Below are 72089 nucleotides of genomic sequence, written 5' to 3'. Positions count from 1 at the left end.
GGGGCATGGGTCGCCATCATGCCACTCCCCAGAGACAATAAGGAAATCCTTGTTCAGTCCCTTGTTGGAATCAGGAAGGCACTGGATCAACCGAACCCTATCGTCCCTTGACCTCATGTAATAGGTTTTTCCTTTCAATTTCTGGAGGTTATAGCACCAATTTACATCATGGTGGGTCAGTCTTAAACCCATCTTCTCATTTAAAGCGTCCACGCAACCCAAAATCCTAAGAACGTTGCCGGCACACTGGGTAGGGGCTAAACGGAAATGCCTGAGGTAACCCCTTGTCACTGGCCCCATAGGGATTCTCATACCTCCCTCTACAAAGGCAAGGACGGGAATTACAACCGCGCCCGTTCCCCTCTTAATGTGCCATTCCCCCATCTTACAGTGCTCCAGACTTACATTGGGGGGAATATTATAATCAACGATGAACTTATTCATCGCCTCATCAGTGTCGACCAACTTCCTCAACCTCAATTTAGTTGCCTTTGTCATCTACTAGCACAAACCTAACCCGCGACGGAAAAGAAAGGGAGCCAGAGAGAAATAAACCCAGACAAAGAAAAAATGCGAGTTAATGAAGGTAGGAAACTTACATAAGGGGAGAGTTACGCTTCGGATGGGCTATATGTGCTTGAGATAAACTTGAAATTGGGCGGAAGTTCAGATGAACCCTGGATACACGCGCTAAAGCTCTTAAGTATATAACTGGAGAGACGAATCCATCTCCAGAATATCTTTTATACTTTCTAGGGTAAACTGCACGCCCATTTTCCCGCCTGAAGAGGCCAGGAAATCATCACCGTTCGATTTTCATCACACCGTTGAACGTGGGAAGCACCAAGCCGCCCGCATTTAATGAGGCCACGTTTCGCCTTCCGAACGGCTCTGGGGACGTGCCTAGGGCAGGTGAAAAACCTCGGGAATCGATATATGACGAGGATTGTTAGGCATTAGCTGATCCCTGGTGTCATCAAAACCCACCTATCCGTCCGAGGGAACGGATAGCAGGATTTTGAGGGGCTATTGTGGGCCCGAGAGGTCTGCAACCCAGCCCAAACTCTACCTGGGCCCAGAACCCGTGCCGAAGGGGTATCCTGCCGAGGACGAATGGTCAATGGCCGACGTGGCGAAGGGAATGGCTGAGGACTTACCCTGTCCTCGGTATTCCGGAGCTGTAATAGAAGGACCCACACTGCGGTGTAGGCAACCCCCAAACAGCCCCCCTCCAGGGGATGTGAACGAAATGGGGCCCATAGGGAAGCAGGGTGTGAAAGTTGGACTAAAGAAAACGCGTCCTTTCTTCAGTAAATGCACCTGCCAATACCCAGAGATGGTTGAAAAGAAAAGATGTTTGGACAGTGTGAACCTTGATCCATGCAACTAATAGAAAGTTAGATGAGATGGCTGACGGGACGGACACAGAGATAAGCTCCCGCCTGACCTACAAGTGGAGGGTCAGGATCAACCAGGCCGGACTATATAATAAAAAGGAAGGTGCGCCAAAAGGGGGGGGCTGGGAAAAATGGCCAAGAAACGAGAGCCTCCCAGCCCACCTCCATGAGAAGTACTCTAGGGGTGACGATCATTTAACCTTGTATGAACCCCCTGAAAAACCCACCACCTATCGATCAAGGCCTAGCCTTTCAAACCCACGCTCTACAAATGATATTGTTAGGGCCGTTTTACGTGCGAACCCGACACTGTTACGGTCCGCCACGAATCGTGACCCTACAGTGTCTTAATCTAATGATAAAGAGCTATCATCAGGAGTAAACGCCATAAGTTGAAACACTCTCTCAAACAAATAATTATATGTGTTCATTTTTTTTATTAAGTGTCATCATTTTAATAGGTCTAATACTATACACACAGACAAGTCTAATATTCAGGAAAATTTTACAATAACAATTTTCTCTTTTTGGTTGTTTAAATATAAAATTTGAAAATTATAGTAGTTGTTAATAAATAGTATTTATTATAAGTGTGTATATATTGAAACAAAAATATATATTTTAACATTTGGCATTTATACAATGAGTTATAATTTGGTAAGAATGGGGTGTAAGATTTATGTTTTATATTATCCAATAAAATATTGTTACATCAGTTTTTTACTTAAAACTCAATACATCCGATCACACATAATAACATCTCAATAAACTTACAGTTAAAGTTGAATTTTCAAATGGATATTATAATTGATTGAGTGTAATTGTGCCAATTCTTTAATATGTTTTAACAAAAAAAAATGTAATTTGATGATATAGCATGTTGGGATTGGAGGGATAAACTTGGGTTTCACACAACATTCTTATTGAATTTAATCTCTTATACAATTTGCCACAACAAAAACATTAAAGCCTCAACAAATTAGTGGTCATATGTATTATTTTATTCCATTCTATTACAAATACTAGACATTTATTATAAGAGATTAAATTCTATAAGGATGGGGTGTAAAACTCATGTTTTACACCATCCAATAAGTGATTGCCACATCAGCATTTTACTTAAATTCAATACATTCTACCACACCTAATAACATCTCAATAAATTCCCAATTTGATTGGATTTATATATGGGTATTAGAATTGATTGAGTATGATTGTATTTATTGTTAAATATGTGATAAGATGATGTGGCATGTTGGGATTGGAGGGGTAAAACATGAGTTTTACACCACGTCCTTATAGAATTTAATCTCTTATTATAATTATATTTATATATGGAACTATAAATTCTTCCATCACATTTATGGAACCATATATAAATATACATATATATATTATAAAATAATGACGTATAAAATTGTAAAACCTCAAAAACTCATGTCATGTGTCACAATATAATACAAATTATAAATTATAGATATATAAGTAAAGAAAATACAAATTTATTATGTTTAATTAGTAAAAGGAAAGGTTATAAACACAAACTACTTTACAAATCGTTCTTATTAAGGAAAACAATTATTGGTGTGTTGGCCAATAAGCATTCATTATGAAACCGTCCACCATAAATTCAAAACCTATTCGATAAAAAAAAGTCTTATCCCACTTGTAAAGGATGACAATGATCGGTTTTAGTGGGTTTTTTTTATTTTATTTTTTACTTGACCCAATTCTTTTTTGAAGAGGACTTGACAGTTGACGCAACTCTAGTAGTAAGAATGTAAAAGTTTGAGATTGTTTTATATTATTATTATTGAATTATTTGGGGATGGATGGATTCGGGTTAAAAGTTTTAAACATGTAAGAATATGGGAATGACTTGGGCGTTACATTTTGATTATTTGAATCCAACTGATTATACATTCAGCTTGTTATAGTACCCATATTATTAATTTTAGGGTAAACTGCGTATTTGGTCGCTATCTTATACATCATATTTCAATTTGGTCTCTAACCTTTTAATTGTGTCAATTTGGTCCTTAACATTTCAGTACCGTGTTAATTTAGTTTTTACTGATAATTTTTAGATGAAAATTGATAACACGACTAATGGCCAAAATAAAAAATTAGCTTTCATTGATGTGACAATACAATAAAATTTTATTTTGGCCATTTGACATGTCATCAATTTTCATCTAAGATATAACAATAGAGATTAAATTGACACGACACTGAAAGATTAGGGACCAAATTGACACAATTAAAAGATTAAGGATCAAATCGAAATATGTTATAAAGAATAGGGACCAAATATGTAATTTATCCTTAATTTTATTTTTTAAAATAATAGAGTTTCTATACAAATATAAAAAAAAAGGGTTAAGTATGCATCTCTTTCTCTCTTAAAAATATACTCCCAAAAATAAAATAAAAAAACTTATCGACAGACTAGAGAAAATTGGCGTCAGATTATCAAAACCATGGATTGCCAAACCATGGATTCAATTATTTTCCTCAATCTTCATGTTGTTTCTGTCTCACATGATATTAAAACCTTTCTTTGTTTTCAGTAGCTTTGTTTTTTTCCCTTTTGGTAAGTCACCCCTCAGCATAAATTTCCAACAGTCCGAGTCATCTCTTTCGCTCTTTAGTGACATCCAAGTAAGCAGTTCATGACCTTTTAGAATAATATCATTTTAAATATAACTACCTAGAAAAAAATAATCTAAGTTCACTTTATAATATGTTTATTTAGTCTGTTTTCCTAAGCATCTTATGTAAAACAATTGAATCAAACGAACATACTTACAGGTTATCATTTACAAGTGAAAAACATGGAAGCATGTCTGCCGGATTAACCAATCCTAGGATTATGGTTATTTGTAAATCGCATTAGTTTAAACTTAGTTGTTTTCTGTTAGAAATAATACATGCCGTACGTATGAAAATTGTTGATTATGACATTAGACAAAAAAAATCATTATTACATGAAAAGAATGAGAGAAAGAGAAGGTGATGGGGAAGATCAACATGACACTGATTGCAGCTGACTAGAGAGAATCTGATGGGGACAACCAAAAAAAATTGTATTAATCAAACAAAGGGGCCTACTTTTGGCTTTAATTAAGAATCCAATGAGAGGGACATTTAGCTTTATTTACACGAGCATTGGAGTGAGAATTTTCTTTTTAATGCTCGGGCATATTTTATTTTTATTTTTTTAGTTTTATGGAGTTTTAATTTATGGCATCTGTTTTTAATGATTGTGTTATTTATCATCAGACTAAGACACCAATCGGTTTTTAGTATAGACAGAGATTTAACCTTAAATTTCTTATTCAACTATTAGAAACTTTACAAGTTAAATTAATTGGAACCCACAATATTCTGAGAGATTCAACTAAGATCTCAGCTATCTATGAAGAAAGATAAGTAAGAAATTTTAATTTACATGCTACAAGACCAATAAATTCCAGTTGTCTCACAAAATGGAACAAGGCAACGTTGTAAAAATCTCAAAACACCTTTTTAAGTTTTAAAGGGTTTGAAAATGGGTGATGGGGCCAAGCCTAAAACATTCAACACAAATCTCATAAAGAAGCATGAAGTAATAAAGTTGCAATTGAATCTCAGAGAAAAGGGAAAAGCACAAATTGGTAATTTATGGGACCATTGCAATATTGGAGTCCATTGTGTTTTCAAGCTGTATACAATTGAGTTTATTATAATTATTGCTCAACCCAAAAATATGGATACCTTAAGAACTCCTGAAAAAACAATACATTTCCTGTCTGACAATGTTTTCTTTAATGGTTCCATACTAATCACATAAAGTTTGTGCCTTCAAGGCTTCAACCATTAGGGAAAGACTAAAAGAACAAAATTTTGAATTCTCTTTTTATTCAAGGTGGAGAGAAAGAAAAGATTAAAGTGGAAAATGGGCTTCAAGCCCAATTCGCACGAGAACCTAACACCCCCATATTATCTGTATATGAAGTGTACGTATTTAATGTCTATAAGGATTGTTGTGGGATGAGCCCAACAACCCAAAGAGGCCCAATTGCACAAAGATCCATAGCAAATGGAAAGCCCAAGCCCAACCAAGGCAAGATCAATGACTCCTCGGATAGGCATGGCCCGATCAATATGTGTGGAATACAGTTGGGTTGAATGGTCAAACCACGTGGGGCTCCTAATGCCACCACGGGCCAAATTCATTTTCATCTATTTCACAGTTGATGCACATGAGAAGCAAGCACCATCTCCAATATTGCCATTCTGCAAAAGAGTTGAAAGAATCCGTTGGGAAAGACCTCATGAGGGTTGGATAAAACTCAACATGGATGGGTTGTCTATTGGCAATCCGGGAGCTGCTGTTGTGGGGGTGTAGTTAGAGATGATGGTGGCAGATGGGTAGAGGATTTACCAAGAGAGCATCAGACTAACAAGCAGTTTTGTGACGGAGTTATGGGGGCTTAGGGATGGATTAATGATATGTTGCAATTTAAATATTTCATCTCTAGTAGTTGAGCTTGATGCCAAAGTTATTGTGGATGTTTTAGGTAATTTTGACTATGTGAATAATGTAATTTCTCATATTTTGGATGATTGCAGGCTTCTGGCTTCTTGTTTTCAACGGATTCGGTTTAAATACTATTATAGGCAAGCAAATTAGTGTGCAGATAGCCTTGCTAGGATGAGCTCTAGTAAGAATTTTGAGTTCACTTATTTTGAAAGTCCGCCTGTGTACATTGCTAATACTTTCGAGAATGAATTTAATGGCATGTACTCTAACAGACTTTGTTATATAATTTCTTAGTTTTTGTAATAAATCTTCTTTTACCAAAATAATAATAATAATAATAATAATAAAGCAAGCACCATCTCAGCATTAAATATCATTTACAGTCTAAAGTACTAACAACTACTCAGTATTAAATGTTAAATGACCATCTATACAATATGGAGCGGCAAATCATGCCCTAACCCATCCTCTCACCTTGACAAAAAGGGGAGGAATGGGACAAAAAAAAATCTCCGCTCAGTCTCTCTTTCTTGGGGAGTAGAGATCTGAATTCTCTATAAATACCCCTTCCCCAAGCCTAGAGAAGGGAGAGAGACTTCTGAGCACTGAGCAACCATGTACCGAGCAAGTAGAGCAATCTAAAGAGTTCCATTTTTTATGCTACTCTGAGTCGGGATTGTAATTCATGAGTTTCAAGTATGGTATATCCCAAGTCCTATAAAAATTGTATCGAGTAATTTTTAACCCATTACAGGGATAATTTAGAATTGCCACATAATCTTCTTTAGATTCCTCTAGATATACCAAGCATAACGCATTGGCAGAACTAGTATGTAAACAAAATAAAGATATAATAAATGAGAGTCTTAACTTCATCATACCATTATTCAGAAAAGCTAATAAGTCAACTGCATATTCTAGTAGAAAAACGCTAAATGTTTGTAGTCACATATAGTTGAGTGCAAAGTTTAGATGCTGTTAATACTCATAATTCGCATTCTTGGAATACATTGGTAGCTGAAGCCTTTGATCTCAGGTGCTACTCAAGCAAGGTGTAAGTTGTGAGATCTGACCCTGCCCCACTATGAAAGTTAGGCTGCCTAGGTCTCAGGCGCAAAGCAAATATGTGAGGATCTCCATTTCAGCGTCCAATAACAGCACCATAATCTCCTCCATTATCAACTAATCCATATTGTGGGTCTTCATTTCCAGCATCCTTAATAAAAGTAAAAAAGATCCTTCTATTAGTTCCAATTTGCTTCTCAAATTTTAAATTCCATAAATATGTATATGTGTGTGTAGCATGATGCTTACAATTCCATGTAGAAGATTTCTATGTATGTCTTTAGCACTCCTTAACTGCAATAAAGTGAAATATGGGAAAGAAGAAATCCTTTATCAAGCAAAACTCAAAAATACAATTAAGGTTCAATGAAATAGACAAGTAACCATATATATTGCCCACTGGATTTTACCTTTTTCTTGAAAGTTTCAGTTTGGCCACTAATCACCCGGTACTGTGGAAAACATAAAAACCAAGTTCATTAATAAGCTTACAAGATAATTTAAAAAGCCTTAGAAAAACCCTAGCTTATCTGTTAAGCACAACAAACACACACACACACACACACACACAAACCCACAAACATCCCTCATGCTGCTGGCGGCAAAGTATTTCCAAGTAGATTATAGATACAAGATGGGGTATAAAATTAAGAAATTCCACAACATGAATTATGAGTAGGGCCTATTTGGAACTTTGGATGAGTTTATTATGTTCAATGGTTTATTGCGTTTAAAACATAAGTTATGGGAGCTGCGGAGAGTTTAGGAGGGAAAGAGTTCGAATTGCGGGGTTAGCAACATGTTGTAATTGTCTCTCTCAAAAAAAAAAGATAAGTTATGTTAAAGTAGGGTTTAAAAAGTTTAACCTAACCAAATAAATAAAATAAGCTAAAAAATTTTGACTCTAATAAAGAAAAAGAAGTTTATAAAAAATATGTTGAATACTGAATTCACAACTCTATTAAATGGGTTTATAGCTAAGAATGAAAACCATTGATAAAATAGAAAGATCTTACAATAAATCAAAACATGTGTAACTTATTCTTCCATTTCTTTTTAAAGTGAGTTTCCACCCCCAAGGAGAGGGAGAAAAGATATTTGAACAAAAGGTATGCATATTCATCAAATAAAACGGCAAAGGGAGTGCACTTCTTCTTCTTCTTCTTCTTCTTTTCTTTTTTTTTTTTTTTTTTTTTTTTTTTTTGAATAAGTAGCAAAAGGTACAAGTACAAGTACAAGCAAAAGGTATAAGTGCATATTCATCACATTTTGGGCTCAAGTCCTTTCAAGTACAAGTACAAGGTTTATACATATCCATGGTAGTTAGTACCGCACAAGGTCTATAGCAAAAAGCTTAAAGTTTCACAAATTTAAATTTCATCACAGCCAAAACATGCACCTAATGAAATCAAATGAATATGTAAAATAATAAAAATCATAACCATAACAATAAAGATGGTAGAAATTTAGCAAATTTTTTAATTATTGGTGGTCATAGATCCAACCTTGCGTTCACGAATAACCTTGACAGCATTCTCCATGTCTTGCTCAAGAATATGCATTTTTTCCAAGCTCAGATCATTCGCAGATTCACCTATCCTCTGCCTATCAATCAGCATTTCAAAAATAAAAATCCTCCAATTAAATTCAAAATTTTACTAACACATCATCCCTATGAAAACATTTTCATTTATTTGGCAAGTACTTCTATAAAAGTCCAATGCAATTGTCACATGCAGCTCACAATATATAACGCGTCACTCATAATCTATTACATATATACCTTATCTCCGTTCGAAGACTCCTATTCACCTCCTTCAGCTTCATCAACTCTCTTTGCATTCTCTGCATCCATTACCATACTTCAACAAACCATTAGCTAACACACACACACACACACACACACACACACACATATATATATATATAAAAAGCTTGGGCAATCCAAAATTTTAGTTGGCCTAAAGACCAAATAGAACGTTGACTTGTATTGTGATTCTCCTCCCAGAACCAAGGATCTAAACATGTGCAAGAACTAGGTTATTGAACAAGATCCAATATCTTATTGATGGTTGAGAGCAAAAGTTAAAAAGTTCATTTTTCTTCACAGCCTTAGGCCGTAAAAAAAAGTTTAAAAAGTTACTATTTTTTTCCTGATCTAATGGCTACAGAGAAAAGTTAACTTTTTAACATTTTGTTTCAGTTGTGCATAGTTATTGCATCACATTTAAACTAAGATCTCAATCCCAAAACCAAGTTAAGCCCAAAAAAAAAAAAAAAAAAAAACCAAACAAAAAACTTTTGAAGATAAAACATCTTCACGATTTGTTTTCTATGTTTTCAATGTTTTATACAACTAAAAACCTTTAACAACAAAAAAATATTTTCCTATTATGTAGAAAACCAAGTCAAACTGAGAAATGAGAGAGTAAGTGTATTCAAGCAAAGTAGTCAAAAGACTCAAAACTAGGCATAACTATATATATATGGTTTTGTTTGTCTTAATTGCTTCTCTTTTTTGGTTTAGTCGCGTAAGGGGTGAAAGATCCACCTAAAACTCTACAGTTACTGTTTTTTATTTCGGTTTTAAGGTATTCTAATATAGTTCCTGGCTCTTGAATATGCATGTGTATTTATTTTTTTAATCAATATATATATCATATTAATTTTTTCTTTCAAAATTTTGATAGAAATTGTGGTAGATTTCGAGCACACAATATGTTTTTATTCTTTTCATCATCATTTTTGCCTCAAAAAATTGTCAAATACTTCATGTGCCAATGGTTAGTAAGGACCAAAGGATCTATTCATTAAAATAAATAAAAAAGGGACAAAAGCATCGACAACTAAGTTGTCAACTTGTTCATGGAGGGATTGCATTTCTGCTTACTCTTCTAACTTCTACTATAATTGTAGAAAATGGGTGGCTGGCCTAGGGCTAAGGCACCCAATTAAAAAGGTCATATCCTAGTAAAAATAAAGGCCCATCTTGTGAGTGAATAATCATTTTTTTAAAAGAAAAGGTTACATACCAAAAAAAAGGCCCTATCCCAATAATTGTCTTGACATAAACAATTTTTCAAAAAAAATCAAAAGTGATAAAATTCTGACCAAATTAGTAATCGAAAATGACATATTAACAAAATTTAAATACAAAAAATTAGTTAATAATTTTGTATCTCAAAAAAGTGAGATGCATTCACTATTTTTTTCGGAAAAGTGAGATGCATTTAAATACTGTGATGCAAAATTTATAATTTAATTTAATATTACCCCATTTGAAATTATCGGTATATATTAAACCGGCCTTGTTGCATATAATAGGCATTTTCATATTAAAATTCAGCTATGTAACAAAGTAGGAGATTATTTTTTATATTGAAAATGAAAATGCTAATTAATTTAACAGAAAATATACACACGATTTAGTTGAAATATATTAAGAAAAAATATATTATATATTTTCTTTTATTTATGTTCTGTTAAAACTGCATATAGCTGTTAGTTTTATTTTTTTTATTTATATTAATTTAATCTTTAATCTTAATCTTAGTTTATTTCGGTTTTGTTACTGCATGTATAAGTATATTAAAATATATAGTTTCTCAAAAAAAAAAAAGAAAAAAAAAAAGTTTGAGAGAGAACCTCATAGTGCGAGCTCCAAATGTCTGTCTCCTTGGCCTTCTGGTACTCATCAATCAATTGCTTCGTTCTAAACCCCAAATTTTTGCAACCATAAAAGAAAGAAAGAAAGAAAAATAATTCAGGATCTAAAACTTGTTTGGAGAAATCCAGGTTTAATTTAACAAGTAGAAAAAAAAAAAATTAAAAGACAAATAATAGCAGTATTATAGAGATCAAAAGAGACAACGTACGTGGTGGAAGGGCTAACATATTCTTGGACCTTGCCAGTGCTAGAGATCATAATAATCGAAACCTTAGCATCACACAGAACAGTGAGCTCGTTGGCCTTCTTGAACAAACCGTTCCTTCTTTTTGAGTACGTGACCTGCCTGTTCGTTGTGTTCTCTATCCTCTTGATCTGAATCTTTCCCCTTGCCATCTCTCTCTCTCTCTGTGTTGCTTCTTTTCCTTTCTCTTAACTTTCAAGATTTGAAGAAATAATGAACAAGAAGAAAGGAAAAGAAAGTGTGTGAATGAAGGGCATTGGTGAAAATGAAAAAAGAAGATAAACTTTATTGCCAAATTTGTGAAAAGCTTTATAAGGAGTTGATAAAACTAGGTAATGTCTTTCCAGTTTGGTTTGGACTTAGGAACCCGCATTCCGATGTGGGACCATCATTAATTTCGATCCGTCACGGAACCATGGTTCCCCGTATTGAGACTTCGTATTTTGGTTTGGTTTTTGATTGATTCAGTTGTGTTTTGAATGTGACCACTGACAAGACCAGCGGGATATGTACATGGACGAACATGTTCTTGTTCAGTTGTTCCATTCATTTAACCTGCCTTTTTGTTTGGAGTTTTAATATTCCCAAATTTACAATTCACATGCAACTATGACCCAACCTTGTGTTGAGAAAAATAAAAAGCAGGGAAATTAACAAACCTTTTCTCTTTCTCTTCTTCCTTTCAAAAATAGATTAAACAAATTTAAAACATGATTCGGTTAATTAATGTATATACCCTAATGTGAGCATACATTAATTATTTATTTTAAGAGACAATTTATGAAAATTTGAAAAAAATTGTCAAAAAATTTAACCACTTTTTCATTTTTTATAAAAAAATTTCTAAAGATAAACTTGTACCTAAATATGTAATATATATATATATATATATTGTGGTTAATTTTCCTAAAATTTTAGATAGAAAAATTCAATTAATGATTGAAGAATATTTTCTAGTTTTTTTTTTTTCAAAAAATTTTAACAAAAGTTTATGTAAAGGACTTAACTAAATAAATTTAAAATTTAAAGTACTGAAAAAAAAAAAAAAAGACTGAAATGAATTTTGAAGAAACTTAAAATGTGGGTTTTGCACTTTAGCCTTTCTCTTTTGCTTTGGATGAGTAGGTTCTTTATACATCACATTTGCTTATTTCTTCCTTTACCACTATTTATTTTTCTTTCTAAGCAAATTTAGATCAAGTATCACAACACTAACCCTTTAGGTTTCAGTACATGATATATATGATGCCATGGGACAACAAAGTGTTTCAGGTTCTAGGATATTCATAATTTGGAAGTAATGCATCATAATCCATTAATTAATATCAAGTTTGATTTAATTGAATCATTGATATAGCCATAATATTTTTTAAGTTACTATAAATTTTATTATGATTTGTACCATTTCAATATATAATAAATATGATTTTTATAAGACTTATATAATAATATTTTTAATACCACTAATTAGTATATATTTCTAACACAAATTAAGTGAGAAAAATAAATGTTTTTTCCACATCAATAATTATTAGAAGTTTCATCCTTTTGATAATTCACATGATTACGCCAGACTCATAATAAGTCTGTAATAAAAATCATAGCTCGAGGCACGGGAATAGGGCACCGTAGGTAGGGGTTGATTGCCCTATATATGTCACATATTTCTATTCTATTCAAGACATGATTTGTGAAGGCCCCTAGCTCACGGTTGTCAGCCGTAATATCCTCTGGTTTTTTCATTGCACGCAGAGGGCTCGTTTCTTGACTTGAGGCATAAATGGGGGTCCTAATGCTTCGGCTACAACGCTTACTCGTACGAATATTTTGAAGATATTAACGTTGTTCAGCATCGAAAGTAATGTCATCAACTTTTTTTTTTTTTTTTTTTTTGAAACTTGTCTATTCACAACTTTGAAAAGCTAGCTGTGTGCAGCTTAATTACTTCTCTTAATGGATGTCTAAGGGTTTTTTTTTTGGGTGTCATGTCTAAGGGTTTAGGGATTAGGAATTTTTTTTATAGTTAAAGTTAAAAAAAAAAAAAATAACCGTTTTGAGAGTTATTTATATCCAAACGTGTTAACGAATGTTTTAGGGTAACTGTTAATAAATTACAATAAAAAATTTTTGACTCACTTTTATAAGAAATATAAAAAACTATTAGTAGCATCTATTGTTTTATTACTTTTCCAATAAAATATTTCTAAAAATAGTTTCTAAACTAATGCCCTTAGGCATTAGTTAACATTTCCCATTTATATTTCCTATAAAAGTAAAATGGTCTATTAACATAACAATAAAGTAATCCAAACACCCATTACATTTCATCAGTGTTTTAAATAGCAGTTTGAAAAGCTGAAGGAAAAGAAAAACTGAAGAATAGATAACTTCAAGGGTAAGGGTTAGCTTCAGTACTCTAGTGCATTGAAGCCTACATGTGGACAAGTGGCAAAAATTCAATAATAATCACACTATATAGAAATTGTGTTTTAGAGACACTATATCAACTCTACATATTAGACATCCAAACCTTTAAAGTTTGGATATCTTTAAGACAAAATTTTTGATAGTATTCATTTGTATCGAAATCTTGTCTCTAAGAAACACAATTTCAATTCATATATAAGTTTGGATATCAAACACACCTTCAAGGCACAAATTCAATATTATTCATGTTATTTAGAAATTGCATCTTAAAGTTCTACTTATTGGTTTGGATATCTCTAAGGCAAAAATTCAATAAAACTCATACTATATATAAATCATGTCTTAAAAATCCAATTTTAGTTCTACATATCAGTTCAAATATCAAACATCGAAACCTTTAAAGTTTAGATAATTCAATACAATTCATGCTATATAGAAATCTCTACGGCAAAAATTCAATAGAATTCATGCTATATAGAAATTGTGTCTTAAAAATACTATTTATGTTCTACATATCAGTTAATTGGATATCAGGGTTTGGATATCAGACATCCAAACCTCTAAGGCAAAAATTCAATGGAATTCATGTTATATAGAAAATCGTGTCTTAGAAAAACTATTTTAGTTTTAGATATCATACATCCAAACCTTTAAGCTAGGTTTGAATATATCTAATGCAAAAATTCAATAATAATCATGCTATACAAAAATTGTGCATTAAAAAGACTATATTAGTTCTACATATCAATTTGAATACCAGGCATCCAAACCTTTAAGATTTGGATATTTCTAAGAAAAAAATTTAATATAATTCATGTTATAAATAAATCACGTCTTAGAAACACTATTTTAGTTTTACATATCAGTTTGGATATCAATGAACATCTTTAAGGAAAAAATCAAATAGTATTCATTTTATACAAAAATTGGGTCTTTGAAGCACAATTTTAGTTCACATATGAATTTAGATATCAAACATAGGAAAAAAATTCAAACTTATTCATGTTATTTAAAAATTGTATCTTAAACACATGTACTAAACAGGTCCTTAGATTTTAAAATTTATAACATCGGCAATATTCATTATCAAATATATATAAAAGAAAGCTAATACAACATAAAATTTTTAAATTGATGTGTCAATGAATATGATTAATAAATGTCATAACTTTTTTTTTTCATTAGTGACATCTTAGTTTATAAAATTTAGTTAGTAAAATTTGTAATATTCATAGCATTACTTAAAAAGATATATATATATATATATATATATATATATAGACACACACACTAGCCTTATCTTCCCGTGTACGATAAGGCTTTTTATTTTTATTTTTAGGCTTTACACGTTTTACTCATGGCAATTTTATTTTATTTTTTATTTTAAGAAGAAGTTATATTAGTACTTGACTATTAACATAAGAGAGAAATGTAAAGGTGGGAAAAAAAAATTTAGTGATAAAAAAATGGTACTTTTGTGGAAAAAAAAAAAGGTAGTTTTATTTATTTATTTATTTATTTTCAAAAAGAAGAAGTTGTATTAGCACTTGACAACTGACATGAGAGAGAAATGTGGATGTGAGAGAAAAAATAGTTTATTTATTTATTTAAAATTTAGCTAAAAATTGGGAGTTTTTAAATTACTAATTTTACATTGTGGGGACTATGGCCCAAAATAATGTATTGGGCCTTGGGCCTTGTCCGAGGAGAGAAACATAACTTAGGTGATCAACTTTACAAGCCTCATCATTGGGAGACAAAGGGAAGAAAGTCCGAGGAGGAACATCTCCTCGGACACGACAAAGCCAGACCAAGTGTATATTCAAGTGGTTGAAGTACGCCCCCTGAACACGAGAAAGAAAAGAAAACTCAAAATATCTAAGGAAAAGTTGCCACCACCACATTAAATGCATTGCAGCTACTTTTCTAACCGCATTAATGTGGAAAAGACCCCTGAACAGTGTTACCTTGGCTGCCACAACTCACAAAGGACTGAAAGGAGTGTCTGATGGGATGGGTGCTCAAGTGAAAGTCCAGATGATCAACAAGTGTAAGGCCCAGATGATTAGAAAGAGCCTATATAATGTAGAGAAGCCCCCATGAAGTAAGAGGCAAAAAAAGAGGAAGAGAAGATGGTAGCATGCAAAAGAACCCTAATGGGGTGATCTATATTTATAAATAAAATTCTAAGTCTCCTCGGACAGAAGGTCCTTTGATCATAATAGTTTTTATTCTTGTCTGTTTATTCCTTAATTTCATGCAAGCCATTGCTCAACTTATCTAGACCTAGTTCTTTGACCCATACTCTACAAAATTCATTGTATTGGGCTTTTTGGACCAGGATTCCATACGGTTCGGGCTTGAGCTCCAAAAATTGTCCTTACATACATGTCTAAATCTATGATTTAAGTCTTAGAAATGGATGAATTTGAGGATATTTTGGGCATCTAAATTGAGGATCCCAAATAGAGGATCCTCAATTTAGAGATATATATATATATATATATATCAGCCTTGTTGAAAGTGTTTGATATAATATGACTCTTTTATGACTAGCCCGAATCTGCTCCAAATCCGTTCATGGGTTTAGACTTTAGAAACACGTTTTGGAAAGTACTTACTACGGCCAGTCTCAAGCTTCAAAATCACTCTCTCTGCATACATATAAATTGGAAGCTACTTGTGAGTTGCATTCTTTTACAGTGTAACAAGTGAAATAGAGGTTATGTGGTTTCAGGTTTTCAGGCCAAATTAATCTTTTCAAGAAATCAATGAGAAGATTCAATGTGGGCATGGTGGGCTTACTCATTCCCGTTGACTGTCCTTGCTCTAGCTTCCACAGAATATGCACAAGAAGTGAAAGGGAGCATTGCACACATCCTGATGTTTCTTCTATTGGCAATATTTGTTTTAGTTTTACTTGGTCTTATGGTATTCACTTTGTTCAACACTAAGATGCTCTTATCTGACAACGATCCAATCGTTACTCTGCTTAATCATTTACCAAGAGCAGTGTGTCCAAAAGATGTGGATTATAAATCACATTCAAGCTCAATCGTGACACAAAGTTTACACAGTTTAACTCTAGTATCTTGTAAACTTCATTACTTCTAACTCATTTCCTTGATATATGTGGAATATAGTACACCTATTTCTATGTGAGGACCATAAAAGTAGTGATTGTAGAGTGCTTATGTGCACTTGACACAATACATGTTCTAAAATAACCATGTGTCGGTCCTATGGCAAAATTGTTACTAATAAGTGTTGATCGAAGAAGCTTTTTATTGATTGCAGAGTGTTTATATTCACTAGATAGAACACGAACATGAGACGTCCTAAAATGGTTATATGTTAGTCCTATTAAAAAAATTTGGAAAAAAATGTTACTAATATAGGTGTTGATGGGATAAGCTTTTTGTTAGGTATTGATGGTAAAGAGAAAAATGTTTTTGAGTTTTTTATTATTTATTATTTTTACCATTGTTTTTGTATTTTTGTTTTCTAAAAATTGTTTTCAAACAAATCTTTTCCAAACACATTTTTATTTTGAAAAAAAATCATAAAAACAACTTTTTAATTTCAATCTCTGTCGGGGGCGGTTTTTTGCGCGTAGCCACGTGCCTTTGGATGTGTGACTTTGCTAGGTCCGGATTTGTTTTGGGGAGGTCAACCCAGAACTTGACATTGGGCCGCATAGACCAATGGCTTTCTAGTGTATTTTTAAACCTACAAAATAGATAAAACCCAAAGTCTTAGAATTATGATAATGGTTGAAATAAATAAATAATATACTTAGCATGATAGCTTTGATTAAATGGTGAGTTGATACGTTATTATTATGTTTATTAAGTGATGTCCAATATTAGAAAGTGTTTAATTAGGTGTCTAATGTCCAACAATTGGATGAGTCCAATAGTCCATGTCTAGTTGAGGTTCATAATTCATGTTCAACATAATAAGGTATGTCCGGCAATGGTCCATGTCCAAATACTATGTGTCCAAGGGTGGTTTATGTCCAAATAATATATATACGATGATGGTAGATCGATTAATTAATATGTATGTTCATTAATGAAGTATTAGTGAGATAATGTTTATTAAATAGTGAGATGATATTAAAATAACTATTTTTTTTATGTTTCTGACTCTAGTTGTATAGCAGCACTTCATTCTTTATATGATTTGTGGCTTTGGCCATTTAGCATTAATGAGTTGATAACCTTCATATTCTTCATATTTTGTAGCTCCAACCGTATAACATCAGTGGACTTTAACATTTAAGCAACATGAGAAAAGGAGTCCAATAGCATAATAACATTAGTCGAGTGAAATAATGATAATGAATAAAATATATTTAATAATATAAATTTGAAGACAAAAATATGATGACTTATCTTCATGTTTTGCAACTCTAGCCGTATCACATCAATAGACTTAACGTTTCAGCATCATGATGAAGTGAATCCTTTCATGGTAACTTCATGTTTGAAAGGGAAAAATTGGTGCAACTGGAAGGAGAAAGAATATGTCCAGCCATGTGCATAGGTTTGTTAAGTTCATCATCTTTATCATGCACTTAAATGATTTTCCCCATGTAATGCTCTTTTAGTCTTTTAGTCAAGTATGAGTGATATTGCCTTCCATAAGAAGGGTTTTTAATTTTAAAAGTTTTTGTCTTTCATAAGAAGGGCTTTTAGCAATAAGTTCTTGAAAGAGTGTTTGATATGTTTTAAAATGTGTGGAGATGATAAGAAATATATAGATTTTGTGAGATATGGTGTTTGTAATATATATAGGAATTATATGAGATACTTTGTTGGACATGGATCTTGTATATATATACTATGTGAGACATGAATTTTAAAGATATATGGGAGTATTTATCGGTATTTTATAAGGAAAGTGTTTGTAAAATATATGGAACTGTGAGATAGATGATATGAAGGTTAAATATAGTAAATAGATGAGATTATAACTGCTGTTGGAGTGGTTTTTGTGTTATGTCATGGGTTGTGTTACTTTCTAAGAAGAGAGATTTTGTATGAGAAATAAAGAATGAGATGGATATGTGTTTTTGGGCAGCAAAATGATGAAATTTCAAAGTATTGAAGTGTGGGAGAGATGGATAGTGTGTAATGGTGTGATGTAATGGGTGTGATGTGTTGTTATCTATGAAGAGAGATCTTGTAAGAGAGATAGAGAAGTATGGAAGAGTTTAGGGATATATGCAGCCAAGTGAAATTTCAGAATATTGGGGATGAGAGAGGGAGATCCGAGAGGGGCCACTTTAGTGTGTAGCTTGGTCCTCTTTATATAGAGCCAAAGTATATAACTAGATCAAAACTAGTTGAAGGAAAACTTAGCAAATCAGGAAAAATCTTTGACAAAATAAGTGGTCTCATTAGAGGGATTTTGGTTTTTAGCCAAAAGAAGAAAGCTAGGGACATTAAGGCTGATAGAGCTGCTGTCACAGTTGTCAATCATAGCTGTCATAGCTGGCTAATCACGTCTTTTGCTTGAAGGACAAAACTTGGCATTAAATTCATAATTTGGTTAAAGATGGTAAGATAATTTTTATGGGATCCTCTTATTCTTGGTACCACAGCTGCTAGGATTAGACATTAATGGGCAAATGACATCATTTTAGGGTATGTGTCAACCTGTTGGAGTTTTTGCAACTTCTGTTTGGGTTGTCACAGCTCCTGCTGGAGCTGTTTTAGCTTCTGTAGAAGCTATTATAGTTTCCGCTGGAGTTGTTACAGCTTATGCAGAAATTGTTGCAGCTTTCGCTGGAGCCGTTTTAGGTGTTTTTGGCTAAGTTTCCTCTCTTGGAAAAAATTATATGTTTAGTCCATATATAATTTTGGTAAGTAATAGACTAGTTAGTTGATATTTGATGAAATTTTAGAAATGTAATTATGGTCATTTTGTATTTTAACTAAATCTTAGAGAGTAAAGAGAGCATTTTAATGCTAGATATGAGATATTAATTGTGGGGCCAGAGAACTTGTGACCCCGGCCCACTTTACGTTAGGGCCCAAGGCCAGAGCCGAGGAGGGATATTGCCGAGGACATACAACGAAAGTCCAAATGGCCTAGAGATATAGCCGAGGACGATTCTGTTCTCGGCATCCCAAAGTGCTCGTGGAAGAAAGGGCAAGTACGGTATAGGAACAGTTCATGGAAAAGCTAAACACCTCTGCATTGATGGGGAAAGGACCCCTGAACAGTGTGGTGACAAAGGACAAGGGAAGGGCTACCATTACTACGATTAAGTACTCTGCGCCTGACAGAGCAATACTTTTCAGCTTTTACAACCACCTCCAACCACTTTGGGTATGGGCTGATAGGACAAGTATCAGCCCTAGAAAGTTGAACCTATACGTGGACGTTGGAGGGAGGCTAAAGGCTAGTATAAAAGGAGAAGGAAGCAAGCCAAAAGGGAGGGGGGGGACAATGGTGAAGAACCAGAGCCTCCCAGGTTGTGCCGAGGAGAAAATCTTCTTGGGCAAGTGCAGCTCATCTCTGTGTGTCCATCATAAACACCACGATTAACCACCGTCCGATGACCAAGGCCTAGCCTTTCAGCCCACTTTCTACAAATTTATTGTTTGAGCCTTTAACGTATGAACCCAATACCAATTTGGGATCGTTACAAATTGAGTCCTTACATATATATATATATATATATATTTAGCCATGTGTTTGTAATTGATTTAGATGATAATAATATAATTAATATGAAATGATATAATTACATTTCTAAACTTATATTATATAATGGACATTAATTTTTATGTAAAGAGCATGAGGAGTTTTATCGTTTTAAGTGTTATGTGATATGAGAGGCTTACCAAATGTTACCTATTGCACACTGACCGATCAAAGTTCAGGGAATTGGGGAAGACATGCCAAGTAACATGTTTTCCTTTATCAACTTTGAACCACTGGAGTTTTACTGAATATACTTCTTGGCCCTCCAAACCACGACTCCCAAAATTCCCCTGATGAGACTCATGAGCTTGGATCATGAGCTAAAAAATGAGATGATATGCTATGAGCTTGAACTATGAGCTTTGACGCCTTTTTGTCTAAATATGGGCTCTTTTGGGTTTTAGAAGAGATTTTTCCAAAATCCATGATAGTGTTGACATGGTGCGGGTCGTCAATGAAATGAAGTCATGTAGTGTGAAAAATTTGTCCTCAACAATCTTAAAAACAATTTTAGAGTAATATTTAGAACAAAGTAAATAGCCAGATGTTTTTGGCAACCTCTTAAAAGCCCTATGCTAGTTTTGCTAAATGGGCTGAAATTTCTGTTAAAAACTCTTTTGAGCTCTTGTAGCACAATGGGCCTTCTATAATTCTTGATGGGCGCAACTCAAACTGAATTCTACACATATACCAGGAACTAAATTATGAATCCGAGTATTGTCAAACACCATATGCAAGTTTGAACAAACAAACGTTAACCGGTCCAATATGCATTCCTAAAACTCCAAAATTGCTAGTCTGATCAAAATGACTTTAATATTTGGCATCATGTTTATGTTGAGGATAAATAATATTGCAACACATGCCAGCAATAATTTAAACATCATGTGACAACCTATCGTGTCAAATTTAACTCAAGAAGTGGACCACTTTTATTAGAAGTTATACCGAGGAAAAATACTTTTCCATTGATTTAAAATTTCTTTGTGAAAAACTGGTAAGATGTCGGTACAAAACAGCCTAATATAACTGACATAATAGTATAACACAACATTTTCAATCAACGTCCCTAACCACTAACCAGTATATATGATGGGCAAACAAATTTTTAGTGAAACATATTTAAATATGATATATATATATATATATATATATATATATATATATATATATGTAATTAAAAACATTGATAGTTAAAAGTTCAATCTGAGAAATTGTAGAAAATATTATATGTACTTGTCTGTTTGGAAATAGTTTATTTAACTGAAACTAAAAATTTTTTGTTGAAAATATAGAAAATATGTTAAAAAATAAGCTGAATAGTATAGTAGGATTTTTGAATAGCATCAAAAAGTGCAGTGAAACCCATGAATAGTAGCAAAAATAAGCTAAAAGTATAAATAAGCTGAATTTTTCAGCTCATCCCAAACGGATGCGTAGTTTAATTATAAAAATAAAAATTGAAATCAAAATAATATGAAGGAAATATGAGATATGATTTAATTACAATTTATTTCGTATTGAGTTGATCTTGAAGAATATTTTATAAACACAATAGGTTGACCACAAATCCTTTATGTCAGAGCAACAACACTATCTGCAAGAGTTACATCATTTATAAGTTCCTAAGGCCCTCCACACCCACTTGAAATAATACCGAACTATCCCAAAATTACAAACACTTAAAAACTAATTCATTGGTTTCTCAAAAAAAAAAAAAAAAAAACTTAATTCATTGGATTTCCAATCTGACATTTGAGTAACCATTGTCAACCTGTCTTTGCAAAGAGCTATGCATGTTGGTAAACCCTAAAACCAAAATAGTCTCTTGCACATTCTAATTTTTTGCACTAAGTTTCTTCAAAATTGGCATTATTCGATGATTTGGCATGAATGCAAACTTGAACATGCGATGCAAGCATCAAATTAGGGTTTCAAACATAATATTCAAATATACTTACAGAATTTGTAAACTCAAACAAGTTGAATTTATGAAGCAATGTGCTGTAGTTTTCAATATATCTTATGTTTTACATCAATGTAAATGTTGTATTTTTTTCATTTTTTTTTTCTTTTCATTAAATAAGTGGTAACATAAATGTAAAATCCTCAATCTATGAGGAACAAAGAACAATATTAGCAACTGAGTCATAATTTTGATAAACTATTTATTCATGGCCTATCCGTACACCCAAGGTATCATCGAGATCATGATTTCTCACAACATTAAAAAACAAAACATCCCTGAACATAAAAGTGTCATAAGTGTAGTTTAATTTAATTTGAATGAATCCTTAGCATAAAATTAGAATGTGTAAAATTTAACTGCAATAACACTTGGCACAAAATCACAGTTAAAAACAAAATTTTAATTTTAACTAAATTTGAAATTCCATTGCTAATATATATTATATTGGATATAGAGGGTAAATATTTAATGATAAGATCAATAATAGAAAACAAAATCATATGGTAAAAGATTAATCTAACAAACAATTATACTGTCAATCAAATCTTTTTCTTTAGAAACTTATCCTCTCAATCAAGTTGTGGTGGGGTCCTTCCCTTCTTAACCTTCACCCACCTCCCTGCTTATCCTACACCCACCTCACCACCACCACCACTACCGTCGATCTCCAATCTCCGATCTTCCCACTGCTGGCAACATTCTCTTCTCCTTGATTCGACCTTCTTCATTCTCAGATCCGAGGTAAGATCCACTCTTTTCTCCGCCTTGATTTGGAAAATTACATGCATTTCAATTCAATTTTAGGTTTCTGGATCAGAAATTTTGAAACAATGAGAACAAAAATCAAAGGCGAAAATTCAATCTTAGTTCTACATATAAGTTCGAATATCAAACATCCAAAACTTTAAGGTTTAAATTATTCAATAGAATTCTTGCTATATAGAAATCTCTAAGGCAAAAATTCAATAGAATTCATGCTGTATAGAAAGTTTGTCTTCAAAATACTATTTATGTTCTACATATTTGGATACCAGGGTTTGGATATCAGACATCCAAACCTCTAAGGCAAAAATTCAATGGAATTCATGTTATATAGAAAATCGTGTTTTAGAAAGACTATTTTAGTTTTAGATATCATACATCCAAACCTCTAAGGTTTGAATTTCTTTAACACAAAAATTCAATAATAATCATGCAATACAAAAAATGTGTATTAGAAATACGATTTCAATTCTACATATCAATTTGGATATCAAGCACCCATACCTTTAAGATTTGGATATTTCTAAGAAAAAAATTCAATATAATTCATGTTATAAAGAAATCACCACTTAGAAACATTATTTCAATTCTACATATCAGTTTAGATATCAATGGACATCTTTAACGAAAAAATTAAATAGTATTCATTTTATACCAAAAGTGTGACTTTGAAGCACAATTTCAGTTCACATATGAATTTGGATATCAAACATAGGAAAAAAATTCAAACTTATTCATTTTATTTAAAAATTGTATCTTAAAAACACATTTTCAGTTCTACACATATATTAGTTTGGATATTAGTCATCTACTCTAAAGAAAAAATTCAATAGAATTCTTACTATGTAGAAATCGTGTTTTAAAAACACTATTTTAGTTTTACATATTAGTTTGGATCTCTTTGACAACGATTTAATAGTATTCATGTTATATAGAAATCATGTCTTAGAAAGACTATTTCAATTTTACATATAAGTTTAAATATTAGACATTCAAACTTTTAAGGTTTGAATATCTTTAAGACAAAAATTCAATAGAATTTATGTGTGTTATAGAAACACTATTTCAGTTTTATATATCAATTTGGGTATCAGACATCATGCTATACATAAGTTGTGTTTTAAAAAGATTATTTCAGTTCTACATATTAATTTGAATATCTGATATCCATGTCTCTAAAGCAAAAATTCATGCTATTCTCACTTATGACAATTATTACTGTGCAACAGGCAACAGCTGCCATTTCAACTAGTTTTTCTGTTTCTTCTTTTCGGCACCATTGCTCTATTTTCTAGAATATTAAAAAAAAAAAAAAGAGTTGTACAAATTAATCTTTTCTTTAATAAGAATACGTTCAATTTTCTCACCAGTCTTTCCCTGTTTTGATAAAGTTAACTAAATCTACCGCTGCGGAATTGTCATGCCACCGACAGAAAACTTGTTAGACTCGTTGGAATTGTAAAATATATATATATATATATATATATATGTTTGAAATTTGGCGAGGAGTGAGCCAATTGTTATTAATATACAAACCATTTGATCTGACTTCTGGATATTTAGCCAAGATTCAAGGGATTTCAATTCTAGCAAATAACATTTGATCTTGACATATACCTTTTTTTTTTTTTTTTTTTGAGATTTGATCTTGACATATACGGTCCAATTAAAAAATGGAGTTTATGTTTATCCAATTAAAAATTCATGAGTACCTACTCTCTTTAACTGGTTTAAATTTATTTTGGTTTCTTTGCCCGTCATTTCATTAAATAATGATAATTTTTCTACGATTGCATGTGCTACGTGCATTTGATCTTTTCTTAATTCAAGCATGCATTACTTAAGCTTCTATTTTTTATTTGTTGATGATGTATATAAAGATAATAATTGATTTAATTTGCCTACCTTCGTAATTTAATGACCATGTAATTAAATTATATTCAATCTTCAGCAGCCTCCCAGGTTGGGGCCGGGGAGTTCTTTGATGTGCGACCACGTGTAAACATATATAGTCTCAGAGAAAAAAAAAAAAGAAGATGATGACTTATTTTTATAATAATTTCATTTATGTACTATTCTACATTCGTAATCTAATCACTTGTTTTTTTGTGTAAAAAGTCATTCATGTATCAAAAATATCAGAAGACACTAAAGACAGACAACTGACCTAACTGCAAGGTTCCTGAATATTGTCATTGTCCTCTTAGGCTAATACCATCTTGTTAGGCTTTGTGATAGCTCTTGTATCAATTGTTGTGAAATACACACAAAATAATAAAATAGTTAGCATTACAATACATGGGCAATACAAACTAGAATTCTCTATTAATAATAGGAATTACAACCACACATCAACTCTTACCAAAAACTCTTAAACATAAACCGACTCAAATGTCAATACGCCCAAAGGTGTCTTCATACTAATTCATTGGACAAGCTTGGTCTTTTATAACTCTCCTGCAAGACAAAACTTTGTTTCTAACTTTCACACACAATCAAGCAATAACAACACCACTCTATGCTCAACCTTCACTCAAAAAAAAAAAAAAACCTTTAAGAAGCCTAGTAGTATGTACCTACATTTTTTGATAATCTAGTATGTACCTACATTTAATTGTTCCTCTCTCTTTCTTTTTCTCTGTTAATTAGCACCCATAAATTGAGAATATTACGTTGATCAAAATATATTTCAATTAATAAATAAATAGTATGTGGTAGTAGTTTCAATTAATCGAAATATTTGTTAGTTTATATTTGATAATTTACAACAAAAAAAAGTATCTAATAAATGTCTATTCTCCAATCAGAATAAAAATATAAAAAACTCCATCTGGAAAAGTTCTTTCTTTTTTCTTTTTTTTTTTGGGCTTGAAAAGGTCGTTACAAAGCACCAGAAGAAACATCACAAGTCACAACTCACAAGCATCAAGCACCAAGCACCAAGCACTAAGGCTCTATCAAAGGCTCGGCGGATAGAAACTGAGCCGGTCCAACTAGGGACGGAACCAAGATTCAAACTTAGGCGGGGCCAAAGTTCTTTGTTGAAGAATTTTAGAAAGTTGGAATATTAATACTAGAGGTTGACAACGATGTATTATTAACATTAATTTTTTAATTTTTTAAAATCAATAATAGATATTTATAATCAAGAGTTCAGTAAGTCAATTAGCATGTCTTAATATTTTCAATATCTAATTGAGATTAGACCAATTCTTTATTCTATCCACGTTATAATTTTTTTTTTAAAATCTATTTATTCTTTTCACATAATTCTATACCTAATAACTTAATAATGCTATATATAAAAGATTCTTAAAAAAAAAAAAAAACTATAGTTAAAAGTTCAAATCCATCTCTAGTATTACATTAATAAAACAACTAAAATAATGGTTAATCAACATCATGCACTAATATTCAGCGAAAAAAAGGATGAGACAATTATTGGTGCCTTGATTAAGGAATTTTTTATTTATAATTACTTCGTTAAGGTTGAGGTAGCATAAAGATGTGAGATCTTTTCCTTTTAAAATTTCCATTTTTAAAAAGTAGTAAAAAAAGAAAAGAAAAAGAGATCTGTTAAACAATTGCATGATAATGAACGGTAACTTTGAGTCTTCAACAATGTAAATAATAAAGTTTTTCCAATCACTACATTAATTTAGCAAAGGCACAAAGTTTATTACCAATTGACTAATCACACACATGCTCTGGGGGCAGTTTAGGTAAGGCACAAAATAGTAGATTGTTGTTTCACATGTGTATTACATTTATGCATGCATGCCAAGTGTGTCCCAAAGTTAATAAAATATTAAAAATTAATAAAATTCTATCATTCAAAAAAAAAAAAAAATTCCACAGGTTGTGTTAAAGAGCAGCAACTTTTTTTAAAAATAAATTTTCTTCATGGGTTGAGTTAAAGACACCAACTGATCCAAGTTGCTGGAGCACTAATTGGTGTGTGGATGGAGTAATTAGCAGCATAGGAGTTGTTTCTATAACTATGGGGTGGAGTAATTTGAGAGGGACAAAGAGCTCTCAAAATGAGAGGTAAAAATTATTGGGTTTTTGTAATTTGTTTTGTTAGGATTTATAATTGATTTGTTATAATTTTTTTTTTTTTTTACTTAGACTGTGTCCAAAGATTTTTTTTTTATTTTTTTATTATTATCTGAATATGTGAATTGTTCTGTGAATTTTCTTTGTTGTCCGGATTTGTAAATTGTCCAAATGTTTAGCTCAATGTTTTTCTTGATATTCTTGGGACAACCAGACAAGGAATGATTTGAAATTTTTTTTCATTTTTGGTTTCATGGGTCAGCTTGTAAATTGTTTGAGAAAGGGAGGTCAAGTATATTAATTTTAAAGTCAAAAGTAAATTGTTTATGCTAATATATATATTAAAGAATTTTTTTTCAAAGGCTGAGGGGGGCCATGGCCCCCTCAGCCCCTAGGTAGTTCCGTCACTGGCTCCAACACTCCAACCATGACAGCTGAGAATACCTCTTTATATTAATGCCCATTGACCTAGCCCATGCACTGCGTCATTTGAGTGATATTAACCACTACATTTCTTATTATTTTTTACACGTTCTTTTCTCTCCGCCTCGCTTACTTTATAGTTTATGAAATATAAAATAGCCTAGTGTGCATAAATTCCCACACCCTAAAACCATTCACTAAAGTTTCCAATGACTCTTTAAGTCTCTAATATCCTCCTATGGCAACCCGAGGATCTCAATCTGAGATTGAACTCATTGAAGTAGTGGTTGAGGCATCCACAACCTTCACAAACCATAATCAACAAACAGTACTCTCAATCATAATACTGAAACGATTGCTAAACACATTAAACTCAATACTGGCCAAATTTCATGCAGGGTATTTCAGAATAAGCTTATCTCTAGGTAGCCAAGTTTTGTTATGGAAGACACTAAATGGACCAAGCAATGACACAAGTATTCTACGTCACGCGCTTCACATCCTTCATCCAACGCCTTTTCTCGTACTATGGTCTCTGGCTCTGTTTATACTTGTTTTACTATCTCTGCTTTACCTCTTGAAATGCTTGTTTCACTTTAACACAGTGAAGACAGAGTTCTTGCACAACGTAGGGGTCAACTACCTATTCGCTCCATGGATTTCTTGGCTTCTTTTGCTTCAATCTGCACCATTCATAGCTCCAAAAACCTTCCCCTATTTAGTCCTTTGGTGGGTTTTTGTGATTCCTCTGGTGGTGCTTGATGTAAAAATCTATGGCCAATGGTTCACAAAGGGCAAGAAGTTCTTACCAACCGTGGCAAATCCAACTAGCCAATTATCAGTCATCGGAAACTTGGTTGGAGCTCAAGCTGCTGCGTACATGGGGTGGCAAGAAACCTCTATTTTCTTGTTTTCCTTAGGCATAGTGCACTATTTAGTGCTTTTTGTGACTCTTTACCAGCGATTTTCGGGTGGGATTCAGCTGCCTGGGATGTTGAGTCCGGTCTTCTTTTTGTACTTTGCAGCACCGAGTGTGGCGAGCTTGGCTTGGGAGTCCATAGCTGGGGCTTTTGATATTGTTTCAAAGATGCTATTCTTCCTCTCGCTCTTCCTCTTTACGTCTCTGGTATGTATTGGTTGCATTGAAAATTACGGTCATGACAATAGTCAAGTAGTTTGGATGAATCACTTCAGATAGAACTCAACCCCTAGATATATAAATTTTGTTTAGAGATATTTTTTTAATTTAACTATGACATCCACTTTTAATGATTGTTTTTTATTATCAAATCAAATCCTATGATAAACCATCCAACGAGCTAGTTAGACCAAATTAATTAGATCATAATTCATAAGCTGCTTTTGGAATTAGAATCAGATTTATCAAAGATCATATGCAAGCTTTTAACTCAAACAATATTTTTAAATTTAGAAATTATAACATCTGCCATATTAATTATAGATATAAAATAAAGAGAAAGTTAATACAAATTTTATAACTTAAAATTTATAAATTGATTGATGCTACAAATGTGATTAGTGGATTTTAATAAAATAATAAATTAATGAATGTTACATTTTTTTTTTGTTTGGGTGATTAGGAACATATCAATTTGTAAAAATCAGTTAGTAAAATTTGTAGTATATATTTCTAACATCACTCATATATGATATTGTTGAAAGTGTTTGATGAAAATAAAATCTGCATTGATATCAGATGACTCTTTAATTTTATGACTAGCCTGAACCTGCTCCATCCGTTCATGGGTTTAGAAACACATTTTGGAAAGTACTTCTAGAATAATTAGGACTTACTTTCAATCTTAAGCTTCAAAATCACTCTCTCTTTCGTGCGAAATCCCAAGTAGTCCAATATTGGGAGCTACTCGTAAGTTGCATTCTTTTTCAGTGTAACAAGTGAAGTAGAGGTTATGTGGTTTCAGGTCTTCAGGCCCAACCTTTTCAAGAGATCAATGAGAAAATTCAACGTGGCATGGTGGGCTTACTCATTCCCGTTGACTGTCCTTGCTCTAGCTTCCACAGAATATGCACAAGAAGTGAAAGGGAGCATTGCACACATCCTGATGCTTCTTCTATTGGCAATATCTGTTTTAGTTTTACTTGGTCTTATGGTATTCACTTTGTTCAACACTAAGATGCTCTTATCTGACAACGATCCAATTGTTACTCTGCTTAATCATTTACCAAGAGTAGTGTGACCAAAAGATGTGGATTATAAATCACGTTCAAGCTCAATCGTGACACAAAGTTTACACAGTTTTACTCTAGTATCTTGTAAACTTCATTACTTCTAACTCATTTCCTTGATATATGTGGGATATAGTACACCTATTTCTATGTGAGGACCGTAAAAGTAGTGATTGTAGAGTGCTAGCTTATGTGCACTTGACATAATATATGTTCTAAAATAACCATGTGTTGGTCCTATTGCAAAATTGTTACTAATAGGTGTTGATCGAAGAAGCTTTTTATTGATTGCAAGTGTTTATATTCACTAGATGCAACATGAACATGACACTTGTCCTAAAATGGCTATATGTTAGCACTACAAGAATTGGAAAGAGAAAAATGTTACTAATAAGTGTTGATGGGATAAGCTTTTTGTTAGGTATTGATGATAAAGAGAAAAATGTTTTTGATTTTTTTTAATTATTTATTATTTATTATTTTTACCATTGTTTTCATATTTTTGTTTTCTAATAATTGTTTTGAAACAGATCTTTTCCAAACACATTTTTATTTTGAAAAAAAATCATAAAAACAAGTTTTTAATTTCAATCTCAAAAACAATTTTAGAGTAATATTTGGAACAACGTAAATAGTCAAATGTTTTTGGCAACCTCTTAAAAACTCTATGCTAGTTTTGCTAAATGGGCTGATATTTCTGTCAAAAACTCTTTTCGAGCTCTTGTAGCGCTCTATGGGCCTTCTATAATTCTAGAAGGGCGAAACTCAAACTGAATTCACACATATACCAGGAACTAAATTATGAATCTGAGTATTGTCAAACACCATATGCGAGTCTGAACAAACAAACGTTAACCGGTCCAATATGCATTCCTAAAACTCCAAAATTGCTAGTCTGATCAAAATGATTTTAATATTTGGCACCATGTTTATGTTAAGGATAAATAATTGCAACACATGCCCAGCAATAATTTAAACATTATGTGACAACCTGTTGCGTCAAATTTAACTCAAGAAGTGGACCATTTTAATTAGAAGTTAAACTGGGGAAAAATACTTTCCATTGATTTAAAATTCCTTTGTGAAAATCTGGTAAGACGTCGGTAGAAAACATCCTAATATAACTGACATAACAGTATAACACAACATTTTCAATCAACATCCCTAACCACTAAGAGCATCAGCAATGGAAAGGCTAAATACCAAAATATAAGCTCATTTTACCATTCAAGCCCAAAAACCCACTCCATTAGACGTTGTAAAATGTAAGTATTGTAAAAAAAATACAATTGTGCTACAGTGCGATTCTAAATAGTAAAAACAAAAATTATTTTTTAATCGGTTTGGTCTTCTCTCTCCTCTCTTTGTAGATCATAATTTTAATTATCTTTCTCTCTCTTTCTTTCTGCTCTCTCTTCTTCCTGCTCTCTCGTCTTCAACGGAATGGAGGCAACGGCATGGAGGCTCGATCAGAAAAGCTATGGTGGAGGCGTGGAGGTCGTGAGTTTGTTTATGGGTTTCTGTGGGTTTGTTCAAGGGTTTCCGGCGTTTGGGTCGAATTTGGGTGGTGTTTGGGTTGGTGTTTAGGTGGTTGGATATAGGTCCGTTGGTTGTGATTTTTTCCGATGGGTTGGGGGATTTGTTCCAATGGGTTTTGGTGTTTGCTGTGTTTGTTTGGTAGTGGGTTTCGATGAAAATGTCTGATGGGTTTGGGATGAATAGAGACGGCGACGAGCGACCTTCTCTCTCTCTCTCGCAATCGCTGCCGGTGAGAACAGACGGGTTTGGGTTTAGTGAGAACAGATGGGTTTGATTTTGGATTTTGATTTGGCTGGATTTTGCTATGGATTTTGCTCAGTAAAGGTGGGTGGTATGACTAAGAAGCTGGACGGTGGTGGTGGTGGTGGTAGGTGGTTGACAGAGGAAGAGAAATAGAGATCAGAGAGAGAAGTGAGAAATATTTTAATAATATTTTAATATGTAGTATGGTAAAATAAAAGTTGGGATGCTGAGCGTATTGTAAAATGGTATTGTATAATTGATAAAGTGGCTTTTTAAGATGGTAAAATGGGATAAGATGGCATAAGCCATTGTGGATGCTCTAACCAGCAAGATGGGCAATCAAATTTTTTAGTGAAACATATTTAAATATGATATATACTTAATTAAAAACATTGATAGTTAAAAATTTAATTTGAGAAATTGTAGAAAATATTATATGTACTTGTTCGTTTGGGAACAGTTTATTTAGTTGAAACTAAAAACTTTTTGCCGAAAATGTAGAAAACAGGTTAAAAAATAAGCTAAATAGTACAGTAGGATCCTTGAATAGTATCAAAAAGTACAGTGAAATTCATGAATAGTAGCAAAAATAAGCTAAAAGTATAGATAGCTGAATTTTTCAATTCATCCCAAACAGATGCATAGTTTAATTATAAAAATAAAAATTGAAATCAAAAGAATATGAAGGAAATATGAGATATGATTTAATTATAATTTATTTAGTATTGAGTTGATCTAGAACAATATTTCATAAACACAATAGGTTGACTATAGATCCTTTATGTCAGAGCAACAACACTATCTGCAAGAGTTACATCATTTATAAGTTCCTAAGGCCCTCCACACCCACTTGAAATAATACCGAACTATCCCCAAATTACAAACAGTTAAAAACTAATTCATAGGATTTCCAATCCGACATTTGAGTAACCATTGTCAACCTATCTTTGCAAAAGAGCTATGCATGTTGGTAAACCCTAAAACCAAAATAGTCTCTTGCATACTCTAATTTTTTGCACTAAGGGTAAATTTGGTATGTTGTAATAGCTCTTGTAATGGAATAGTTATTCATGTGTAATAGCAATTCGGTCATTTGGTTACATCTTTATTACATGGATTAGTTATTACATTGGAATAACTATTCTTTAAATTAAAGAATGGTTATTCCTATTTAAAATGGAAGTAATAGCTATTCCTTAGTGCATATAATAGGTTTTAAAATTAATATATTTCCAAAAATACAAAATTTCCTTATACATAATCTTTTACAAACTTTCCATATGTAACAACCAAACTTATAAATAGTAATAGTTATTCCATTACAATGTCTTTTATTCCTAGTAATAAAGATTACTATTCCTAATGTAATCTACATTTAGTGTACCAAACATACCCTAAGTTTCTTCAAAATTGGAATTATTCGATGATTTGGCATGAATGCAAACATGAACATGCGATGCAAGCATCAAATTAGGATTTCAAACATAATATTCAAATATACTTACAGATTTTGTAAACTCAAAAAAGTTGAATTTATGAAGCAACGTGTTGTAGTTTTCAATCTTATGTTTTACATCAATGTAAATGTTGTAACTTTTTTCATTTTTATTTTCATTAAATAAGTGGTAACATAAATGTAAAATCCTCAATCTATGAGGAACAGTATTACCAATTGAGCCATAATTTTGATAAACTATTTATTCATGGCCTATCCATACACCCAAGGTATCATCGAGATCATGATTTCTCACAACATTTAAAAACAAAACATCCCTAAACTTAAAGTGTCATAAGTGTAGTTTAATTTAATTTGAAAGAATCCTCAGCATAAAATTAGAATGTGTAAAATTTAACTGCAATAACACTTGGCACAAAATCACAATTAAAAAAAAAAAATTTAATTTTAACTAAATTTGAAATTCCACTGCTAATATATATTATATCGGATATTGATCGTAAATACTTGATGATAAGATCAAGAATAGAAAACAAAACCATATGGTAAATGATTAATCCAACAAACAATTATACTGTCAATCAAGTTTTTTTTTTTTTTTTTTTGAAACTTATCCTATCAATCAAGTTGTGGTGAGGTCCTTCCCTTCTTAACCTTCACCCACCCCCCTGCTTATCCTATGCCCACCTTACCACCACTACCGTCGATCTCCAATCTTAGATCTTCCTATTGCTGGCAACATTTTATTCTCCTTAATCCGACCTTCCTCATTCTCAAATTCGAGGTAAGATCCGCACTTTTCTCTGCCTGGATTTGGAAAATTACATGCATTTCAATTCAATTTTAGGTTTCTGGATTTGAAAATTTGAAACAATGAGAACAAAAATCAAAGGCAAAAATTCAATCTTAGTTCTACATATAAGTTCGAATATCAAACATCCAAAACTTTAAGGTTTAGATTATTCAATAGAATTCTTGCTATATAGAAATCTCTAAGGCAAAAATTCAATAGAATTCATGCAGTATAGAAAGTTTGTCTTAAAAATACTATTTATGTTCTACATATTTGGATACCAGGGTTTGGATATCAAACATCCAAACCTCTAAGGAAAAAATTCAATGGAATTCATGTTCTATAGAAAATTGTGTTTTAGAAAGACTATTTTAGTTTTAGATATCATACATCCAAACCTTTAAGGTTTGAATTTCTTTAACACAAAAATTCAATAATAATCATGTTATATATACAAAAAATATGTATTAGAAATACTATTTCAGTTCTACATATCAATTTGGATACTAGGCATCCATACCTTTAAGATTTGGATATTTCTAAGAAAAAAAATTCAATATAATTCATGTTATAAAGAAATCGCGTCTTAGAAACATTATTTCAATTCTACATATCAATTTGGATATCAATGGACATCTTTAACGAAAAAATTAAATAGTATTCATTTTATACAAAAATTGTGTCTTTGAAGCACAATTTCAGTTCACATATATATGAATTTGGATATCAAACATAGGAAAAAAAATTCAAACTTATTCATTTTAATTAAAAATTGTATCTTAAAAACACATTTTCATCAGTTTGGATATTAGTCATCTACTCTAAAGAAAAAATTCAATAGAATTCTTACTATATAGAAATTGTGTTTTAAAAACACTATTTTAGTTTTACATATTTGTTTGGATCTCTTTGACAAAGATTTAATAGTATTCATGCTATATAGAAATCATGTCTTAGAAAGAATATTTCAATTTTACGTATCAGTTTAAATATTAGACATTCAAACTTTTAAGGTTTGAATATCTTTAAGGCAAAAATTCAATAGAATTCATGCATTTTATATAAACACTATTTCAGTTTTATATATCAATTTGGATATCAGACATCATGCTATACATAAGTCGTGTTTTAAAAAGGTTATTTTAGTTCTACGTATTAATTTGAATATCTGATATCCAAGTCTCTAAAGCAAAAATTCATGCTATATTCACTTATGACAATTATTACTGTGCAACATGCAACAACTACCATTTCAGTTAGTTTTTCTGTATCTTCTTTTTGGCACCATTGCTCTATTTTCTAGAATATTAAAAAAAAAAGAAAAAAAAAAGAGTTTTACAAATCTTTTCTCTAATAAGAATACGTTCATTTTCTCACCAGTCTTTCACTGTTTTGATAAAGCTAACTAAATCTACCGCTGCGGAATTGTCATGCCACCGTAGAAAACTTGTTAAACTCGTCGGAATTGTAAATGTAAGGTTGAATTTAATCAATCATCTTGTTGGCTTTATTCTGTACCAAATTTGCTTGTATTTTAGCAATTAGTAACCTTGTATTTAGGTGGAATTTTTGTAAGGGTAGTGAGTGAGATAGTGTGATGAAATGCTCAAGAGTGTGCAAGAAAAAACAGAGACTCGCGACTAGATCTCACGGGTGACTCATGGCTGCAAGCCGTCAGAAGATGTACACGTGTCAAGCATGCCAGAAGTTAAAGCGTCATGCTAGCTGGAGCACTATAGGACAAAATAGTACAACTGGCCGTTCATTTATCTCGCAGCTGGATCTCGCGACTCAGTTAAGCCGCGAGGCCAAGTCGCGAGCCAGCCCTGTTTTGAAAAACTTGACTCTTCACATTCCATTCTCATTCCAGTATAAATACCCCTTATACCCACGAAAGAAAGAGAGCTTCTAGAGAGAATTTTGAAAGAGAAATCCTAGAACATAGTTTTAAAAACTGGACCGGACCGGCCGGTTCAACCGGGACCGGACATCAATCCTGTCCGGTTATCATTAAAAACCGAAAATAGCTTAAAAATCGGAAAATAGTGAAAACCAGTTGGTTCAACCAGAAAACCCGGAACCGGTACGATTAAACCGGTTCTTGAATCTGAAGAGGAATCTAAAGAAGAACAAGAAGAAAAACTGGAATAAAATAGAACGAACTTCTTAGATTTGCCCTAAAGTAAAATTGGAGAAAATTTGTGGTGAAAATAAAATAAAAGAAATACTTCTATTGGATGATATGTATAAGAAATCTGTGCTTTGAGTTTTGACTGGAATAAAATGTAAAGAAAGACTATCAAAAACTTATCTTGAGAAAGAGAAAGACTTGAGATTTGAGAGGGAGCGGCAGAAATGGAGTTTACTGCATTATGAAGAAATGTGGAAAGAAAACTGAAGAGGAGTAAAATTTAAAAAGGAGTTTGAATCTAATTTGAGGGGTTGGTGGTAATGTGTGGTTATAGATTTAAGGGGAATAAAAAAAAAGAAGAAAAAACAAAAGAGCAAAGTAGAGTGAACGTGTATGGGTAAGTGAGTCCGACACTTGCTATTGAAGGAAAAGCATGAGAGAAGTAAGGTGATGAATGACTTGTCTAGAGCCCGTTTGGTTTGCCAACTGAAAACATAGTGTTCAGTGTTTAAACACTGAACACTAGTGTTCAAAAATAAAAACAATATGTTTGGTGATAGTGTTTAAAATAGGGTTGTTTGAAAATAGTTGCTCAAAAATAGTTGTTTGAAACATATTTTTTGAAACATGCTTGGGCCACATTTTAAACAATGAAATTGCGTTTCCATGGCACAACGGTAAATAAATTGAAATTCAATTTCCACTGCAGCCGGACCCACTGATCAGAAAAACACGTTCTCCTGTCATCTCTACCCTCATCTCTTCAGTCTTCACGCCATCATCAGTCTTCACGCCCAAATATTCATCTCATCTCTCCTCTCCTCTCTACTCTCTCCGAACTCCATTACTCCTCTCACCCACCTCCATTACTGCTCTGACCCATCAAAATTCCACCTCAGCCCTCACGGATCTGGCGCCTTTACTCCTAACATAGCTTCATCAACGCGTCAAACTCCAAATTTTCGAAGAAATCCCTATTTTGCTAAGGACGCTCTGTTGCTAAGGACGCTCTGTTGCTACGGAAAAGCAACTCACACAGTCTGAAGGGGTCGGTCAGGTAAGGTTTTTAATTTTGTTAATTAATTGTTTCAGCTTTCTTTCACATCCCAGCACATCATTTCACATTAATTCATGTTAGGGATTGTTTTAATCTCATATATTGTTCAGATGGACGCCTCACTCCCTTCCTCATCCACCTCTCGAGTTCATTACAGAGCCCCTGCTTCCTCCTCTGCTTCCTCTTCTGACCGTGCTCCCTTACTGGTACGTCTTCGTAATCATGATTATAAGTTCTGTTTTAATCTTCTAAGCACCCAAACCCTCCTGCTAAGACCGTTGATACTCAGTCTGTTTTAGATTTGGGTTTTCATTTTTTTCTTGTGACTTTTGTTTAATTATATGTTGCTGACTATTGAATGCATGTAGTTTTGATGTTTGTTGAAAGGTTTCTTAGAGGATAAATGGGTTGTTTTGGGGTCTGGGTTTATCTATTTGTTATGGGTTCTTGAGTTCTTGTGTTGGATTTTTGTTTCTGAGTTTGTATGGATATTGGGTTCATGATCTGCACCTTCTGTTAGATGGGATTTTGTCGTGTATTGGGTTTTTGGGGGCATGCCTTCACTAATTCTGACTTGGCTGAGAAGATGTTTGTTGACAGGTTTGTTACAGGATCAATGGGTTGTTTTGGGGTCTGGGTTTAGAGTTGTTGTGTTGGATTTTTGTTTCTGAGTTTGTATGGATATTAGGTTCATGATCTGTTATATGTTAGATGGGATCTTTTACTGTATTGGGTTTTTGGGGGCATGCTTTCACTAATTCAATGGCTGAATGATGTACTTCAGACAACAGTCACATGACCCATCACAATTTCAGATCACTCACCACTTTTGTTAGATACTAAGACTATCATACTTGTTTTTTTAGTTTAAATTTTAAAAAGGCCGTTTCATTTTAAGCAATGTGGTTGCTAAACTAACCCTATGTAAAAATGTAGTGCAAGATGCTTGAAAAATAAAAGTAAATGATTCCCCTACATTAACTTAATACTGTGTCCATAAAAATGATAGTTACAAAGGCTGCACTCAAAGAATGAAACAATAATGTCATAGAGAATTATAAGGATAACTCAGAGACTGTTGTCAAATAATCAAAAACTCAATCTGACCATGGGCTAAATAAATGAGTGTGCCCTTGGCATAGATGTGTGTCACTCCCAAGTCCAAACTAATGAATAGTATCATGTTAGAATTAAAAACAGGAATCTGATCTTGTAAAACTTTACAGAAATTAGTGAAGTAACCTTAATATATAAATTTAAATCGAAATAGAGTTTCGAATCATCAAACAAGCATCTTGCTTATCATATAACCTATAGGGCAGTAGTATACTTACATTAATAAGAATCAAGATTTATTGGATACAGATTTTGAGCAAATGTACAACAAAACTATATACGAAACAGATTTTTTTGGAGTTGAAATTATATTCTTCAGTTTGTGAAAGAGTTTTATAAGGTCAAGATAAAGATATTTAACAAAGACAAACAAATAGCCTAAGTTTTGTTTCCTAGTGGGAGGAGTGTGAGAATTGGAAGAAAACTCTGAAAGATCCTTCCAACACCACATTTTGTTCTCTTCTCAAACCCTGTGACCATACAATTGGTATGATCTTCTCATATTAAGACAAAGGGACAAGGAGGTTAAGGAAAAAGCCAAAAGTAGATAGCACATTTATCTCTACTTGTGGAGTCTTAGGTGGAAGGCTAGGAAACACAGTTTCATTCTAATTTACTGTTTTTTATCTGTATATTATGAAAATGATTTATTTTGGCATTTCTTTTCTTTTTCTTTTTTGCACAATTGCACATGTAATGTATGTGTGTAAATAAAACCACAAATAGCCAGGTCAATAATGAATTTATTGTTGATATATCATATATCCAAGTTATAAGAATTTATAATCTTGAAAACCTTAGAAATCAATGTACTTTTTTCCTGAATAAAAGAAATTAATAAAATAAAATAAAAAATAATAAAGGAAAAAGGAAGAAGATATTTACAACAAAATAGCCCAAAGGGGCCAGCCCATCTCATCAACACTGGATGAATGAGCATTGAAGCTGGGATTGATGAGATGGGTGAGCCTTGGAAGAACATGAAGTAGGTTAAGCTGCCAACGCAGCCACATCCTTTCACATCGTTTAGTGAAAATTTAATTCTTCAAAAATGTTAAGATTTTAATTATAATTAATTAATTAATTAATTAAATTCATGACCTCTCTCCCTTTGGAATATGAATATTTGGAACTTGTCCAACAGAGAGAGAGTCAGTATATTACCCCATTTTTCCGTGTAATGACATTGTGGCCTACAACTATGAGTGTGGTTACACATATAATCGTTATAGCTAAGCTCAGCTCTTGGACTAGATAATATTTACAAGTTATAACCAAGACAGTTTTTGTTTCTCAAGTTAAAAAGTTTTCTTTTTATTTATGTTTGCATTAACACTTTTTTTTTCTTTCTTTAATAATTAAAATTATTTCACTAAATACTGTTATTTGAAACTGATTTGAAGAAAAATCAGGTTTTTTAGATCTTGTCTGTTGAAGAGACAATATATTTTACCTTGAAGCTACAATAGCTAATCTGTTCTGGTTACACATATATTCAACTATAATAATAATATGCTATTATGCCTTCATAAATATACAATGCCACTACAAGTTGACCTAAAACTTATGTGTATGAATGTGTATCTTTGTATTTTTCCTTTATATGGGGTGAATTTTCTCTTATATGCCTGCTGCTTAAGTCTAGTAGTAAGTTAAAGAATTTAATTCCATATCATAGAAGACCGTTTTACGAGTCTATGTAAGTATACGAACATGTATTTAGATGGATGATTCCGATGATAAGAAGTGGCCTGAAGCAGTCGAGAGATATTTTATTGACATCTTGTTAGAAGAGGATGCTAAAGGGAATATGCCCCAAGGCCAGTTCAAGACTGGAACTTGGACAGCAGTTGTCAATGAGTTTAACAAGCGTGCGTCTAAGAGTTACACCAAGGCACAACTTACACAAAAATATCAACGACTGAAACAGAGACACCGCACTTTCTCCCAGCTCATCGCACGTACCGGAATGGGATGGGACCCCATTTCAAATACGGTGACGGCCAGTGACGAAGCTTGGGCTGCTGCATTTGCGGTAAGTCCTTAAATCTAACTTCAATATCAAAAATATCAAACATATTAGGTTTATTGGCTTATGAGTGCATTAATAATAGTGGCTTTACATAGTTGTTTTGTAGCATTTTCCCATGATGATACTTTTAGGAATGGAATAAAATCTGACTTATATATGGGGATTACTGTGGGTTTAATGGGGTTTAATGTGACTTATAAATTTTGACTTATATATTTGACTTATATTATTTTCTACTCAATGTCTACAATTTACTAAAAAACCTTTTTGGCTATCATCAATTTGGAATAAAAGAGTGCTGTTATACGGTTATTATAAATTAGCCATCGACTTTGTATTGGGTTTTACAAATATAAAACATCTAACCCAATATATATGGTTGGTAATAGGTCAATCATAAATTCAAGGACTTCAGGAAAAAGGGGATGAGACACTATGAGCTGTTGAGCACTCTTTTCAATTCAAACACAGCCACGGGTTTCCTGCAAATGTCATCTGCCCAACCAGCTCCCAATAGTGATGAAGAGAGAGAACTTGATGCAGCCTTTCTATCTGAGGGGGTACATGTCAATGTCAGCACCGACGGTTTCGATGACGTGGAGGAGCTGCCCACACCGAGTGAAGCCCAAAGCCGGAGGCAAGCTGAAAAGCGGCCAGCTGAAGCATCTCATTCAAGTGGAAAAAGGAAGAAAGGGCACTCCCTTGAAGCCATGACTGAGGCAATATGGGGTTTTACTGACATGAGGAACCGTCGGGGGAAAAAGTCCATCGACACTGGAGACTCTGCTGTGGGGGCTGCCAATGAGTCAGTTACAGCAGCTGTAACTCTTCTGAACCAGCACACCGATGTCGATCATGTCACGTATTGCAAGGTCGTGCAAGAGCTTCATCATGCCAAGAGTAGAGCCGCTTTTTTTGCCATGACGGCTGATAGAAGAAGGGCTTGGATTGACTTTATTGGGGGTGGATTGCAGTAGTGGTGGTTGTGGTTGACAGTGTAGGAAGTTAACTAATGATGTGCCTAAGTGTAGACAGCCTAGAAAGTTATTTAGTAGTCTTAGTTTGGTTTAATGTGAATACGCAAAGTTTGTATTATGTTTATACTATGAACAATGTTTGCTTTATGCCTTCCTTTGTTATGTTAACCTTCTTGGGACATGTATGGTATTTGGACTAAGAAATATGATTTGTGGTTGTCGTGCCTCCTATGAATTTCTATCTTTGGTGACATATATATATATATATATATATTTGATACATAAGCTGCTGCATTCCATTTTGGGAATTTCTTTTTTGTGTCACATATTTGCTTCAAACGTTGTTAGCTATTTTAACAATGTAGTATGTTATTGAGCATACAAGTGACATTGGTTGGAATGAGTATTTGGCTTATCCTTTCTCTCTTGTTAGTTATTTGTAGTGTTGGTGGAATTAGTTTGAAAGCAGCACTTGAATTTACTGCAAATTTTGTATACAACTTTGGCTAATAACTGTATTGTACTTTTTATGAAATCTGCAGGTATGAGAGAGCCACGTCTGTTATCATTGATCCAAGTCTATCTAGCTTTCAGGTATTCCTTTTTATAAATCGTTGTGTCATTCTTTGTTAATTACGATTTGAGTTTGCTGGAAGTATCAGTTTCTTCGTTCAAAAATTTTAGATTAAGTCTCCCTTTTTCTGCTCTATGTAAGCTTGATTCATTATGTTTCTTGCTGCTGGTTTTTTGTTTGTGTTGCAAAAATATCAACTTCTTAATTAGAGGTTAGACTGTGTTCTTTCTCTTCGCTGTGCATAGAGTACTGTTCACAGATGTCGACTAAGTTCTTATTGTTTTCCTTTCTTCTGCTTTGCATGCATTTCTGGGTGAATAAAGTATATCAACCTGACTGTCATACGTTCTACGAATCTGTTTTGTTAATGAGTTTGCTGTCAGGCTTGGGATACTCACTACTATACTTATATATATTGTCATTTTTTTAGGTACAATTTGATCAGCCTTTGACAAATAATCCGGAGAACAGTCAAGTGGCCAGAAGCCAATTGTTGCCTCTACGAAGAAAAAAAAGTAAATACACTTTCAGCACTTTACATTACAAAACTGAAATTAGCTTATTTATATCTTGAAGTCAAAAGTTTATAGTTTAAACAATGTAAGGACCTTCTTACTTTTGATAGACGATTACATGAATGATTTTTAAGTGAAATAGAGAGAGAGAAAAACAGTATATGGATTTCTTCTTTGTTTATTTATTATAACTAGACATTGACACTTTCCCAAAAAGAAGAAAAATGGGTATACGATATGTTTTTACTTTACATTACTATACAAGCATAGCATTGTGTTATAATACCAAAATTATGGGGACTTAGTTTAGGGGGGGTTCATGCCATAGGCAGTTGCCTAAATTGCCAAGGAAAAGAGTCCTGTCTAAATTATCCTTTTAAAATTATTCTCTTATTTTTGTAATTATAAAACAGTGCAAATAAACTATAAACAAATTTAAAAGAGAAATGTATTGATAAAAAAATGTTAAAATACATTTTTGTCTTAATAATTGGTTCAAGTTTGATTTGCATCCATAAAAATTTCAAATGATTAAAAAGTGCTAATTTTAGTTCACTTATGTTAAATTTACACTAGATTATCTCAAATATTTAACATAATACTATAAACAGGTGTAACTCCAATTCAGTTTCCCCAAACGGGCTCTATTACAACAAATCCATATACTCAATCTTACTGTATGATTGCCAAGCATCACATAGGTCATAGTGATATGGGATATAGGCTCTTCTAAACCCATTATGATTGCAATAATGTAGCTAACTTTTTCATATTCAATTTCTTTAATATAATTTCCGATATTATGTGACATGTTTTCCTAACAAGCAATCTACAAAGTATTAAGAAATTATATAGTATTTGTTTTGAGATTATAGGAAATAAAAATATCTACTGTGATTCTTTCTCTTTTTCATTTTCACAAATTATTTCATATCTAAATTAATCCAGATTAGAGCTAACAATTTCACATTTGATTTGGAAAATGGGTCACAAAATGAGTTGGTTGTTTCTAACAGGTTTTAAATTTTTAATATAAAAAAGTGATGCCATGTCATTTAAAATTTACCATATTATTGATCTGTTAGCCACGTAGACATTGAGACTAACATCGTTAATAAAAGGATTAATTGTGTTCATATATTAAACTTTAGGGATAAATAACACTAACTTGAAACTTAAGGAACTAATACCGCTTAATAGACAAATTTTAGGGACCAATGATGTAGTTTTGCCTTAATTTTATGCCGTAAGTGTGATTTTTTTTTTCTTTCCAATTTTGATTTTATAGAGTAAAAACAATTACATAGTGTAAAGTAGAGCCCAAAAAAATAGTACAAAATATTTGATTTGGTGACTGTTGCTTCTTACCTGCCACCATTGTTAGTCCCCGGCCTAGAGTTTACCTCTTATCCTCTTTATTTTATTTCATATTGGACGGAGTTAAAGCCTCTATCTGGTTGCCGCATATGAATTGGCTTGGTAGTAAAACCTTCGTCTGTCATGGCTCTAGCCCAGTAGTCAATATTGGACAGTCCCTTAATTCAAAAGAAATATAAACGTGGCTTAATTATAATATTGGGCGATTTCTGAGCATCATGGATCCCAAAATCTTTTATTTTATTTTATGAATTTTGCTAAATTCATGGATCTCTATCAATTTAAGAAGACCATCCCCAGTTAGATTTAGTTAGACTTAGTGTTTGTTGGGAATAGCTTATTTAGCTGAAACTATTTTTTTTTTTCCTAAAAGTATTATAGATAAAAGTAAAAACTAATTGAATAATATAATGAGATCCATGAATAGTACTAAGAAGTACAGTAAAACCCATGAATTGTAGCAAAAATAAGCTGAAGTTACAAATAAACTAAAATTTTCAATTTGTCCCAACGGACACTTATACTTAGTGCCAGCTCAACCATATATTAGCCAGGAAATCAACTAAGGTCCAAATTCTTATCTTTATAAGTAGGAAGTTAAGAAATAGTTTTTCTTCTTCCAATTTTTTATCATTTATGCCAAGAAAAATTAAAAATGTACAATCTGATAATTAAAATTTTTAAATTTACATTGAATAGAAAGATATACAGAGAATTAGAAGTGTTTGTCTTCAGAGAAGAAACATTTTCCTTTTTCTCTTCATCATGGTCAAAACTCCGCTAATACTATAACTTTAAAAAGTTCATTACTTCATAAATAAGCGGAGATATTCACTTTGTAAATAAATTAGTGTCAACTGATGATGAATGGTTTAGACTTTCAGTAAGTTTGAAAACCGCTTATCTAGTTAAAATTGAAAAAAAATTTATTAAAAATAATAAAAATTAGTTAAATAATATAATGAGACCTATAAATAATATCAAAAAAATTCAATATTATTCATAAATAGTAAAACAAAGCTAAAAAATAAAGGAAAATATTAAAGTGCTTATGAAGGCGCAAAAAAACAAAAAAAAAGTCAGGGAAAAAAACACACAAAACAGTACATAAAACGGAAAAAATAAAATAAAGTTATAAAAAAGACAAAAAAATTTATCCAAAAAAAAAAAAGTTGTTTGGGCGCCCGTAATAACACAACCCAAAATTAAATACGCCCGTAATATCTCATGCCAAGAAAAATAAAGGAAGTTAAGAAATAGTTTTTCTTCTTCCAATTTTTTATACTACCAATCACAGGAAAATACAAACTGATACTTACATAAATGCAGCAGATAATTACATAAATGCAAGTTCAAATCAAGCTGATAATGACATAAATGCAGCAGAGATGATGTGTAGAGATGAAGTAGTAATCAAACTGATACCTACATAACTGAATTTGAATACTAACCTTGTTGCACCATCAACTTTGACTCCAATTGTTTGAATCTTGGGTTTGTGAGAGTTGAGAGTTAACACTTTCGGAGTCTTTTGTGAGGGATTGGTACAACCTGTTATAATTGTTTTAATTCAAAAAGTCTAAGCCAGTGGGTTTGGGCAACAATGTTATTCTAATTATTACTCTTTTCACTTTTACTTGATGTAGGACTTGACCATGTAACCAACCAACACTGAAACCAAAAAACATATGTGGTGGTGATCTAGAGTGAAGTTGCAAGTGTGGTTAGGCCAGTTAGAGCAAAAAATACATAAAGTAGATGAAAGATATGCAGAAAGTAACTGGAGGAAGAGATAATTTATGAAAATATATATAATATTTCTTTACAGTTTAGGAACACTAGTGGTTACTGTTTGTAACTTTGTATGGACTGAAAGGTTCGTTTTGGTTAGATGGGAGAAATATGTTATGTTAACGATATTTTTATAACATTTTTATAAGAAATATATTTTCTATGATAAATATATATTAAATAGTAAATTGTTATTAATAAACAAAATATAATTAAAATGTTATGAACGTAACACTTCTTTAAATTAATTTAATGATTAAATTTTATGATTTTCAAATGCTTGAGTTTAGGAACAATTGATTAGTGATAAATTAAATTATTAAATTACGTTTTGGTGACAATCAATAATAATGTCTCAATTTCAGAATATAAATTAAATATAGATATATATACATAAAGTGATATATATATATATATATGTACTTCTTTATAGTGGCTGATGTGAACTTAATGGCTGCCTACAGGTGTGCTTCAGTTATGGCCGACCCCGATTCAGATCGCGATTCAGGCATGGCTGAGTCTGATTCAGATTGTGATTCAGGCATGACTGAGTCCGATTCAGATCGCGATTCAGGCATGGATGACTCCGATTCAGATCGTGATTCAGGCATGGCTGAGTCCGATTCAGATGCGGACGATAGTGAGGTGGAGCTCGAGATTGCCACAGCCTACGTTCAGCTGTGCATAGAGTACGTGCAAAAGTACTACATGAAGCGACCTAGGTGCACTAGTATCCTGAGTGGGAGGTCATATGTGATTGAAGTACTAGAAGGAAATCCGCAAGTGTGTTATGACATATTCCGCATAGAGAAGGCCATTTTTATACACTTGTGCAATGAGTTGAAGCGGCTGCACCTATTAGAGGAGGACACTGGTTGGGTTTCAGTTGAGGAGTCCGTTGGGACAGTGCTATATATTGTCGGACACAATGCTGACTACCGGGTAACTGCCAACCGCTTCCAACATTCTCTCGAGACCATTCAAAGGCGGTTCCGGCGTACCTTGCGTGCTATCCATGCTTTGGGATGTATCATCATCCGGCCTGACGTTGATGCAGCTGAGCTCCCTCAATCACTTCGAGAGAATGGGAAATATTATCCATGGTTTGAGGTATGCTTCGATTTTTCCTTTTTTAGTTATTAGCTAAATTATCCTTGTTATGAAATTCAATTGTCAAAGATCTATAATAGAGATTAGAAAGAAAATAAGATGACCTATGAAAGAGTTTTGAAATATTTCTAGTTTAATTTATTGCACTATATTGCACATAAGTTTAATTTATTAATTACAGCTACCTATTTTGTTAACAGAAATGTGTGGGAGCTATCGATGGGACGCATATAAGTGCCTCTGCCCCATCCGCTAGGACTACCGCATTTCGAGATAGACGGAGTGATATCACCCAAAACGTGATGTGTGCATGCAACTTTGACATGCGGTTTACATATGTGCATTCGGGATGGGAAGGGAGTGCAAATGATTCACGAGTCATGCAGGATGCACTTGGACATGCCGAGTATGAGTTCCCTTGGCCGCCTAGAGGTAAACAAAAAAAAAAAAAAATTTAAGAAAACATTCCGCATTTGATTTTTGAGTTGTCAATTGTTGCATCTGACTTCGCATTTCCTAAGTATTTTGTAGCATAGTATAGATGTGAAAAACTATTCAAAATGGGATTGTGGAGTAGTAGGAATGCACTGTGTATGATAATTCTGAAAAAGGGTGTGAATCTTTGTGGGTTGTGGTTTTGTCATATTTTTCTAAATCTCATGACACATATTTTATTCATGCATGTCTTTTCATAGGTTTGGGTAAATTTAGATATTTACGTTAGTTTACTTAGAAATCCAAACTGAGGACAATGAGTTTGTAACTACTTCATATTTTGTCCTTTGTGAAAAAAAAAAAGAATACCTTGTATACACTGCACTTGATTAGTAGCTACGTAATTTTATTATATCGAAACTAATTCAATCAATACATGAATTGTGTGATTCACATTCAGCACTCTATATCATGGATAAAAGGTCGTGTCAAAGTTTGCAATGTCACTCATAAAATTTGCTTTCATGGAATAGTTAGTTATAGTCAATCACTGCATGGTCATTCATTATTTAAGCTGATATCAAAAAACATTAGTGCATGGTTCGTATACATACATGTATAGATACACTTCCGTAGTAAGGAACTAGCAACAATAGTTGTGTTAAGTGACTAATTGGCAATGGTTATCACTCGTATTGCAGGATCGTACTACCTCGTTGACTCGGGATACGCTATAGGCAGTGCATTCCTCCCCCCACACAAGTCCACACGCTACCATGCCCAAGAGTTTCGGGGTGCAAACCGGCAGCCTAGTACCCCACAAGAGTTGTTCAATTATAGGCATTCCTCATTACGCATGGTGATTGAACGATGCTTTGGCGTCTTGAAGGCGAGGTTCCCTGTTTTGACTGGAATGCACTCCTTCTCTATCTCTAGGCAACGGCTGATTGTGACTGCTTGTTGTGCATTGCACAACTTTATTCGCATGTATAATCGGGCAGATGAACTGTTCCATGTGTGGGAAGGATCATTTGTGCGTAATGGAGACGCAAACATAGCAGGAGTTGCACGCGTAGGTAGTGGGGGCACTGAGGAAGCTTTTAATTCTCGGGCACAACGAGCAATGTCGGAGTATCGTGATGTGATAACTGCTGCTATGTGGGCAGATTACATTGTTCAATGATTGAGGTAGATGGGCATTATTTTATTAAAATGTGGATGGCATGGAACTTTGTATAAGTTTAGATGAAGATTACTGTGTTTTGTTGTTGTTATAGGTTTGTATAACGGAGTAGTGAGCCTCTTTAATTTGGACTGCAGCGGCTCTTACTGTTGTTTTTGGTGAACTTAATGGCTGCCCATGAAGCTGGATTGTCAACATATATAGTAGTCACTTTTTGAATGGCTTTCACACAATTACACTACTCTCCATCTTTTTGAAAAGCTAGATTCTAATTTGTCCCAATTACATATGTCCTTTATAGGATTTTAGTTTCCATACTTGTTACATTTGTTTATGTTGGAAGAAAATTTACAAAAAAAAATATAACAAAAATCCTACTTAATTATGATCAATATTGTTGTCACAAAAACATTGAGTACATTATTATCAATTCAAATGTATTTGTTGCAAAAAATTAAGAACTTATGTTGCATTAGCTATATTACATTTCTCTTTCCTTATATTAATAATTTTTTTATTATTTAATTGGACTGTTTGGTGTCCCAGAAATTGTGGGACATTGGAAGAGAAAACAAAGTAGAGTTTGAAGCTTTGCAATTTTTTTTTCTTTTGTTTTTGGTATAGAACTTGGGGTGTAACAATTTAAATCTTTTTATCTTAATTTTTTTAAATGAAAGTCTAATTCTTCAAAGTACACCAACTTAAGTGGATTGTTGTGCTATGGTTGGAATATTTTTGTTTTGGACCTTAGTTGGCCTATTTGGTTGACAAACAACTTTGGGCATTGTTTAGATTTTGAAAAAATGTTTGGGATTTCAGGAGTGAGGAAATTCAAAGGATTGAATTCAATATATAAATTCCATTTGTACCTAGCTTTAAGCTAATTGTTGTGCAAATGGGAAAACTAATTGGTTCTTGATTCTTGAATATCTATGTATAATATTGTCTACATGAATAACAGTTGGGTTTTTCGTTTTAGATTTTGGATTATGCTACGTTTTTTCAACAACTTCATTTTCTTTTTAAAATTTTCTCCTATTGAATATCTAGAATATTGTGTACATGAGTTTTAGTTCATATTGCTTGATTTGGCCTGGTTTCGTTTTTTTTGGTTTTGGGTTTATTTTGCTTATTTATTTATATCCAAAATTTTTAAGTCTTAATCTTTTTTAGTAGTATTTTGGGTTTTAATTGTTTTTTAGGCCGTGATTGAAATAGTTTGAATACAATAAATATTACTCATAGACCATAGTATAATTGTAATTTTGATCTCTAAAAGAATAGAGAAGATGAAAATGGTATCACTAAATGACAAAAAGAAGTAAAATTGATAAGGAAATAGTAGATCTATGTACTTGGGAATGAAGAATAAGGATGGCATAGTAGGTTATGTTTGGATGGTTTTTTAGTTCAATATAATTTTAGTAGTAGAATCACACGGATTGGGAATGGTTTGGATTGCATACTTAAATTATTAAGGGTATTGTTCATGGGTGTCTTTATGCACTTGTTAAAGTAAAGTTTTATGATATAGTCGATTGAATTTTTATAAGAAGTCACAAGACATTCAATCTAAAACATATGTATCTATTAATTTTTATTATTTCTTAATATATGTGAAACCTATTGAAGTTTCTTTAACAAATGTACAGGAACACTCGTTAACAAAAGCGATTTGTAAAAGAAAATTTGATTTTTTTTAGGAGGAAGGAAAAAGAATAGTTAATTCATGTCCATGCATGGTTAAGAGGAGATAATATTTAGAAAAATTAATTAATCAATGAAATGGATATGGTTGATTGGAAGCAGGGTTGGCTGAATGATAGAGCAAAAGATGCAATCGCCTAAGGCCCCAAGTAAAAAAAAGGCCTCCAAATTTTAACTAATAGGATTATTTATAATTAATAAATAAAATAATATTTCTTTTACTAGATGAAAAACAAATAAAAAATAGAGAAAAATGCAACGTCCACAATATTTTTCACAACGCTTTTACACCTAATGTGAAGTAGTAGGTTGTTACAGCCTATTATTGATGGTAAAAAAATAATTATAGTGATATTTTCAAATAGAAAACAAAAAGCAACTTAAAACCTAGGATTTGTTGTAAAAAATATTGTAAATGTTGCACTTCTAAAAAAAATAAGAATAATAATAAGAGTTTAGTTAGCAAACTTTTACTATTTTTCATCTAAGTCTATCACTAACACCACTATTTTACTTACTACTATCAATCTACCACATCAACAAGTATGAAAATTTTTGTCAAATTTTTTTTGTCTATAACATTTCTTAAAAGAAAAAAAAATACATAGTTCCTGTTAATTAGTAGTAATTTGCATCTAAAACAAGATAATTAATTTTTGCCTTAGGCCCCAAATACATCAAGCCGCCCCTAATTGGAAGTTACATTTGTATTCTATGGCTATGCAAATTAATTTTGCTTTTATTAAATTTTGGGCAGAAACTTGAGGTCTTTAGCTCAATCTCTTTACAGAAGTTCATAAATACGAATAAACAATGCAAATGCCACTGCAACATTACCTGTATCCATTTCTTTGGGGGTACTTGAGTTAATCAAGCAATGGTGTGACAATCAAGTAACATATTAGAATATTAAAAAAAGAAGAAGAAGAAGAAGAAGGTAATTTTAGGTAGAAAAGGTTGTTCCTTGGCTTGGGTTGAGCCTCAAGCCCTCAAGAGCTTGCTTTAGACAAAACATAACAATACTTCTATGACTAATTTTTAAATTTTGTATTTTGCTATTTCTGTCCTTATTAAAAATGGTATGATATAGCTGATGTGATGCAATGAAAGTAGGAGGAATTGATATTTTTAGGGCATAGCAGCTAATACATTTTTATCATTTCCCTTTGCCATTTAAACTTCTTGACTTGGAATGCTAATAGCCATCATCTATGAGGCAAAAACAATTGGTCAAGTTTAGCAAGTTCCCACTAACTTTGACCACAAAGTCATGGCAATATAGGTGACTCACTTACTTAAAATTCATGTATACACTATTTTGATTCTTTTTGGAAATTTAGAACATTGATAAAATGAATGTATGGGCAAGCGAGTGATTTGTATATACACACATTGATGAATGTGTGTAGTGGACATGAATAGAATCAATGGCATGTGTTTGATAATTTGGTCTTTGATGGAAATTAGTAAAAGTGAGGGTCTATTAAATTTTTACCTCTTTCCCTTTCCACTACTCTTTACTTGACTGTTTTTATCTCCTCTCTACTCTCTACTTTACTGTTATACTTCTTTCATCATTTTCTCTTTCTTCTATTTTGACTCTTCTTCTCTCCATTCTATTTTGTATAAATTCGATATCATTTATTTATTTAATCCATGTTTTTTTTTCTAAAAAACTGTAAGTACTCTCTCTCCCTCTCCCTCTCTTGTGGATTATTTTTCTTTCTTATAATTTTGATTAAGGTTGATGGTTTTTAAAAAAAATATATATTTGTTTTGGTATTTTTCTTCTTAAATTTCCCATTACAATGTCTTCTTTCTCCCTTTTATAGCTTTGGTTGAATTTTGATTTTAGCTAATACGTAGTTTTTTTTGGAAATAGGAGTTTTAGTTTATTTCAATACACATTTTACATGGCTTTGAATTTGAATATGCCTACCAATTTTGAGTAATAAATTACTATGAAGTCTATCTTTTATTCCTTTTGTTTCATTTCAATTCAGGCCAACATAATATTGTAATTTTGTGATAAATTTTTATTATTATGATAATCTCAATATTATGATAATCTCAATATTATGATAAATTTGAAACTTATAAAGTTTTGTTGTATATCAAATATAACACACTATAACAAAAGTTAGGAAAATATAGTTCACCTTAAAAAATAATTAATTAAACATATAAATTGTAATAGTACGATATATTTGTACTTTGTTGATATAAAAATATAAAAACTACTTGTAGAAATCTTTTTAAAGGATAAAAAATATTTAAAGTAATTGTTTTTCTTTTTATATATTACACTCCATTACAAAATATTTATGTATTCTCACGTATCGCGACGATTTACGACTAGTTTTATTTATAATGAGCGAGTGTTCTGCTCATATTCGAAATAAAATTTAATGAACAAATTTTGAAATTTAATATTTGATTTATGGTTCAACACATCATGCTTTTTTCTTCTTTATTTTTATTTATTTATAATCAAACATCTAGAAACGATAGAAACATACTTGGAATTATATTACTCCAAAAAAAAAAAAGAAACAAAAACCTTGTAATCTATATATACTATAAACTACATTGTAGTATCCTGTAGATTGAATTATTCAAAATATTGCAAACTAAGTGTAACCCCTGATGTTGTCAAATGGACTATAAATAATTATTTAAAACAAAAAATTGAGGATCATGACATGGCCGATGAGGCACCTTCAATCAACTTTAGCTAAAGACACAAAAATACTTTTAACTAAAGTTGCTAACTTCCATGCTTTTCTATTCTCGACTTCTTCTGCATGCCAACTTTCAGTCAATAAAGCAAGTTCCAGTCGGTATTTGCAACACCTTGCTCCAAAATAAATATTACTATCATCCATAGAAGAGAATTGTAACTTACAATTCTCGTATGTTCCAATAAATTATCAGTACTAGACATACATTACATTAAGCCAATAACATACTATTGTAAGAATCAAGAGTCAACCCGATACATATTCTATACACTACCAAAATGGATGACTCAAGATTGTCTAAAAATATTACACAGTACATCAAGTTCAAAAGGAGTTAGTAGTACATAATAAGATAATATGATTACATAGTAGGAATTAACACATCATCATAACAATGTGGTTTACAACATCATCAAACTTAGCAGTACTGCAAGCACAGTGAAAAACAAACACCAAGAAATGAACCTAAGCTTCACCATTTTCTTCGGTTGGTCTGAGGGGTGGACCTTGTCAAGTATGACCCTCAATTCCTCTCGCAATACGCATAGCTCTTCTTGTAGTTGTTGGAAATCATCCGCATATGACACTGGCGTCTTCAAGGGAATACACCATTGAAAAAACCGACATGTGTCCTTTGGGCAACATTGGAAAAGCCTGTACCGGCTCTCATTTCGTTTATCTGAAATCTTCACACTTGCTTTCAAGCCACAGAAACAATTACAATTTCGGAACCGAAGGCCATCATCAAGATCGTCATGCATTGTGTCTGCCATCTGCAAGAAGCAAGCCAGAAGCGTACTCATTTACACCTTACAAAATGTAATCAACACTATTAAACAACCATTTCAACATGGTATCCATTCGTGCAGCAAACAGTTGATGCTGAGCATTAGTCTATATGCAGCAAACATTTGAAAGGAGTCCTAACTCTAAGAAGCTACAGCTAACATGAAGATATCATTTTGAAGCATATGACATAAACAATCAAAACTCACAGAATGAGCACACTGCCACTTTGGACATCTTAAGGGCTACCCATGAATGAGCACAAAGAAGATCCAAACTCACAGACTATTCCTCAAGCAAGCTTGAAACATCTAACCACTAAACTACCCTGAAGTCATTGTATTTTGCATGCATATATCAGCTTGCATAATGATACAATTGTCAGAAGGAGAGAGTTCAATTCAGACCCAATCATTTTTATCAAAGGAGTATAGTAAAGACAACACCCATGATCTCAATAAGGAAATCAAAAACTGATGCTCACTGGTATTTATAAGGATTGAAGACAATATCACATAATGCTGTCGGCATTTCATATCAATATTAATACGCAATCACATATACATTTCCAAGCTCAATCACTTGATGAATGCACACAACTCAAAAACAAATACTGCCATATATATATATGCATCTCTAGACATAGCTAGAAGCTTTTACAAGATATAGCAAAAAATTGTACAAAGGAAATGCCAAGTAAATATACACAATAAGTGAGCCTACTGATTCCCACATGTTAGTCCATGGGTGACCATTCCCGTCCAAGTTGTTCCCCACACACAAGTCACACTATGTTATGAAATTGTGATAATTACAAAATTTCAAGGATTAGACAACCCCACCTCAAACAGTTTTTACCTCACAACACCTTTGTTCTGCTCACTATAATTGAGGAACACAATATATCCATAATATCCAAATTCAAATCAACATAATTCAGTAAAGTCTGTCACAAATTCATGAGTAATTAAACTACACCCAATCAACTATCACAAACAGTACAAATTCACGAATGAAACTAATAATAAGCTACGGAGAATTTGGTATTAGCTTAAAATTCACACTCAAATGACCCTCAAATTTCAAACAGCAAGCAAGATACGATTCAATTTCGTTGCTATGAAGCCCTACGGAAAACCACAACAAATTATTAATATACAGAGTTGGTTGTTGTGTTAGATTTTTTTAACCCTCCTGTTTAATCTTCCGACGCTTTCTCGGCAACCAAGCAGAGTGTTAAGAGAAATGGAAATCGACTGGGTTGTGAATCAAAACAAATTTACAACAGCAACAGATTTTGAGGAAACCCTTAAATTAAATTCGATGCCGTATGGCATGTATATTTGGATTGTAAATCAACTATTCAAAAATCACCAAATAAAGAACTGGAAAAATGGGTTTTCCCGATTGGTGAGGAAAAACAAGGGAGAAAACCCAAAAACAAAAAACACAAACAAGTGGACACATCTGAATGTTTACACAAAAACCCATTCAGAAGCAAGCTGGAAGTGAGATTCGAACCTGGATCTTCGAGTGATGGGTCAGCGGCGACAAAAGCTCGATCTCTGGCTCGATCTTCGAATGTTGACGGTGGAGATGACATACGACGACCGTCAAGCCCAGCCGTGGATCTTCTTTGGCATCAATGGAGATGAGACGGCATGGGTTTGGCTTTTTCGTGGAGATGAGGACGGCTTCGGGTTGGCTTTTTCGTGGATCTTCTTTGGCGTCAATGGTGGTGAAAAGCTTGCGTCGGGTTGGCTTTTTGGTGGAGATAAGATACGACGACCGCGAAGCCGTCGATCTTCTTTGGCAGCAATGGAGCTGAGGACGGCGTGGGTTTGCTATTTGGGAACCCCTGAGCTCTGAGGAAAGACTGAAGACAAAGGGGTAAAGACGGAAAGATTTTGGATAAAGCAGGGATAAAAATGGGATTACAAGTGATTATTTAATACGGGTCAGCTTTTTTTTATCAAACAAAACATACATACCAAACACATATTTCATATTTTTTGAACACTGAAAAACATTGTTTAAACTATGATACCAAACACATTTTTTTGTTTTATTCACACTAAAAACATATTGTTCAACAACACTTTTTAAACCATAATTTTCACATCTTTTTAAACAACAATTTTGGAAAACTATAACCAAACGGGCTCTATATTCTCAACAACTATGTGCACTGTGTCCGTGCAGTATTGAGTCCTATCATTCTATCAAGCTCTGCGCATTATCACTGTGCAGTGCTTTAGAGTGTGGGTAGACAGTGCAAGACCAGCGTGTTGTCCTATCAATCAAGCAGATTAAAAAATATAACTTAAAATATTTAAATTTGAATTAAAAGCAAACACTTCAATCTTAAATATTGGAAAGACAGAGATGGAGAAAGCGGTTACCTCTGTTATACCCACACCACCCCTCTTCAATCTTGAAACTACTGTGAAGGGCAGTGAACACTGAACAAAGAATGATTTCAAGCTATTACAAAGAATGACTGAGCTTATAGAAAAAGATTAAGAATCAAGATGAAGAAAAGAAAGATAGGAATATAGAGGGAGAGGCAGAGGCAGGAAGATGGAGAGATGAGAGATTTTTTCTTTTGTCTTAGAAATTTATAATCCCTATTTTAACATAGTTGTATTATTAATGAATTTATTTGGTATAAATTTTGATTTTAGTATATTTCAAGAATGAGTTAATGAATTTGGTTTATAAAATTTAATTTTGTTAGCTAAAGTTTGATTATTTTTGTTATTTTCCTTATTAAAATATTTTATCTTTACAAATATTTTACGTTGAAACAAACAGAACGTAATGTATACAATGAGATATTTTTAATGCATTTTATTAACTAATAAGAAAACTAATAATTTTTTTGTAATTAAAATATATAGATAATATATTAATATATATATATTTATATTTTTTTTTTAAGTGAGGCCTTCTTTTATTTTGAGGCTTTTGGCAATTGCATCAGTTTATTTATTGTTCAGTCGGCCTGCGCATCACATCTCTTGCCCAAACCCTAAGGTAACATGTCCATGTATCTGTTTAATTTTGTAGTTAATTACTTTATTTGTCTGACTCTGAGGTGTTGTCTATAAAATTGGTTGGTGTGTTTTAATTAGCACCCAAAACATTATGCAAACTCAGAGTGTTGGTGATTATTTTTTGGTCTACGTATTTTTCTTGTATTAGATGGGATGAATTCTGCAGTAATTTGTACTTAGGAATTCTGAAAATTGAATTCTGAATTAAAAATGGAAAAATTGAATTTAGATTGCTTGAATTTTGTCTATAGGAGTCATTGCTTGAATTTTGTCTATAGGAGTTGTTTGTAACTGCATTTGATGAAAATGGGAAGTGCCTACGAGAAAATGTTCCTAATTAACTTGTAACGTGTCTCATTATGATTTATTAAATTTATAATAGGTTTAGTTTAAGAATCTTATTAGTTAGTAATGAATAAAATAATATATATGCTGGAGATTTTGGGGTTAATAATATTATTGCATGAAAGATGATAACATGAATGTGTGATTGAATATATATATATAATGGTGTAGACACCTTATTTCGTTTCTCAATCATGATGCATACCTTTTTGCGGGTGCATCCCCTTATGATGAACTAATTGAACGAGCATACACTCTCAAATTTCTCTCTGATCTATTGTGTTAATTAACTTTGCTCTTGTTTCTCAAAAAAAAAAAAAAAAAAAAATTTAACTTTGCTCTTAATTTTATTTTTACTCTTGCTTTCATATATTCTTGACCTCTGTTTTATCAAATTCTGAATTTCAAAAGATACAAAAATACTCATTTTGTTTCTTGTCCAAACCCCACATTTCTATTTAAACTGACTGTGTTTTATTTTAAAGTTCAATCACAAAATCAAATTTTCACTTTGTTCAGCATTTGATAACATTTGATTTTAGTGTTTAATAAAAGAAAGGAAATTAAAAAGGGAAAAAAAAAAAAATCTAGTTCTGCTAGTGAGGGTGAGACGTGAACTGTGCAATGATGCTACAGTGTATCCCACCTGCAAAATCAAACAAGAAAAATTCTCATGCTCGGTCTTGGCATTGAAAGTATGGAAGAGACAATGCCAACGGCTAGCAGCTTAGAAATAAAAGGCAAGAGATTATGAAAAAAGGGAGGCGCTCTAGTTTTGAAAAGGAAAATCTTTGAGAGAGAGAGAGAGAGTCTCATAGGCTCTCTGGTATTCATTGAAAATCCAAAAAGAGAGTCTTGAGAGGAGAGGTAGAAACACACAGAAAATACACAAACATTCAAATAACCTTTCCTCTCCAAAAGTCTTTTTAACTTATTTTAATGTCCATTTTTATTGTTCTTGATTTGTATTTGAATACTTGAATTTAGTTTAGTGATAGAATAAAGCTTCCTAGATAGATTCGTATTGTTATTTATTTGTATTAAAATTAATTTTTATGTTTTAAGATATGATTGGTTTCTATGTTTTAGAATTTGTTGATAAGTTTATCTCATCTTTAATTATTTATGTATGTTAAATACATTAATAAGAATTATGTAGAAAATTAACTCAAAATGACTATTTTTTGTTTCAAGTTTAGGAGATTGGTCATCTTCGATATCTTTTATATTGAGTAAATTATCCCCGTTCATAACAGAGTGAACAATATTTTTGAGAACCAAACTCAGCCCTGAGGGGAGACAAGCAAAACTCCAATCCTAATCAAACCCAAAATCCCCATTCAAATCCAAACTCAAACACCTTTCCTGCATAAGCCACAAACCCCAAATCTCCAAACGCAAAACTCCCAGCCAGCAAACGCCACTGTACAGATCGATCAGAATTCGCAGCTGCTATCGCTGCAACAAAACCAAGTAACCAACCATACCGCCCTGGACGAGGAGAGTTTGACCGTTGCTGTTGCTGTCGCCGCAAAAGGCCCAACCATATATACCGTCAATGGATGCCGCTCGAGCCATCGCCAGATTCTTAGTAGAAAAGGCTGGGTATATATCTCTCACCTCTAATTAACTGTGCTTGATTTGTTGCATGAATTTTTTCTTCTGAATGCTTGTAAGCTAGAACCAGATGTTGAATATTGATAAATGGAAATAATTAGAGGAACTGGTTTCGGTAAAATAAAAAAGAAAGAGAAGGGAGACGTTTTAAGGTTGGAGTTGTGGAGTGAATGACGTTTGGTAAACAGAGAACATAGGAGACTATTGGGTTTTCTTTAGGCTAGTCTTGTAGTTTAGGCCATGATTGATATAAGGGTTTAGCTAAAACCAAAGCCCATGTGCATTGCAAAGAAAATGACAAAACCAAACTAGTTCATGGGCTGATTCATTTTTTAACAAACAAGTTTCATCTCTTTTAAAGCGTAGTTTCTCTAGAATAAAATCCAAGGCTAAAATAAATTTAACTTTTCTATTCCCAAATAATAAAAATTGAAAATATGAGTTAAGTTTAGACATGCTTTATATAGTATGATTGTTATTCCTGTTGCTTATATTTGTTTTTAATTTCATTTTTATCATGTCATTTCTTTAATTATTGTTCGCCTCACCATATGATTTGTCTTTAAGCCACCATGCCATAAAATTAACTACTTGCTTGATTTGATGAACTAAATTCGGTTAATAATTTTGTGTCTATCAAATAATTAATTAAACACCAAATAGCCCTTACTTACTTAGTAGAGACCGATAAACATACAGGTTGTACGTGAGTGCCTCACACCTTCTCACGACGTAATTTAACCCCAAACTCATCATTAGTGGAACGTAGACTTGTTCTTGATTACTTTATCATAAAAGTAAATTGTTTCTAAAATATATCCAGTAATTATTTCTTAGCATTCTTATTTTAAACACTGCCATTGAATTTGATTTATATTTTGTTAATTAATTTGAATAAATTTATAACTATTTTTCCAACAAATGGACACAATAACTTTGCCATTCACTTTACTCCAATTTGTACATATGTTAAATGATGATTAGGATTAGGTTAGTTATCCCCGAGTAGCAATGATGGTCTCTTGTGTCTATGATGAAATTTAATTATAAATTGACATAATATGTGTAAGTTGTGATTAAGTATGATAAAGTGAGTGCCTCCAGAAAAATTGCACAAAATATCTTGAGGCTCTATTCCTACAGTATTATCAGCCACAAAATATTGTGGAACCTGCCATACTATGGTCCTCTAGGTTTATTACTGTCAAATGATGTCAAATAAAGACAACTACGTAACCTTGTCTGCCAGAAAATATTGTGGACTCACTTTTCTAGAGATATGGTTCTATAAATGGAGACGATGAATTGGATTGGATGATGAAGAGTATGTTATAATATTAAAATTTTAAAACGAAAATTAAAGTTAGGAATTTTGATTGAACTATAAATACCTCTTTTAATCATACCATTTCTTTTTATGAGTAAAGAAAGAACACAAGTGCACACTCACAATTAATAGGAAAAGGTTGTCATCCAAAGGAATCCACCTATGAGATCTCATAGCAAGAAACTTGCTATTTATAGGAATCCACCAAAATATAATAGTTTGACGAAAATGAAATTCTTCTTCTCACAAGTCAATGGCTGATTAATTCAAGATAACACTCACACTATTCTGATTTTGCATCCATACATGAGTTAGGAGTTATGTATAGGAACCACCTGCAACAATCTTCAAAAAAAAAAAAAAAAAGTAACGACAACTTGCATTTCTAAGGGTAAAATATTTAATAAAAATTAAAAATTAGTGACTTAAACAAATATTCAAAACACCAAAACCCATTAACAAGACTTTGGAAATGGAAAGATGCTTTAGAAAGCAAATAGACATTACTAAAAGTAAGTGGAGTCAAATTTGCTATTTTTCAAGTGTATTCATTCAATCCAAATAGTTTGTAGTAAAAAGAGCATCACTTTGCATATTTTTTGAAGCATTGGAAACTACCAATAGCCTTATAACACAATTGATACTTTCTAATATTTCTAACGAAGACATTCAGGATTGCATTGTGTAGAAACAACCATAATATCATATAACTTAAAGTGTGCAGAGTGCATATAGTCAACCACAACATACTACCAACATGCTATGCCGGCATCAGCCAACCATTGCTTGTAGCATGCATGTAGGGATAGAGCTAAACTTGGACTTTGGGGGGTGGGGCAATGCCCCCCAATTTTTATTTATTTTTTAAATATTAGTGTATATATATATGGGTATTAATTTTTGTAATTTTGTTTTAAAAATTACACTTTACCCACTAACAATATCATTGATTCTTTTAAGAGTAATATTATAGTCACAAACTTTTCTACAATATTTTTACAAAGTATTGAGATAGCAAATTTTTATTGGTTTGTATTTGTGCTCATTACTTATATCATTTTTTTACTAATCAATTCCATGCACCACATCATTAATTTATAAAACAAGTTTATATCTTAACATTTTTCTCTTTTTAAAGGCCATAAAAAATTTATGGATCTAGAATATAAAAGAAAATATACAAGCCCAAAAACATTAGTGCAACAACAAAAATTACCAATAGCAAAACTAAAAAAAATTAAGTCCAACCAACAAATTTTACCCAAAACAAACAACCTGGCCCTTTAAAAAAAATTTATCAAAATAATTTTGCCCTTACTTAGTAGCAAACACACAATAAAGACCCCCCTCCCCCCCAAAAAAAAAAATTGTTAGCGTCTAAGTAGCAAAGCTGGAGGATGAAGTTATATATATATTATATATATATATATATAGAGAGAGAGAGAGAGAGAGAGAGAGAGAGAGTGAGAGAGAGAGAGAGAGAGAGAGAGAGAGAGAGAGAGAGAGAGAGAGGATTCTGGCATTTTACCCCTAATTTTGAAAAAAAATTAGCAACATGCCCCTGTTTGCAAACTATATAAGAGCGTGCCCCTGTTTCGATACTCGATTATCCTAAAATCGAGTTCAATTAAATACTCGATTTGTAGAAAATCAAGTTATGCCCGATCAAACTTAAAAAAAAAATAAATAAAAAAAAAATTTTCCATGGAACTCGAGTTTCAGGAAATTGAGTTCCATGCAAAAAATTTTTTTATAAGTGTGATTGTTCTATATTCAGGGAGCCCTATAGTGGCGTTTTTAATTCCTATAGTGACGTTTTAAGGCCCTATAACGGTGTTTTTATGTAAATTTTTTAGAAGTGTGATTGGCCCATATTCAGGGTGCCCTATAGTGGCGTTTTTAAGCCCTATAGTGACGTTTTAAGGCCCTATAGCGGCGTTTTATGGCTGTTAAGTTAATTACGTCTGCAATACTGTTTGGCCTGACTAAAAAAAAAAAAAAAAAAAACCGAACACATATATCGCATGTTTCTTATAAATGTGTTCCTAACAAATCCATAATCTTGCTCACTGTCACAAGTCAACCTGCCACCTACCATAGAGAGTGGTGTGGCAAATTTTCCTATCTCAAGTTGTTGTGAATAATAAAAAAATGTTTATATATATATATAGGAGATTCTAGCCTTTTGCCCTTAATTTTTAAAAAATTTAGCAATATGCCCCTTTTTCGAAACTATATAGGGATATGCCCCTGTTTCGATACTCGATTACCTTAAAATCAAGTTTCATTAAAATACTTGATTTGTAGAAAATCGAGTTATTTCAAATAAAACTAAAAAAAAAAAAAAAAAATAAAAAAAAAAAAAAAAAGCATGGAACTCGATTTTAGGAAAGTCGAGTTCCAAAACGCCGCTATAGGGCTTTAAAAAACGTTCTTTAAGAAATATATCGTCCAAAGTGAAAGGAAAGGAAAAAAAAAAAAAAAAAAATTGGCTACAATTTCGGATAGTACAATTGTTAAGTTAAAATTTTCATACATGCATCCTTACATATAAATAATTAATATAATGTCAATCTTTGTTTAGGGGAATGGACTGAATAAGTAATGACAATACTCGGTCCTTAGTTTGTGGTTCCCAGCACCATGTCCATCTCCGTGCTGGTACATGCATTGGGCCATCCTTGCAAGGTTCAATGCAATTTCAATAAATATTTGAGAGAAGGGAGAACTCGCAACCCGGTCTTGATTCATCTTCTTCCATGTTGCACTAATCAAATACTTTATATACTCACGGGCATCTTCTTCACTTGCACCAGTTTCATTCATGTAACACTGGATTGCTTTTGGGACATCACCTCTTTTTAACTCATCCTGAGTTTTTATATATATAAAAATGGATGTTAGCCTATGTTAGTGCAAAAGTATTCACAAGATTCATGATGAAACTCTTAAGATTGTATAGTTTGTGAATAAGGAACCTTGTGAAATTAATGGATAATCCATTGTTTTTTATTTTTTAATTCAAAAAAAAAAAATCAAATCATTCTTTCTCTAAAGTTTAAATTAGTAAAGGTAATTCTAATATAAAGGCACCCCATATACTCCGCTCAAAATTCATTTTCTTTTCCTTGTGTGTGTATGTGTTTCTAAAAATTTAATAAGAGTAGTTTTGAAAACGTGTATATTTTTAATTAGAAGTTAGTACATTAAATGATATCCCCTTAAAATGTTAGATTATCTAAAGAGGACTAACAATATAGGAGGGAGATAGCATCTGTTTGTTTCTATACTACCCTGTAATTTCAAAGTTAAATGACATTGCTTATATGTGTGGATGGTGGCAGTCCCTTCCTTTGTTTAACACCAATTGTTATTATACAGTTATGCTTGATTTATTGACTATCAATTACTTTTCTCTCAACAAAAAAATAAGATACATCTTTAGATATATAATATTTAATACAAAACATGAAATTTATTTTTTTAGAAGTTAACATACCATAGATGTTCCAAGATCATCTGCAAGTCGTAAAATTATTGCTGACCAACGGATTATGTTGGGGTACTCTTCTAGGCAATCCAAGGCTTCCTTTGTAATTGGATTTGTGACAAAAAAATAAGCATGCACTAGTATAGTTGGTGCTGCTATTGAAATCCATGCATTCTCAATGTATTCTTGTAGACTCGGTGTGTATCTGTTGTAGTACCACTTTGCCTCCAACAAATAAGATCTACATAAATCTACCCACTGCAAATTTATTGTGGAAAGATGAATTAGGGGTATTATAACACAAGGTATTCAAGAAAAAAAAATGTTGAGAATTAATATTGATGAATATAGAAGTCAATTCCATACCGCTTTTTTGAGGTATTCAATGATGTGGAATCTTTGTTCCTTCACAGTATCCAAAGCCATTTCATTAACAAAATTGTGTAGAGCAAGGAAACATATCTTCATATAATCTGGGAGTTGATCCATTGCATTGATATCCCATCTGGTATCACACAATGTAGCTGTTAACAATATAAAGTAAGAGAGAGAAAGATTGAATAGTCTATATATTGTTAACATGGTATCAGAGTTGAAAAGTTAAGTCACGGCTTGCTTGGTTGTTGGATCTAGACTCCATGACATCTAGCAACCACTGTGGCTCTGATACCATATTAAATATAATTATTAGCAACACGATATGTTATGCTATGTTGTGTATGCTAGAGTGGATGCGGAAGGAGAAGTATAGAATGGGAACACCGAGAATATGAGGGTTACGTGATTCAATTTTGACGGCCTACATCCACGGAGGAATCCTTTAAGGGCTACATCTTTATTATGTAATAGTGTAGTACAATAACCTGTGTTACAATAAACCCTAACATGAGTATATATAGGCGACTAAACCCTAAACCACTAGTACAAGAAGGAGTGGGCTTGGGCCTATTACATTGGGCTAATACGACTAATATATCTCTAACAGTAGCCACAAGTGATCTATATGTTAAGATAGCTTTCAAGCAAATGAGGCAGTGTCATTAATACTGATAATTATTTTATGTATCTAGCATATGCACCATTCCTATCATACCATGTGAACCTCAGAATTGTGAGTCCCACGTATTGTGAGAGCAATGATATAAATATATATATATATATATATTTATTAGATACATGAGATGCCTTCTCCATTAATACAAACCTTTCAACAACATCGGTGAAGAGCTCAAGTTCATCCAAAGTTCCATATACGTCATAAACATCATCAATTGTTGTTATCAGTGCATTGACCTTGGTTGACATTCTCCTACAATATCCAAATTGAGGCTGAAATATTACTCCCACTGTCCAAAAGAAATTCTCCACCAGTCTATCCCTCGCAAAACTCAAATTCTCTGCAAGGCCTGTGCTCTTCCACCAGCTTTGTACGAATCAAAGAAGAACATATGGGTGTTAGAATTATAGCAATTAATGCACTTTGGCACATTTCAATTAGGTAAAGCAAACAAAAGCATAAATTTTTAGGCTATAAATTATTTGATATTTATTTCTCCTGATGCCATGAGATTGAATGTTACCTTGACACTTGTTTTAGATCTGCTTGGTGGGCTGGTTGTACAATATTGAAATCCAATTCTGCAAACTCAAGCAAGATAGGGTTCATGTCTTGATTGTGTCTATATATGTCAATGAACCATCTTGCTTCCAACCTAAGCATCCTCCAATGCAGTGGGAGCTCCAAGGAATGGCTTACTATAGCAGCAAGATTTTTTTCTTTATTCTGCTTAACGTATTCTTCTAGATGTTTGGTTGAGAAATCTCTTGCTTCTTCCAAGATATTTTCACCTTCTATCAAAAAGAATGAGGCTTCATATAAGGATAGCATGCCCTTGGTATCCTCACAAAGGCATGCCTTGAAACTCCCTCTCTCATCCTTGAAACTATTGAAAACTTCTGCAATGAGCAACACCAGAGTGTTAACATAAATGACAGGTTAGGCATAAGGGTAAAAATTAAGTCTATACATTAGGTTTCCCAATTAAATTCAATAAGTTGCATTGACCAATTCAACGCAACTAGTATTATATTTTTTCAAGTAGATTTAAATTCAACCACATGATTTATTGGTTAATGCAATCATATGGTTGAATTTAATGAACTTAAGTTGTAGTACTTATAGAACTAAATCCAACTTTCAATATCCACTTGTGATTTTTTTTTGTTAAATCCTCAAATACCTTGAGAGACACTATATCCATGTTGTCTTAGGAGTCTAAATTTAAGAGCTGTGGCATACAAATTCTCCACTTTCCATGTATCACCACCATGATCATTATTGTACACACCATCTAATATTCTTTTCATTTCTTCTTCAAAGTGATAAGATAATCCTAGTCTTTGTAAGATTTCTATCAGCTCAAGTTGCTCTAGAGGGACCAACTTTGTGAAGCATCATCCTCACTTGTTCCTTCAACATATTAATTTGTCTAGTGCACGTTTCCCCCTACATCACAATTTTCATCAACAAAGTCTATTCAGTTCCAGTAATAGCTACTACTAGTACTATTAAAAAACTTACAAAGAAATGCTACTAACACCCTAGCATATATTTAGAAACCCCATAATCAAATTTTTTGGCTTAATCACTTTTAATCCTAAACTACCAATTAGTTTAATGTAAGTGATTAACCAAATTTCGTATTGCAAACATAACCATACATGAACTAAACCATATAAAGAAAACAATATGAAAATGCAGAAAAATAAACCAAACCATGCTAAACACCAAGAAGTGTTTAGGAAGAGTAAAACCCTAGCACCTAGGCAGAAAAACCTCCCCCCCCCCCCCCCCAACCATAACACAGTCGGAAAATCTCCATTAGCATGAATAGTTGCAATATATGAAAGACTATGAACCACCAGCTCATATCCCAGCCCCTATATAATTAAGCCCTCCAAGCTTTAGTTAGCAATTGACTTCACAAGGCCATTTTATGATCTAGTTGACCAGAGACACCATTGTTGGGCAGCCAACGTAAAGCCACCAAAAGATTTGAATTTGAAATGACCCCAAAGATTTCCAAACTTTCAACACAACTCACAAGAGTTTGTATTTGGTGAATGAGGGGAAGGTTACGAATTTCTCTCAATGATGTAATAATGGTGAAGGAAATGGAGAAGAGAGTTTGAAGAAGATTTAGCTCTAGGCAAAGGCTATCTCTTTTTCTACGATATTGGATGGTATGAAATGAGCAATATAGACACTCTCTACCTAGTCTAGCATTCACAAGATATGAGTTTTGGCTTATATGAAAAAACTAGAAAAGCATATCAAGAAAAAAACAAAAACATTCTATCTGCATGCTAGTTGCGACCTGATCGTTCTCAGTCATCCCTCATTATTATCTACCAAACTTAGGCACAACTAGTTAGAGTTAGGGCATTCACAGCAGTGGAGGCATATTGCTAGATTGCTAAAATTTAGCTCCACATACCCAAAAGACACGCTGCAGCAGTGGAGGTATAAGGAAAAAATTTAGATGTTCCGCTACAGTGCACATCTATATACTACAGTGCACATCTATATATAGATGTGCACTGTAGCTGAGAGCAAAAAAAGAATTTTTTATTCGGCTGGTTAATAAAATAATAAAGAATCGCTCATCTCTTATCTTTCTCAGTCTCTCTCTCAGTCACTCTCTCATCTCCCCAGTCTTTTTTTTTTTTTTTTTTTGCTGAATATCTCCCCAGTCACTCTCTCATCTCTCTCTCTCAAGCAAACTTCTCTTCCACCGCCGATCGCCTCACGCTGCCGATCACTTGCTCATTAAGCCGCGGGTCTGAAGCTCATCGAAGCCGCCGGTCTGAAGGTCATCAAAGCTCGCCGACGTTGTGTCGCCCATCGCCTCGCGCCGCCGATTGCCTCATCTCACGCCGCCGATCGCTTGCTCATCAAGCCGCCGGTCTGAAGCTCATCGAAGCCGCTGGTCTGAAACCCATGGAGCTCGCTGGCATTTTGCTTGTTTGTGATTTGTGATTTTTTATTTTGTTTGTGATTGATGAATTTGTTTGGTCTGGGTAGAGGAAAAAGATTGGAGATTTCAGTTTTTTTTTTTTTTTTTTTTTTTTTTCCCTGCTGTGGACTGGTGGTGGTGGTTATGGCTGTGGCTAATGGTAGAAGTGGTTGTGATTGGTGTTGTGAAAATTATTTGGGTAGTGGGATATATTATTTTATTGTAGTGGTTATATTATTTTATTGTGATGTTTATATTATTTTATTATGTTGAAAGCTAAAATAGATCCGCTGCTGTGGTATGTGTGTAGGTAAAATAGATAAAGTAACTTTTGGTGGAGCTAAATTGCTATATTTTTAGCTCCACTGCTGTGGATGCTCTTAGAGCTAAACTGCTAAAGTCTAACCACTAAGCTATGACTGCATGTTGATGCTTAACAATAAAAAAGAAAATGCTTGAATTAAACTTAACACAATTCTTTCTTCTTCTTTTTTTCTTTTTTTTGAAAACTACTTAACACAATTTTATTCTATTGAATTAAATTACCCATCTCTGAAAGAGAATATATATATAAAAAAAATTATAATTAAAATCCTTTAAAGATATTCAACTTTACTTTAAAAATTAATCATAACTTTTAATGTTTTAATGTTTTATTATTTTATTTTATTAACTTTCTTATTTAATTTGTAAAAATATACTTGAAAATCATTAAATTTCCACCATACATATAGATATATTAGTCAATTTTGCTAATTTTATAAATTTAATATTTGTCTTTGGTTTTCAATTAAGGGTAAATTATAAAGTTAGTCTCAATCCTTTACACCAAATGTCAATTCAATCCCTAACCTTTTAATTGTGTCAATTTGATCCCTAACTTTTTCAATGTCGTGTCAATTTAGTCCATATCATTATTCTTGGATGGAAAATGCTGACGTGTCAAACAAAATAGTAAAAAATTATTTTTCATGTCACATCAACTGCCAACTGTACAATTACATCAGATTATAAAAATAAAAAATAAAAACTCAAATTAAAATATGCGCACGTGAGATTGGATTCATCTCACTAAATGGTTCTAAAATCCCTAGAAGTTTCTCTCTTGTCAATATCATCTCCATAGCTGCCGTTATACAAATTTCTCAAAAGTTAAGTGTTGGCTAACAGTTTTTTTAATTTTCTCCTACAGGTTTAATTCAGGAGCTTGGGCTATAAACGAATGCAAAGCACCTTGTGAAACCACTGTTGGCAGCTCATAAAAAATGTATTCCTTTTTCTTTTTATTTGAGAAAGGTTGTCCACCATTCTGTAAACTCTACGGGTTTTCAGGTTTGGTTTGAATTTGAAATGATGGTAGATTTCTTGGCAGGTCTATGTGATGATTCTATAATATCTGGAGAGTAAAAAGAGAGTAGTAGCAAATCACTCGTTTGCAAAGGGATCTGTGGCACAAGGTAGTGCAGGTTTGATCCTAGTGGACTAACTCCTCAGATTTTTTGAGCTGGTTTCTAGACCAGCTTTCGTAAATGGGATTGTTTCTTTTAAACAATAATTTGTCATTTGGTTACTACAGAGATGATACAAGAGAGAGAGAAAGAGAGAGAAACTTTTAGGGATTTTAGAACTATTTAGTGAGAAGAATCAGATCTGTGTGCAGAGTTTAATTTGGTTTTTTTTTTTTTTTAATCTGACTTGTCAAGTTGGTTGGTAGTTGACGTGGCATGGAAAATAATTTTTTACTATTTTGTTTGACACCTCTGCTTTTTTTCATTTAAGGAATAATGGTAGGGATTAAATTAACACAATACTAAAAATGTTAGAGATCAAATTGACACAATAAAATGTTAAGGACTAAATTGACATTTGGTGTAAAGGATAGGAACTAACTTTATAATTTACCATTTAATAAATTATTAAAGTAATTATGACATCATTGCGATTCGACCTTAGTCAAACCTTGGTCCAACTTTAAAAACCTTAAACCTCTCACTTTACCAGTTTTTTGAATAGTCCGAAAACTATGAGAGTTTGACTAAGCTCAAGTAGTTTCTACTCAAATATTTTTTACCCAGAAAAACATATTAAAATGAGAGTACATAAAACTTTGTCACCTAAGCCAATAAATGCAAGTACTAAACACTGACTAACGAAACAATAATAACATAATGTACGTACCACATATTCATTCGTTAGGGACTCAATGTAATCATGGTTCCAAATGGAAGGTTGGTAATTTGCTGATCTCCGCAAAATATCAGGACTATTTGAAACTTTGTTGGCGGGCATGCATTTGACAGGACGAGGAAGGTAGCCATTTCTGTCCTGGATGTTACAAGTGAGATGGGATCTTTAGATGATACAAGTACTCTACTGAAATTGTATATAGGGAGTGAGGCAAGTAGTTTAAGAGCCATTGTGAAGCTTAGTTGCTTACTATGGTTTTTGGGTGGAACTAATGGGTTACTTGGGAACATTTGCTTCAGATATACTCCTTTATATAAGAACAAGAAAAATATCCAAGGAATTCAGAGGGATACAATCAATCCATAATTGACGGTGATTCTTTTTGACTGAAGAAGGTAGTAATTGACGGTGATTCTAAATGTGTGGCTGATATAATCTCATAAGGCTTCTGGCAAGCCATCTAGAAGATTCTTCTGGTGGTCGAAGATTTTATTTTTTAAAGCATAAGCTGTAAGAACAAGAAAAATGTGTGATTGATAAGGAATTCACAAAATACGTCAGATACTAGAAAAATATCCAAGGAATTCAGAAGAATACAATCAATCCATAATTGACGGTGATTCAAAATGTGTGGTTGATAAAATCTCACAAGGCTTCTGGCAAGCCATCTAGAAGATTCTTCTGGTGGACGAAGATTTTAATTTTTAAAGCATAAGCTGTAAGAATAAGAAAAATGTGTGATTGATAAGGAATTCAGAAGATTTTTCAGGTGTTCGAAGGTTTTTTAAACCACTTAAATTCTTTGTTTTTTTAGTAATTTAAAACAAATATTATTAAAATTTATGTCCAAAAATGCAATGGAGGATTTTTGAAAAATATCCAATTATTATTGTGATCTTCTGGATTTATTATTGTCAAATTATCTCAAACTTCGTCCACCGTTCAATATGAGGAAACTTCCATGAAGGAGGTTTTGCCTTCATTGACCACAGAATATTGTGGAGCCTCTATTCATAGAGTATCATCAAATATCAATAATGCTACCATGCGGCATTACAAAAAAAAAGGGCTATAGCCGCATTCGCAAAACGCAGCTATAGCCTATAAAAAACGCAGCTAAAGGCTATAGCTGCGTTTTTATAGCCGCGTTCCCAAACACGGCCTTTGCAGTGAGGCTATAGCCCCCTGCGGGGACCTAGAGCTGCGTTTTCACAAACGCAGCCCAAATCGGGGTTTGTAGCTGCGTTTTAGATAGCCTAGAGCCGCATTTTTTCACAACCCCAGATGCAGGACCTATGGCCGCGTTTTCTATAAAAACACGGCAATAGGTGCAACATAGAGCTGCGTTTGAAACGCAGCCCAAACGGTGTCTATAGCCGCGTTTATTTTCTCCTATAGCCACGTTCCTACACAGTGCATTGGTTCGGGACCTATAGCTGCGTTTTCATAGATAGAAAACGCGGCTATAGGGCTGCTTGGGCTGCGTTTTAAGTCTAAAGTGCGGCTATAGGTTTTTTTTATTTTTTTTCTTCCTCAACACATTACTGCCCAAAACAAAACCTGTAATTCCACATACACATTCCTGCCAACAATCAGATGCAACAATACTGAACCAACAAAACAAATTGCATATATGAAATCATTACCAACTGTTGAATAAATGCTTCTTTGGCATAATTACCCTTTAGAACTATAATACCAGCCATGCCAGCATTAAATGCAGAGATGAACTTCAAATGAGAAAAGGACACAACTATAATTAATCAAGGAGGTGGGGGTTTAACAAGCAGCCTAAGAATTTCTTATGGGTAGTGAAGTCTATTTCTTATGTGGACATACCCTGGCACTAACTCATGCAACACAAAAAAAATAAAAATAAAAAAATAAAAAAAATTAATTAATTACAGTCAAACAACTTGCCCTGTATGTCAAGATGACTTACAAGTATTGCAGATTTAAAAGCTGACCAAGTTGTGGAACCAGTTGACCAGAAAGATTTGCAGTAGCCAATTCACAATAACCAAGTCAAGCTATTAAATTCTTAACCTGTATATAGAAAAAGAGATGGAACATAAGTAACATACAAGGTTAATTAAACAAAATCAGAAAACATTCTTGAACAGTGGCATAAATCCATACTTCCTATTTAGAGATGGAAAATAGGCCTCATAGATCTAAGATGATAAAATAGGCCTCATAGATTAAAAAAAAAAAAAATACTAATACTAAATTGAAAATGATAGCACAAATACAAAACCAACACATAAGCATTTGAGACCCTGAATTTTACTTAGTTAAACCTTTTACCACTACAATAAGACCTTCATAGACAGTATTGCACTGCTTCCTATCACAGTTCAAGCAAAAAAGAGGTTTAAATTCAATATTTTAATAACTAATTACATTTTTCCCAACCGTAAACCCATTAACATGTCTTACTTTCAGTTTCATAAAAATCTTTCTTGTAGTTAAATACAAATTCATCAACCTCAAAAATCTTGTGTCACAGGGCATACAATTGTAAAGAAACTAAAATGTACCCCTTATTTCAATTTTTTTTTTTTCTTTTTTGTGGGGGTCGGGGATACAGGGAAGCTTACAAGGCAAGCAGTGTTATATACCTGCCGACAGCATCAAATCTTTTCAAGGCAATCCTTCCTTTGGGAGCTGCTGACAACTGCCAAGAGTTCAAGTATAACCCAAATCAGCTTAGTTACAAAATAATAATAATAATACCAAATGGTAACAAAGTCCAGAAATGAATAGCTTCTGATACCAACCTGTGAGGCAACACCAATTTCATCTAGCACCTGCAAGAGAAAATAAAAAGAAAATTTTGCCATTACTCATTCCAAAATCCTATAATTGGTGATTTATAAAGCAAATAAACCTAATAAGGTGTCCATCTAAACTTGTAAGAACTTAGGATATCTGACATCATTTCTTCTCAATCTTTCTAGCTTTACCACCAGAAACCCAGAAGTCTGTAACTAGTGGCTCAAAATTATCAAGTTGGTTCAAATCCATT

The 72089-nt window shown here is 32.8% G+C and overlaps 4 protein-coding genes across 6 annotated transcripts in view; 1 reads left to right on the top strand and 3 right to left on the bottom strand.

Annotated features, from left to right (window-relative positions):
* Window positions 1-6756: 6756 nt before the first annotated feature.
* On the bottom strand, window positions 6757-11162 carry LOC115959489 (agamous-like MADS-box protein AP3). Its single transcript, XM_031077904.1, has 7 exons — window positions 10863-11162; window positions 10633-10699; window positions 8771-8832; window positions 8493-8592; window positions 7398-7439; window positions 7237-7281; window positions 6757-7138 (listed from the first exon to the last, which is right to left on the bottom strand). Exons 1-7 carry the CDS (start codon window positions 11048-11050, stop codon window positions 7064-7066), a joined length of 579 nt encoding a protein of 192 aa, XP_030933764.1. The 5' UTR covers window positions 11051-11162; the 3' UTR covers window positions 6757-7063.
* Window positions 11163-24268: 13106 nt separating this feature from the next.
* Window positions 24269-29471, top strand: LOC115961458 (S-type anion channel SLAH1-like; the record flags this gene model as incomplete). Its single annotated transcript, XM_031080439.1, has 3 exons — window positions 24269-24301; window positions 27626-28378; window positions 29196-29471. Coding segments are annotated over 3 exons (1062 nt in total), but the record flags the coding sequence as incomplete, so codon positions are not given.
* A 32374-nt stretch (window positions 29472-61845) lies between these two features.
* Window positions 61846-71096, bottom strand: LOC115959873 (myrcene synthase, chloroplastic-like). Its single transcript, XM_031078513.1, is given in 11 exon segments — window positions 61846-61996; window positions 61999-62239; window positions 62868-63116; window positions 63225-63363; window positions 64063-64281; window positions 64439-64814; window positions 65099-65298; window positions 65300-65364; window positions 69053-69198; window positions 69201-69569; window positions 71004-71096. Coding segments are annotated over 10 exon segments (1845 nt in total). The 5' UTR covers window positions 69352-69569; window positions 71004-71096; the 3' UTR covers window positions 61846-61937.
* LOC115959874 overlaps window positions 71000-72089 on the bottom strand; it is a 3182-nt gene continuing 2092 nt past the window's right edge. The window contains exons 5-7 of one of the 3 annotated variants that reach the window (XM_031078514.1): window positions 71842-71871; window positions 71683-71738; window positions 71000-71107 (exon numbers count right to left, since the gene is read on the bottom strand). In XM_031078514.1, the coding sequence (XP_030934374.1) occupies window positions 71095-71107; window positions 71683-71738; window positions 71842-71871 (99 nt within the window). In that variant the 3' untranslated portion in view covers window positions 71000-71094. The other 2 variants (XR_004085034.1, XR_004085035.1) reach the window with 2 other exon arrangements.

Source organism: Quercus lobata, chromosome 9, assembly GCF_001633185.2.
Source record: "Quercus lobata isolate SW786 chromosome 9, ValleyOak3.0 Primary Assembly, whole genome shotgun sequence".
NCBI classification, from domain to species: Eukaryota; Viridiplantae; Streptophyta; class Magnoliopsida; order Fagales; family Fagaceae; genus Quercus; species Quercus lobata.
Note: the sequence above shows the minus strand (reverse complement) of the source record. Positions and strands in the feature narration are given on the sequence as shown.

Excerpts from the sequence above, each read along its gene's own strand:
- LOC115959489 (XM_031077904.1), bottom strand. The coding sequence starts at position 11,050 with ATGGCAAGGGGAAAGATTCAGATCAAGAGGATAGAGAACACAACGAAC. Across the intron at positions 10,700-10,862 it reads TATGTTAGCCCTTCCACCAC|AACGAAGCAATTGATTGATG; the intron begins GTACGTTGTCTC and ends TTTGGGGTTTAG. Across the intron at positions 8,833-10,632 it reads TTTGGAGCTCGCACTATGAG|AGAATGCAAAGAGAGTTGAT; the intron begins GTTCTCTCTCAA and ends TAATGGATGCAG.